A 71,343-nucleotide genomic window follows, 5' to 3' on the forward strand; every position below is an offset into this window, starting at 1 on the left:
CTTGCTGGAAAATAAATCCTCTCCCAAGTCGTACTTCTCATGCAGACTGAATCAGATTATCCTTCAGGGTTTGGAGATATGTTCCTGCATTAATGTTCCACTCTACCTTTACAAGCCTTCCAGGGCCTGCAGCTGAAAAGCATCCCCAGACCATGATGCTGCCGTGGCCATGCTTCTCGGTGGAGATAGTGTGTTTCTGGTGATGTGCAGTGTTTGGTGTTCCCCAAACATAGAATCTGGTCTGATGTCCAAAAAGCTAAATTGTTGTCTAATCAGACCAAAAAACCTGCTTTCAATTATATTTGGAGTCTCCCACATGCCTTTGGGGGTGAATTCCAGACGAGATTTCACAATAGCTTTTTTCAACAGTGGCTTTCTCTTTGCCACTCTCCCATACAGCTTCGACTGGTGAAGAACCCGGGCAACAGTTGTTGTATATACAGTCTCTCCCATCTGAGCCACTGAAGCTTTTAACTTTAAGTGGTTGTAGGTGTCTTGGTGGCCTCCCTCACCTTCTTCTTGCCCGGTCCCTCAGTTTGTGAGGACAGCCAGCTCTAGGCAGATCTAAACAAGTGCCCTACTCCTTCCATTTCTTAATGATGGATTTAACTGAACTCTGTGGGATGTCCAGTGAGTTGGAAATCTTTTTGTAGCCATCTCCTGACTTATACTTTTCAATGATCTTTTCTCTGAGTTGCTTGGAGTATTATTTTGTCTTCATTTTGCTGTTGTAGCAGGAATACTGATGAACCAGGGACTGGACCTCCCAGACACACTACAATCACTTGACACACATCAACTGCACTCAGGCGATCTCCATTTCACTAATTGTGACACTGCTGGCATTCACTAGCTGGACCTCTGTTGAATTAGGTCAGTGACCTTCAAGCGGATTTAAATATTTATGCAAACATTTATTTTACACTATATATTTTTTTATAATTTGACATTAGTTTGTAAAAATCTGTTTTCACTTTGACATAAAAGAAGTTTGTTTTTGCAAATTCCTTGTCAAAAAAGCCAAATTATGTTGACGACGATTTCATGTATAAAAGCAACAAAAGGGTGAAACATCCAAGGGGGTGAATACTTTTTATAGGCATTGGAATACAGAGTTTGATGACATCAAACAACCCTGAGGGAGATGAGTGAATACAAAGAGCTCCTGCCAGAGAAGTTTTACAATGCAAAGCAACCAGAACACTGGAAAGAATAGTTATCATGTTGACTCCTTTGAATTATTTCAGGATGTCGAATAATTCTTCCAGGCATCGCTGCTGTGAAGCTGGTGTTTGTGGTTGAGATCAGGAAACACACAACAGACATTCATTCACTCACCATCTGCACAGGGGGGAGGCCGAGACCAGTCTTGGTCAGATACGATCAGAACTATCTGCATAGTGAGATGCCAGATACCAGAGATACACGAGAAAAAAAAAAGTTGTTTGCATCTTTGCCTTTTTGCATAAAGAAATAGAACACTGTCTATTGTCAGTAGAACAGGAGGAGCTGCTGTTACATTTCCCTAAAGCTGAACTAGAACTGGTTCAGTTTGGTGTTAGAGGTGAACACTGGCACGGACAGTCCGCAGAGCAGCATCAGGATGGAAGGGGTCTTCATTGGTGTCTTGTGTCTCTCAGGTCAGTGAATTTAACTGTCTGTATGATGTCTAACAGGAAATCTGAATATAGAGAATATTTTGAGTCCTCATACATAACAAAAATAACTGGTTTCATCCTCAGGGTGCCTCACCTTCTCCACATGCCTCCTCCATCAGTACCACTTTGTGTCTGATGCAAAGACTTGGACTGAAGCCCAGAGCTACTGCAGAGAGAAGTACACAGACCTGGCCACTGTTGAAAACACTGAAGAAATGAGGAAACTTAACGTACTGTCTGCCGCTGATCACAGCTCTACGGTTTGGATTGGCCTGTACAGTCATATTGACTGGAAGTGGTCCGATGGATTCAACCAGAGTGGAGCTGAATATAGGAGCTGGTTTGGAAAGGACCCAAACTATGTTAATGCCAATCAGTTCTGTGTGGCAATGAAAACTACAGGAGCGTGGATTGATAATTTCTGCCATGATCAGATTCCATTTGTCTGCTACAGAGGTAATGTTGTGCTTTATATTGATCGTTACGATACAACATAATGTTTAAGATATGATTTTGAAATCCATTTTGTGATCTCAACAATCCCTCTTTTGTTCTCAAACTTCACCTCAGGAACATTAGAGGATTCTGACTTTGAGCTAGTGAATGAAGCAAAGACTTGGTCTGAGGCTCAGAAGCACTGCAGAGAACACTACACAGATCTGGCCACTGTGAGGAACGACGCTGACAACAACAAGATACGGAACTTGAATCCTTTAATATGGGCATGGATCGGTTTGTACAGAGATCTTCAGATTTACTGGTCCGACGGGAGTAACTACTCATTCAGCTCCTGGTATCAGGGTGACAACCCACTTGGCTCGATGAAAGTCGTATGTGGTGTTGCAGATTTGGAGAATGGAGGAAAATGGAAGTTATTTTCCTGTGAAGAAAGAAAACCATTTGTCTGCTACAGCTTGCGAGGTTGGTGCTTCCTTGAGTGAAAGAGAGAGAACACATCCTGGCATTGGAAAAAAGTTATTGTCTAAATAGTTATTCTTATATCATTAATGCATTAATGAATATTTTTAAGATGTTTGTTCTGTCTATTGTTTCTTTACAGTGAGAGAAACTAGAAATATCTTGTGATGCACTTGTATGTTATCACTTCATTAATCTGCTCTGTGATGGTTCTTCAAGACAATCTGACACTTTGGAAGATTTTGACTCTGTCAGGTTTCAGACTCATTCACTAATTCTCCTTGTGAATGAGATTTCAGCTCTTAGCTCTCAGCAGTTTTTTTTGTCAGATTTAAAAGCAAAATTGCAAAAAATACATTAAGAATTCACTGGTTTGGGGTTTATGGAAACCCCTGTCTTATAGAAAATAGATTGGTAAGATTAAGTAGATAGACAAAAATTTGTAAATTAATAAATGCATCAATAAATAAATGTATATGCAACATAAATAATTGAGTTATGTGTTCTTCTATTTCCTTTTTGATATAAAATACCTGAAGCAGCACACATTAGTAGCTTCATTAAATATATGTATTGAAATAGTGACCAGCAGAAATCGCTACATGTTACCAAATTCCTCATATCTCCAAACATGACCAGCTAATTATAAAATGTTCCTTCTTGGTAAACCGTGACATTCGGTCCATAGTGGACAAATCAATTTGCCAGGGCAGTATTGATCATCAAATAAAAATCAACTTAACAATAATATTTCACTGTTCATTAGAAAACACATGAGGTACAGAGACATCAAATAAAAAGTACACTTATTTATTTTGTTGTCTTGGTTCTCTGAGAGAAGAGGCAACCTCTCCACTCTATTACATATTCTACATGTATGGAGAATGATCCCCCTGCTCTCAAGGTGTGTAGACATTTCTTTTATATACACCAGCTTGCCCGGCCACACCCTGCAGTTCACCTATAAAACGCTTGTGTTGCCGTGAAATCCATTGATAGTTTGAATGACACATGTCTCCGAGAGGCCTTAGAGTGGGAGAGATAGTCTCTTCACTCAGAGAACCAAGGTTCTTGGTTCTTGGATCAACATTATCTCTAAAACATTTTCAATATGTAAGGGGTAACTCTTTTAGACAATTGCAAAGAGACGATACAAGCCGATATTTGACAAATGCACAATTTAAAAATGCACACTATTTTCATTACAACCAGGTCAAAGCCCCACGATACACATAGGCCAAGCCAGAGAGGCAAAAGGAAACAAATATTGGCCCTGCAAGATGCAGAGGTCAAAGTATACAGGATGGCTACTCTGTCCACCTTGTGAACACTACAATGGTAAATGGATTTGCATAGCGCATTTCTAGTCTGATGATGACCACTCAAAGCGCTTTACAGTACAGTTTTACATTCACCCTTTCACACACACATTCATACAGTGCATCTATCCCAGCACTTTGTTATTCTATGGGGGGCGATTCAGGGTTCAGCATCTTGCCCAAGGACACTTCGGCATGCAGATGGGTCAGACTGAGGATTAAACCGCCGACCTTTAGGTTGGAGGACGACGACTCTACCCCTCAGCCACAGCCGCCCCCCAATGACTCTGAGTAGATCTCAAACCTCCACCAGGGCCTATCTGTCCCCATAAATTTAACTAAACTGCACCAAATTCCACACATTCATACAGTGCATCTATCCCAGCACTTTGTTATTCTATGGGGGGCGATTCAGGGTTCAGCATCTTGCCCAAGGACACTTCGGCATGCAGATGGGTCAGACTGGGGATTGAACCGCCGACCTTCAGGTTGGAGGACGACCACTCAACCCCTCAGCCACAGCCGCCCCCCAATGACTCTGAGTAGATCTCAAACCTCCACCAGGGCCTATCTGTCCCCATAAATTTAACTAAACTGCACCAAATTCCACACATTCATAAATATCAGTCCCCTAAATATGTCTGATATTTTTTTATCAAGTTCCATGAATCATGTCCCTCAGAACTGAACTGAAATGTTGCAGAACGCTGTATCTTGCATTCTATTTCTAATTCAACTCAAATTCTATTAAATTTAATATCTTTTTATTTGTGTAGCGCCAATTCAAAACATGTCCTCACCAATGTACAGTGCCTCCAGATAATGTATGTTCTGATATTGAGATATATAAATATAATTAAATTGAATTGAACTTATATTGTCTCTTGGCACTTTGCAAAGGAAGACTGAGACCTTAAAAGATTGTCGCTAAACCCAAGAGCTCCCACTATGAGCAGCACTGACGACTGTGGAGAGAAAAAACTCCCTCATTAACTGGAAGAAACCTCTAGAGCTAGACTGAGTGTGGACAACATCTGCCTAAACCGGTTGGGTGAGCTGAGAAAAATGGTGGAAGGGTTGAGAGGTGGGTGAAAAAGAGGAAAGCGAGGGGAAGAGGAGACGGAGCGGAGAGACAGACCTTCATTCTCTCCTCGTTCTTGAAGTGAAGCTGCAGGACTCCTCTGGATCTGAATGACCCTGCTGTAAAATGCAGACATTCTGAAATCAGCAAGTTTCCAAAGTCCACCCTAAAACACATTCATAGACCCAGGACAGATGTAATACAGAGTTTGATGACATTGAACAACCCTGAGGGAGATGAGTGAATACAAAGAGCTCCTGCCAGAGAGGATTTACAATGCAAAGCAGCCAAGAGTTATCATGTTGACTCCTTTGTTTTATTTCAGGATGTTGAATAATTCCTCCAGGCATTGCTGCTGTGAAGCTGCTGCTTATGGTTGTGATCAGGAAACACACAACATGCTGGGCCTGAGTTGGTGCTCGGGCCTAGAAGGACTGGATCTGAGACATGTGGTGCAAATTAGGGGCTCTGATGTAGCCTGAACAATTTTGTGTCAATTGGACAATGTTACAACAACCTCATTTTCAGACTGATCAGAAGGTGGCGCTATGACCCTGAGGAAATATTGACACATTGACCTGTTCAGGCTTAGACTCTGATCATGAGACAGAAGTTTGGTTGTGATAGGACAATGCACAGTGGAGTTATGACAACATCGTCTCCTTTGGCGAAGGATGAACCTTCGCTGTACCTTAATGTTTACACGGTTTGAAGAAATGTCCCAATTCTGAGGGAGAGAAAGAGAGAGAGAGAGCGAGACGTCATCTTTGCAAAGACATAAATATTCCTTCAATCTATGACCACTGACACTGTCACTGCAGGAGTGGAGTTGTTTGTTGACGGTTTTGATGGCGTGTAATCAAACTTTGATGCAATGTCAAGGTCAAACCATGTGACGAAAAATCTATCTTTGAGTTAGTTTGTATCTCCATCTTGTTGTGATGACACTCATCTCAATTTGAAGTTGATCTGATGAAAGCCCTGGTACAAGTACCTCAAAGTAAAAATGGGGAATATGGCCAAAATGGCCACTAAATGCAAAATGGCAGGCTTCCTGTTGCGTTTTTCAAATTGCACCTCAGACTTTTTTGTCTGTCTGGTCATGATACACCCGTGTATGGATTTTTGTGAAGATCGGTCAATGTGAACACGTTCCAGAGGTCTTGGGGGGGCACCGTTGAGCCATTTTGCCACGCCCATTGAAAATTCCTCCAGAATACATACATTTTCAATAGGGCCTCACTGTCTGTCTGTCTGTTCGGTGCTCGGGCCCTAACTATGTGAACATGAAAATGAAGTAAAGAAGAATATTTACTTGCTGATACATGTGGAATAAAAGTGAAAAGTACCAGGAGATAAATCTATTAAGGTTAAACAATTACATGAAGAATATACTTAAGAACACAAACTAAGTAAATGTACTTTATTATGTATATTAACTTGCTAGTTTTTCCAGCAAGTTTGGTCTTATTTATTATTTTTTTCTTGCAATAAAAAGGAGTGTATTTCTATAATTGACAGGACCACGCTGCCACAGCTTCCTCCCTCGATCACAACTTCGCTGACTGGAGCCACGTTGCCCATCTTTACATGCTGTTCCACCATCTGTACCTGTTGTTCGGCCCATTTTATTATAAAGCAGCTCTTCAGTACAGATAAAACAAGGAGACGGCTCAAAGCTAAACGTACCGATGATTAAAAAAAAGTTGCGTTCACGGTCTTAAAACCTTCCTGAAACCTTGTATTTCTGGAGTTGGGATATGAAAACGCTCATACAGCCGCTGTGATTGAAGCAACAACTCACTGCTTTTCCTGCTGCTTGTCAAAAGGTATTCGTGCAAAAGCAGGAGATCAGTGATTGAAGGAATGGAGAAGATACGCAGATTTTTTATTAAAACACTTAATCACAGAATAATTCCAGCTATACCTGAAACATGAGATGTTGGTGATATATAATTATGTCAGATGATGAATTTTAATTCTTATTTAATGACTTAATTCTAATATCAAAAAAATTATAATTCATTTCAAATCTATCAACTGTGTTGATCTATCTTTGTTACATATTTATAAGAGGAAGGTGATGAAAGGCTGCAGGGACCTAAAGACAGATCTTAATAAAGTGGAATGTTTTTTCTAGATTATTATTGTGTTTTAAGAAAAATGTGATGTTTAATAATCTGCAGTAAAAAAAATGTCCTGTTCCTCCAAGCTAATGTTCTCATTCTTACTTACTTATACTTCCTTACCTCCTCAAGAGAAGCATTTGCATAATATTAATTTAACATAAACGTGTGTGATATTAAAGTGGTAAGATTCATCCACTTATTTTGACGGCAGCAGGCATCTCTGTCATCGCCCGATAAGACGGATGAATGTAAAGATTATTTTTCTCCTACAATGTCAATTTAAAGTCGACTGACACGAGAACCCAAACATGGCACTCACCTAATCAAAAGTTTGAATTGTTTCTCTCCCTCTCCGCTGTCTGAAAGCCATCAGGAGATTTGGCACAGTCAAACACCTCGGCATATTTGCAGTCACCATTGGCTCGTTGAGCATTAAAAATGTTAATTGGAATTTTTAAAAAAGGAAAGAAAATATCGCATTACCATTCCACCTCCTCCAGTCACAGGCTGTCAAAATGCAATATTCCAAATTAGATTGTATTTGGATAATCTTTTGAACTGTAATAGGTTTCCAGCCAGCAGGCATATTACTATTGGCACATCATTATTAAACAAAAGTGACACCGAACCATCACTTTGCGGGCGGCGCCAGATAAACGTTCGACACCGTGCAAATAATATTAGTTCTGCTTCCAGAGTCACTGGCTTATCTCTGGGATGCTATATTGGGTTCATATCCCTGTCGGCTGGCGAAGGCCTTCTGACGGAAGTGTCTAAATTTATGAGTAGCCCATACATGCATGTGTGAGGTGCATGTTTGAATAGGCTGCTGTGTGTGTACTGTGTAATGTGGGTGTCGCACATTAACGCTTTTATATGTAAATGCTGTGTTTGTGTGTGTCCCAGTGTGTGCGGGTGTGGACAGATGGGTGTGTGAGCAAAAACCAGATACATTCATATGTAAATAGTCAGTGTATGTGTGCCTGTATATGCAGACGCGACCCATATCATGGCATAATGAGATCCGCCACTGCTGGTTACCCTCAGACAGTGGTAATTATGGCTGCAGTGGGAAGGACTGATGATGATGGCGGGATGGACGCTCACAAACTCACACGTTCAGCCACACACAGGCCTCGGTCCCGCTGACAGCCCGCCGCAGGGCAAATGACGACCTGTCCGTTTCGCCACCGGGACGGGAATACGAATCTGTTAACTGGATGTGATGAATTAGACCCGTGTCCGCTTTCTAATCAACTTTACAAAAACCCGCATAGCTCTCATAATATCCAATACCACACAGACACATGGACATTAACAGCGGTGTCATTTAAAAAGAACAAATATGTGATGTTAATATAAGAGGGCGTGCTGCAGAGACAAGCCAATAAAAGCAGGAAATATGGAAGGGGGAAGAAAGGGATTCGGTTTCTTGAGTCACCCGTGTCATGTGCCTCACTCAGACTGATACCGCTGGAGGGAAGACCAAATTGAACATCACACCTCCTAACAACCAGTGGAGTGCTCGATAAGTTTGTGTTAAATGGACCAAAAAGCTCGTCCAGGTCTGTAAAAACAAAGTGTGATGTATTTTATTTAAACTCACGAATGAATTCAGCATCATGAAGTCTGTAGATGGATAGAGACAGGAGGAATAGTCTGTTAATAGAATTAGCAAATTTGACAGGGGCAGCATGGTGGTGCAGTGGTTAGCTGTTACCTCACAGCCAGAAGGTTTACAGTTCAAATCCTGGTTCGGTGGAGCTCTTTCTGTGAGGAGTTTGCCTGTTCTCTCCATGTCTGTGTGGGTTTTCTCAAGGTTCTCCATCTTCTTCCGGTCCAGACATGCAGATTGAAGATCATTTGAGACTCTTAATTGAATTTAGGTGCACATAGTTGTTTGTCTCTGTGTGTTGATCCTGTGATATGCTGTCAACCTGCAATCTGTATCCTGCCTCTCACCCAATGTCAGCTGGGATTGGCTCCACTTCCCCCCCGTGACCCTCAAGAGGATAAGCGGTATAGAGGACGGATGGATGGTTTTTCTAGAATAGGACTCTTAAAAGATCCTATTAAATAAAACTAAAAACTAAAATGTGTATGTCTTACTATTGTAGCCAAATTGAGGAAAATCGAATTTGAGCAAATATATTTTTTTTGGACCACTTAGAAACCTGTGTTCATAATAATTGAAATCAAGTACAAAACACCTAGAAATTCCAACTTAATCTTAATGAATATTCAACTTAAGAAAAATGTTAAGGTAATTAGGGATAACAATTACCTTCTGATTGAAGAAGAAAAGCTAATTCCCCTAACTCAATGTTGTTTGTTGATTAAAGGTAAGTTCTCTCTAAGTTGCCGTAACTCAAGAGATCAACACAAACAGTTTTTAGATTGCACTTCGAATTAGTGAATATTCCTGCAGCAGTTAAAGATTTACTTCAAACCAAATTCACAGGTCTACTTTTATTTAACTAGTTTATCTGCAGATCATCCTCCTCCTAGATTTCTCACCAGCAGAGGTGAATTTTCAATAGGATTTCAGCAGCAACATTATGGGATGGCTTTTCAAAGGGGGCAAAGAAGTGAATACAAAAGATCCTTCAAAAAACTGTTCTTGTCTATCAGAGATTTGTTTCGATTTCTATTGTAGGAGTAGATGCATGTGTATAAAACCCTACCTCCCCACAACACACACAAACACACACACTCAGGCTGGCATGTGATTGCATCTGCACACTTGTCCACATCTCATTCATATTGATATTAGTGTTGTTTTTTTGTTTTTATTGGGCTAAACATATTATTATTGATTTGCTGACACTCATAGGTTGTCATATTATTTTTCTGCATTCCTATTTAGTTTTTTCTAATTTTGTGAATTTTTGACAAGATTTATTTAGAGGCTTTGAAATAAGCCCTTTGAGCCAGACCCGGTGTTGAATATATGTATTTGTCATATTATATTTTTAATCAGTGTATATTAAATCTAAGTCAACAGAGTTTTATTATTGTGCTCCACCTACAGTAGTACAGTAGTCCCTAATAAATGCACAGCTTTACCCGAAGAATCACAGATATCCTTAAACAAAGTGTTTGTACACAGACCTACAGTGCCCCCCCACCCCCATCTGCAACATTTGTCACTACTGTAATTGTCCTTGTCAGACAGTTTCTCCTGGATAGAACCCCCCCCCCCCCCCCATGCTCTCTGAGGCTGCTGCCACGCTGTTCTACCTGGCTGACACTACATCCTGTTTGAACACTGACAATCGCATCAGCCGAGTTCTTATTTATTCCCTTGGCACTCGCCTTGAACCTTTCAGCCACAATCTCGCTCGGTTTACATCTTTCCGTCTCTGCATGCAAGTGTGGCCTCCTCCCCGCAGTGGCTAATGGACTCCATTCAGCACGGCGCGTCTTTTATGGTGAGGGTCCCTTGATCAAGTGTGCGTTTCCATTCCGCACACAAGCAACACTAAGGAAAAAACATAAAGGATGAATTATACTGGTAAGGCGTCATTCTGAGCTCAACCCCTCGACCCATCAATATACAACCCGGAGAGCGGGCGCCTGCACGGATCCATTCGTCCAAAAGCTGCTTTTACTTGGATACCTTGTTAAGAGGCTGAAAGTTTAAAGGGTTCAGAGCCACTCGTCGACACTCACCATCTTTTAAAATTCCACTTTCGCTCGTGCTCGCACGTCAGTAGCTGTGTTCTGAATCATAATCATATCTAACCACTGTAGCCGGGACATGAAGGAGAATAAACAAAAGCAAGAAAGGTTCTTTAAAAAGCAGCCTTGCCCGTGGGGTTCCCCTCTTGCTGTGATTATTAATGTAACAAAATCACTGAGATTCAGAGTGATAAGATAAGATAAGATTTGTGCATTATGCATGAGGAGATATTACAATAGACATATACACCTATGCATATATAGACTGTTTTAAGTATATAGGCAGGCATACAAAATTAATTTGACTACAAAATCCTATGTGCTCTATATATGTATATAAATGGGTATAATTTTGCTGTAGTATTCTAAAAAGCAGTAAACTTTATATTGTATAACTTTATAAGGATGTTTGTGTATAAATCTAGGAATAAATATGTAAGTATTTTTAAAATAATAGGCACAGATGTGGAATAATACAAGTGGTAGACGTTATCAAATGTGCAAAATGACTTATTCATCAGAACAAGTGCAAGTAGCCGTTATAAACATTGAAGCATTTAGATCATAAAAAGCAGAGTGGGTGACTCATTTCAAATCATGTCTCCCTCCTTTAACACCCACATCTCTCTGGTTCTGGAGGAGCCGCTGCACGAAAACCCTCCTGGGGGGAAAAGAGGAGTAAAGTCTGTGGTGTGAGGCCAGAAGCCCAAACAAGAATACAGTAAGAGTGTAAAATCTCCACAGGCAGCCCAGACCAGAATATGTTGGCCGGTCACATAAAAGCCTTAATGTTTGCTGACTGCTTTTATCAAATCTACCCTACATCCCCGATAAAGCAGAGGAAAGAGAGACGTCCTCTGAGTCTGTGGACTGCACCGACTCTGAATCGTCTCAGTTGTGACATATTCTTTCCAAATGTCTGACTTTCCTGCTAGTGAAGTGTAAGTGCTGTCAGAGTAGAAACAGATTTTAACTTAGAATGATTTCATGTACTATTTTTGTCAATGAACAGCAACCAGAACGCGAGGCTGAGTGGCAGCCGAAGCTGACATGTTTCCACTGATCCACGTGTCATCAATGGCGCCACCAAAAATACATTTCATACATTTTACACCAACAGCGAATTCTTAAGCATAATCATGTCACAGCTAAAGCGCCACTGAAAGGCAGAATGATTAAATGATGCTCGCTGAACAGGAACTGAACAGAGGAATCAAAGCCAAGACATAACCAGGATTACATGGGTTTTTTTCAAGAGTGGAAAAACAGATCCCTAATGGTACCAGATCAGTTATATTTCTAGAGTTAGCTGTGGATCGCATCGAGGAGGTTGTTTAACTGCTAACACATCCCCTTAAGTCAACCAGCTCAAGTGTTAAACTATCAGTTTTATGTAACTATATCAGATATTTATCAAATCATTTTCAACAATTTCAGCTGCTTATTTGACAATTTTATTTAACTATTCCAACTGTTTCAACATAACCTTTATTTAACAATTTAATCTGTTTAAACATTACTTTTTTTGAGCTATTGTAACTGTTTATCCCACAATTTAATTGAACTACTCTAAATGTGTTTCATTTTACGTTTATTGAACCATTTAAACATTACTTTTATTTAATTCATTCATTAATTTTCTTTAACTATTGAAGATGCTTCTCCAACAATTTAGTTTAACCATTTGAAGTGTTCAAACAACACTTTTATTTAACTAGTTCAGCTGTTCATCCATTGGTCTGAAGTATTCCCGCTGTTTATCCAGCTGTTCACCACTTCTACAGTTAATTCAAGTTTTATTCAACAATACCAATGGTTTATCCTTTACATTTAGCTAAATATATAGTAAATATATAACACATAATACCAGTTTTACTGTCATATCACATAATTCTGTATTATCACACATGTATGAAGCTTCTGACTGTAAATATTGTGAGTGTGTGTGTGTGTGTGTGGGGGGGGGGGGGGGGGGGCAGCCATCCACAGCCATGGCCAGAGAAAAGCAAACAGGCTAATTTCCAGGCATCGGCTATCAGGAGGCTCGTCCACTTGGCTTGTACAACTAAAATAAACAACTGTTAGCCGAGCTGAGTCTGTGACCTTGCAAAGTACCGTTACCACAAGGGATCTCCAGTGGACACTCTGTTGTGGTTCCCCAGTTGCTGTGACTGGGAGTAGATCCAGGTTTGTGTTTGCTGTAGGGGGGGGGGGGGGGGGTGGATCCCCAACTACTATGAACACATTCCAGGCCTGCTGTGTCGTGGGCTGTGGGATGCTGCTGTGGCTGCTGCTGTCTTTTATGGCAGATTCCTTTGAGGCAGGAGTATCTGAGAGAGACTGCAGCGAGCCACTGCTCAATGAGCAATTTATATGTTCTCAACAAAGCTTCTGCTTTAGGCCCCGAAGGCAGGTCTTAATTGTTAGACGTGGTATCTTCACTCTCCCTCTCCTCTTTCTTTGACTGTTTCCTTCTCCCTCCTCCCACCCACCCTCCCTCCAGCTATTAGGAATTGGATTTGGAGCAGAACGATCCATTTAGTCTCTCTCCTCCATCTCCATCCCTCTCTCTTTCTGCTTCCACACCTCCTCGGCAGGTTTCGCTCATCAAAGCCCAGGCTTAATCTGTCTATTTTTACCTGGAGGAACGAAAGGAAGGGATGAGGTAATGCTTTTCCTGTCCGTCAGGTGGGCAGTGGTGCATGGGCTCTTTGGGGTGAAGAGCTCGGTGAACTAGCACCACCATGTGGATTCAGAAGAGATGGAAACATTATGAAAGCAATGGCTGCCTGAAGAAATGTGATGATAGAGGCAAAGAGAAAACTTAAGAAAAGGCATTCAGGGTAGATCATAGATCTGAGTAGGTGAATAAAGCTATGAACTAAATTTCAAGACATTTTTAATAAAATTCTAGAACCACTATTTTAATTCACATACAGTAAATACTGTAAGTCAGTGTGAGGGGAGTCAAACCCCTTCAAGGTGAATGTGTGAAAGCAGAGCTCCACCTAGTGGCACAAAAACAGCAACAGCTCAAAACTCAAAGCACTTTATTTGTAAAAAATGAAAAATAAACAAGAGCTTTGATTTCTGAATTATAGGCTCTTACATACAGGAACAATGCAGTCGTACGTCCAGCATGAACCATTAGAGAGCGCTATTTCAACCGGCAGAGAAACGTAGAGGCTGAGGGAAAGTGAGGAAGCGCAGTTATCTTCTCGACTGAGGTTTTACAACTGAGAGAGAAAGACTCAGAGCCTCTTAGAAAAACTAGCCCACTTTCAAACCGTTTAACTAGCTTTGGAAAATCATACCAAAGACGTTTGATGAAGTTGTATAAAAGCACCATTCAAAATATACCATCACTTTAGAACGTAGTGTAATACGAACAGATCATTGATATTGACATGTTGAGCCTTTTATTCATCACAAGCATTTTTTTTTGTAGTGTATAACCTCCACTGCTTTTTTACCTATATTATTCACCCGTATACATAAATATGTTGCTATTATCCCATAGTTCTTGGTAAACTAAGGATTCCCATTCTTTGTAATTCTCCCTCCTGTTAGTGTGCAAAGCTTCACAAATAACTGTAACCGGAGTGGCTTTTCTTTGAGATAAACTTTGAGCGATTCCTGAAATGGATACCCTGACACTATGAATATATATTATCCATTTCAAAACTTTATTTCTGTGGGACAGCTGCTTGAGTGGATTCAATAGCTACTTTCTTCAGCTTTTGCCTGAAGTATGTAATGTTCTGTTATGTTGAGCATGGCAGAATTATCTACTATATATATATGTTTTGTTTTTACCTGAAATTGTGTTTTCTGTGGTTGTGCTGTATGTAAATGAGGAGCGGCATTAAAGGGAAATGTGCGTTTTTAGCCATTGGCCTGAGATCAACCACAGAACTAAACCCACAACACAAGGTCATCAACAGGGTTAAAAGGCACCCTGCCTTTTATCAGCTAAATTCTTAAAAATCTGTTCTTCATATATAAGAAAATAAATTCAAAATAAATATTGTATTCACAGAGCATAAAAATCTTTCTATCGTTAGACTAAAACAAAGGAAGGCTCAACAAAAAAAAAGTTCAGAGGAGAGATGAAAGAAATTATGGAGCTGAGATTATGATTCCATCATCTGTGGTCCACTGATCCTTCGTTACACTTCATAACACCTTTATTGTTCTCCCCACTGGCACATGAAGGCACAGAGGTGCTAGGCAAGCTGCAGCATGTGGAGATCCTGTAACATCAGACACAAACGGTAAATAGAGCGGTTGGATTTCTCGTCGTTCAGTCGTCTTTGTCGTGGTTGTGGCCGTTGCAGCTCTTCTGTTGGCCGACGCCGAATCTGCGAGGATGATCTTTAAAGTCGAGATGTTCCAGGACGAAGCGGGGATGCTGCACTATAAAATGACGAAGTTCATCTGTAAAAAGGGTCAAACATAGAAACGTTGTTACTACTGTCGGTGAACTTAAACAGGGAAGTGGAATAATTGTTTTATTTTATTCAAGGAGCAATGTAGCACAGTGTTTCTTATTAATTATCTAGACTGTGTCGGCCCGCCATATTCTAGTTTGTCCTGACACAGTTTCCTAATGAAACAAAAAGAGAAGTTGACACTCTCATAACATAAGAAATCAATATCTTGGTGTTAATGTCCGTTGTCACGTTGTATAAATATGTGCTGCTCAATTCACAGTCACGCTACCGTCCATAAAGTTTTTAACATCCACGCAGACAGTCAGACTTCATAGCTTCAGCTGCAACAGTGGCATGTAAAGCAGTTCTCTCTCTCACACGAGAAACTTGTCTTTGGCTCTTTAGTCTTTGTACCTGTCACCCCCGCTGCGGACAAAGATTCTATCAATTCTGTGGGAAGCTCAGTAACATCAACATACTAGTTTTATTTTGTTGGTAGAAATACCATGATGATTTCGCATCATTACAGAGAAGATTACCAACTTCCATTCTTCTAAATGAGGCATTTCACAGTATGTGCAGATGGACAATCTGCTGGCCTGTTTCATGTTTAAAGTAGAAATCGCTTTACAAGGACAATAGAGGAAGAACGAGTGCACAGAGAAGCATTGACGGTTTCTAGAAAAGACAGATGGTGGATACAGAAAAAACAAAACAGGAAAACAGACTGTTCTTATCCTCTTCAGTAAAGCCAAGGAGGAATCAAATGTGATAAGTGACAGCACAGAGGAAGAGGGAACAATCATGCCGTCAATCATCTGTGCAGGAGGCTCATATGAACCACAACACTGCGATTAATCCGACAGTTTTGTGCTGATGTTTTAAAATTCTGCAGCACCACGACCGGGGGTCTCACCGTATGTGATCCTCTCTGTGTCAGGTCTGTCGAGCGATAAAAACAGACCCGAGAGCTCCACCTCTTTCACTCCCAGCATGATTTCCAAGATGGTGGCGAGGTCCTCCTCTTGGACGTCCCCGTCCTCCTCGCTCTCATACATCTGAACAGCAACATGTGTGTTTAGAGCAATCATTTCAAGCCGCGGTCAAACCAGATTGCAAGCGTGCTCACCTTGAAGGCCAGTTTGAGGGTCTCCATTGACTTTGATGGTTGATGAACAGTGGACAGCGCGATAACAAAGTGTCTGATGTCTATCTGTCCATCTCCACGCTGAAAACAAAATGATCTCAGTGAGCAGGAGTGTCAGAGGGACAAGTAAGATCCTATATAAACATGTTAGGGTCCATGTATTGTAGCAATATTATGTATATATGTGTATATAAATATTTAAACTCAACTGTATCTACAGGTGAACTGATTTAAAATATGCTAAGTTCTTTCAGCAATATGTTGCACATTCTCCACAGGGGGGAGCTGATGAGTCACTGGGTCCAGTTCTACATGTTAAACCTTCACTTGAATCACCTGTAAGAGGAAAAGGTTTTAGTGGTTCAGAGCAGTGGTTCTTAAATGGGAGGGTCCGTGGCACACTGCCAGGGGTCCATGAAAAGTTTCCACATTCTCTCATTTACAATACCATGATATATGGGTTTTCTTTGTTGAAATTATAAAATACCTTTATCTAAATTGTGAGAGAGATACATGACGGGGTCCCCGCAATATTTTATATCTTGTGTGGGCTGGTTGGCTGTGTTGAGAAAAGGAAAGACCTTAAAATCTAAAAACTGCGACTTCACACAGAGGAACAGTCCATAGCAATTCAAGCAGAACTGAAATAAGTCAATGGCTACTTCAGCCCAGATACCTAAGCAATAATAAAGTCTTCCTGCGACCTCCCACGGATGTTATTACCCTGCCACTGTGACCCTCTTCTGAAAGAAAAAGATAAATGAAGATTGAACTACTACTACTACTACCGCATAAAACTGTTCTATTGAGATTTTTGGTGGACTTAGGCTCTGGGAGAAAATGTGTTGATTGAAGCTACTTTACTGCCACACTGTAAGAAACACTGGCCCTCAGCTAAATATCAGATCTTTTAACTTGTATAAGACGTGGTTCTAAAACCCTCGTTCAATAATATTCTTAGCATGTGATACACAGATGATGTTGGATGGATCCCTTTGGTGTTTACCTGGTCGAAGAAACTGTGGACTTGTGTGAGTGAGTCTGTAACTGGGAGGTTGAGGACCCGGGCGAAGTCGTCTAAACTCAGCCGCTCCCCCTGCAGCTTCCTGGCTCTCTTAGGCTGCTCCTCTAGCAGCTCGTTTCTGCTTCCTGATCTCAGTCTGTAAGCGTTTAAAGAAGTAAACACAGATATATAGGAATCACACATTGCAACAATGGGATAATTGCATGGTTAACCACATGTGCTGAGTGTATGGAAACATGGTTTAGCTGTTAAAAACCCACATGCGTAACCACAATATCAAAACAATTACAGAAAATACTCAAAATATCTAAAAGACAAAGTGTGAATAATATTTATAATATATATTCTCTTGTCTTGGATTCTCGCACTATAAAGATTCCCTCATACTAGAAAACATCTCCTTGTGTGTGTTTATCCCTTCCTGCCATTAGGTGTCAGTGTTTCCTCATCTTCACACCCCTGATAGTTTTGAATAATTGAAACCCATTCCTTCACCCAGTCCAACCAGTCAATCCTGTCTCCCTCCACTCACCCAGAGCGACACACCAGTTGGTTAAACTCCAGCAGGCCGCTGTAGTCATGAATGCGCAGCGGGCCCTGTGTTAGGATGATGTCACGGTCATCGAATGACAGGTCTGTGAGTGGCAGCTCCAACGCCCTATTGGGAGGGAGGGAACAGTGTTCACGAGGACCTAACGTTTGTCAGATGATCAAACACTCACACAAACACACGTGTGCGCACACACACACACACACACACACACACACACACACACACACACACACACACACACACACACACACACACACACACACACACACACACACACACACACACACACACACACACACACTTAAACACACACTTACTTGGCCATGAGCTTTCTGACATTACTGGCAAACAAGGCCGGGTTTTCCTTCTCCTCGTTTGATGGTGTGTAAATAGGCAAATACTAAGGAGACAGAACATCAGCTTCATCATGTTGCCCTGTTATGAAACTGTCTGCTGATCTGCTGTGTAATTAAAATGTCATTACACATATCATATTTACAACATATGGCCAGTATCTTTAATTTATATCTAATATTTCTTCAATCTTGGAAACATTTTAAATAATGTTTTTTTTTTTCTTGAACCACTCACCTCGATCTCTATAGGATTATGAGGCTGACACAGAGTGAGCCATAGGATCTTGAACCTGGAAGATACAAGGAATGGATTTGTCCTTATTTACCAAGAGAAAGACAACATGAAGGACGGTGACAGTCCTGGTAAATTGTACTGGGGATAATAAGTCCCTGTACAGCATATACAGGCCACTGGTGTTTATAAGAAGCGAGTGGATAATGCATGTGTGTGTATGTGTTCTGTATGGAGCATGTAAGTGAGTGAAAGAAAAAACACTCACGCTGCGGGACCTTGCCATGTCCATGTAACAGTATCCTGTGGATAGGAAGGAGAAAAAAGGTTTAGGAAAAACACAGAAACAGCAAGGACACAGTCATTATATATTTATACACATACACACATAAAATTACTGCTGATGAGTGCCTCAATACTGTGATTCTAATACTTCTGGCCTAGTTCCTGACTTCTTAACCAGTGCACACATCTTCTCAGATTCTGTTATTCGTGATTGAAGTGAAACATGATGAAGCGTGAAAGAAACCGTTCCTTTGTGAATAGTTCTGGTTCTTGAAGTAAATGTTGTTTTCTTCATTGACATTTCAGAAAAATCCTGTTTGACCAGACAGTAAAATGTGCACAAAAGGTCAATGTGATTATTTAAGAGGAACATGATCTTCTGTTAAATTCCCCCTTTGGCAAAGTAGAACAAACTGTTAATGGTTACCTGTCACTCCAGGAGTCTTTATATTTACCTTCTTCTATTTGTTCATCAATTATTACAGAAATCTCTTGTCAAAGAAAGTGCAGTGTCGAATGTGGTGGGACTTGGATAAGCTAGAAGTTAAATATTAATAAACGACTGGGACTCATCAACACGTTGCCGATCAAGACAACTGGTGTGTTGACAACAACGGCAACTGATTCTCCAGTTCAGGGTTCTGTGCACTGAGTCGAGCTTCACTGGACTTTGAATAAACAGGTGAAGGAGCAGCTTCAGGGTTTTATGTAAACTGAATCCTGCAGAACGTCTTAACCTGCCGTGGCTCAATTACTGCAGGTCACTTTTACAGTCTCGGAAAAATGCTGCAACCAGAATCTCCACAGGCCAAACAGCCACTGCTCTAGTAAATAATAAGGCAAAAAGAGAATAAAATGACCAAAAGCTTGAATTCATCAATGTGTTTTGATCCATCTGCTTGGACTTAGACAACCAAGCAGCATGTGTGAGCACAGTTGTTGTCAAACAGCCCACAGTTGATTCTGAGCCTGTTCAGATAACATCACATTTACAACAGGCGCATGCAAGACATCTGGCTGCTTTCAGCTTCTCTTCACGCTCTCTGCAGTCGCACAGCCGTAGATTCAGGAGGTGGCGGCAGCTCAATGTGTTTTTATTTGGCTCAGTAACAATCAGTATTTTGTGTATTTTTTCACATTTTGTGGCTGGCTGCAGCTTGTTTACTGTTAGTTCCATTTCCAGTTGCAGAGGGCCAGTAGTTGCACGGCTCTTTGAGGAGCAGATGGAATGGAAACATGTCTGGTGGTGAGGAAATAAAAGGTTCTGGAGAGGAAAATACAAACTGAGGACAAGTTGCTCTGTCGGAGCGGTGAATTTGTGTTCCCTTCACCTAACTGCCTTGTAGTGCCACGTTGTCACTGTAGTCACCACAGTGGCTAAACTCAGCACAAGGGGAAACAGTGACAAAAGCTTTCTAGGGAAACAAAGAAAAACTAGGTAATAGGAGCTACATAATTCATGAGCGAGCGAGGAGAAGTGGCGAGAAAGAGACATGACACCAGCGTGTGTGTAAGACAGAGAGAGAGCCAGAGAGAGAGAGATGGAGAAAGAAGAGAATGAAATATCATCCCACTTGAAAATGAAGTCACACACTAATGTGTGGGAAAGAAACCATTACATCACAGGTGTGTATCAGTTTGTGTGTTTTTTTAAACTTGAACTATGCCCAAGGTTACTGGTGTCACCGCTTTGAACTGAGAGTGTAACAGGAAGGGGAGGACTGGACGTCGGGTATTTACCAGTTTGTTTGGGTAGCGTAGGACCACTGGTTGCACTGGGAGTCCAGGAATAAAAGCACCTGACAGAGACAAGAGATGAGGAAACAATAGCAGGGAAGAAAGAAATGTCAACTACATAAAGACCAAAAATGTAAATGAAACTGAGACACAATACCTAGGTTTATTGATCACACAATAACATGAAGACATGTTGACTATATTTAAGCAAATATAGCAATCCTGTAAATATACTATATTATAGAGCCTTGCACACTTATACTTCCTTACATAACTAAGTGACAATAAATAATATTGTATTACTACAAAAACAGAAATCTGTTTTATTAATAAGGCTGGCTACTATTATCACACAGATGTCATGTTTCTAAATTCCAATGCTATAAACTGTAATGATTTAGTATTTTATAAATAATGCAAATAATGTTCAGAGCAAAATCTAAATCAGGACATTGAACAAAGTTTCAATACAAAAGAGCAAATATGATCTGAGAGGTATGTGTAAGTTATACAAAAAGTAAAAATAATTATTAAAAGGAGATGTGTTCATATTGTTATGGAGAATTTGTGGAATAGCCAATACAAATCAGGTTTATAAAATTTGTGACAATTGCTTTTGATTTTTTTTTTTGAAAGGCAAACAGTTATAAATCCCCTTTCATACGCGTTAGATTCAGGGTACTGTTCAGAGACATTAAAGAAAAACAACACAGAGACTAAATTTCAAGAAAACTCTTTAAAATCTGAAAGCAAAGTTAAAAACAATTGAGTAGAATAAAAGTGGTAAAAAAAATAGGAGAAATCAAATAATTTAATAGATAAATCTCTATCAATATCTAAAGATATATATATGTATGAATTTTGCCACCTTCAGTGCAAACACACATATAAACTTAGTGTCTATTGACTGTTTCTGAGTTTGTCCTGAGCCTTTTATCTTTCTTTCTACTTCCTCTTCACAGGATACTGTGATATGGACATGGAAAGGTCCCGGAGCAGGAGTGAGTGTTTTATGGGTTTTTTTCTAACACACTTGCACATTAACATGCTCCACACGCAACAGAAGAATCCGCTGGCTTCAACAGACTTGGGATGAGTGGCGTGTCCTGGTTGAGATGAGTGACAGGCTCACAGCCTCAGGCTAACCCCCAACCCTCGCAGACAGCGTCTCTATTCAAAGTCTATAATGTCCCGCTGACGACAGACGAGCCCGTAGAGGTTTCATACACTATTTATTACAGGACAAAGCTCTATTGAAGCCACTGGGTGAGCGTTGAATAGATTAGAACGGGATCTTTTTATCTTACTAATGAGATTAAGGCTTAAACCTCATAAGGTCAATTCATTTTTTCGGCCACTCAGGTGCGTTGAGAGAAGTTTAAAAGACATCTGGGCGACTGTGTAAGTGAATAGTATTTACACACCCAGTAGAAGCAGAGCTAAATCAGCTTTGATTTGAAGTCTAGTCAGTGTTCACCTGAGGGTTGTAAATCCAACATTCAATCATCGGACATGTTAACACAGAGACCGTGTTCCGAACCAAGGTTCTTGTCTTTGTTACATTGTTTACATTTGATTTGGTTAGTCGTTGTTTCACATTGTAAATTACATACATGTCGCTATCACCTATGTGGGCTGCTTCTACCTAAACTTGACATTGATTGGGGGAAGGGAGTGCGCCTGACGTCAGCTTGTTGTCTATTCGGCTGTTGTATACATGTACTTTACTCAAAAAAGTTCTTTCCGTTATAGAAAATGAATGAACTTGTTAATCTCATTGTAATATCATAATGTCACTACCAGAATCACCGACTTCAGGTGCATCATTCGACAGTTTGAACGCATCACATTAAATAACTGTCGTTTAAACATAATATCATTGGAGTCAAAGACTGGAAGCAATCCTGTGAGCCTGGGCAACTTTCATGATCTGCTTCTTATCTTCCTGCTATTGGTCTGAATGTTCAGAACCATGGTTTAGTTTGATCTCAACCTCTAGATTCTGACTAAATTGAAAAGTCTGAAAGTTTACATTAAAGAAGGCACGCACTCTTCCATATCTACCCTGTGGCAATTTATCTGCCTTTTGGTTCTGTGCACGGAGTCCCCAACAGGTTAATCAGAGCTTCTTCCATGAGGACGGCTTCCTGCAGCTGCTGATACCAGGGCTGTGACCATGAATCCACAGCAATGAGCTTAAAAATGCAAAAATGATGTGCAGAGCTAATGAAGACGGCAGAGTTGGGTGATCAATCTGTATATTTCTCTTCTAAGCTCTCTTCTTGCATCACACGACTGTTCATACAGGAACTTGTGTAGGCCAAAAATATTTTTTCAGCTTTTGTTCATATTTTAAAATTCTGAATTAATTTCCACATCAGACAACGTCCTTGTGTCGAATCAGATCAAAATAAAATGAAGGGAAAATCTGAGGAGGTTAAATCTGATGAGCTGCAATCAAGAAGGAAGCGGGAATTTAAAATAGTATCTGCCCCACATATTAGTCTGGTCCCACATGAAACTATGAAAGAACATGAAGGAGCATTAGAGTGAATACATTGAGTAGACGTATGATCAATATTGTGACTATAGAGAGAGGACAGACAGTGAGAGAGTGGTGAGGATGAACGTAACAGCTCTATTAAAAGGCCTTTTGAAATGAGAAAAAAAACTGGAGGTATCTGTTGATAAGGTCATGCACAGGTGGGACCGTGCACGTTGGACACACACACACACTCTTTCTCTCTGTTGTGCTCGGAGCCAGTGAAATGACATAACCAGAGGAGACACATCCAGAGAGCACTGGCACCACACAACAGGCAGATCAAGCCGGACAAACATACACACCCAAAGCAGTGCGGAGTGTGACCAACAGGGCTTACTGGGAATGACAGAGTTATAGACTGGAAGAAAGGGGATTATTGCAGGCAGGGGAACAATGCCTCACCACACACACACACACACACACACACACACACACACACACACACACACACACACACACACACACACACACACACACACACACACACACACACACACACACACACACACACACACACACACACACACAAAGAGGAGTGGAGCAGAAAAACAAGCACAGAAAGATGAGTGCAACAGTTTGGCGTCCCTTTGAGGTGTCCTCTAGCGAGACCCTGAACCTCAAAGCCGGTTGGGCAAGGTAGAAAATTAATTTGGCCAGACATCTACACCTGGACTTGGCTGCTCTGCAGCAGACTCCATGAATTAATAATCATTTACAAGTCCAGGAAATGAATAGTGAACTAAGTGATCCCACATGGTCGCTCTATGAGGACACAGACACACCCCTGGCTGGAACTGACCATGAACCCCAACCAAATACTGTTCCGATCGGTGGTTTTCCCCCACAGGTTTCAAATGGGTGCATGGGATAATTCCTCATCCTACATTTGAAACAATACCTGTTTAGTTACAGTATATGTAGGTTAAATAAGGCCGACGCCATGTCAACACAGGAGGTGCATCATGAGCAGCAGCAGCCTAAGCACATCATCTGCATGCATGAAGACACAGTGCTGGGTGCAGGTCACCCACATTTCGGCAGCACTCAGACAGATCAGTTCTGAGTCACTCCGTGTGGAGGGCAGACAGCTGGGTTGATTCAAAGAGAAGCTCATCAGATGCATGTGACTAAACTAGAGGGATGACACACACACACACACACACACACACACACACACACACACCCACACAAACACACACACTGTGCGGACACGCTAGAATCTACAGTCGTGCTAGCAGCTCTGTTACACCGTGCAGAGGCGACGCTTTGAGCTAAATGTTGACATCAGTGTGTTGACAGGTACGACTCTATGATGTTAAGCAAGTATAACATTTACCAAAATCCCCCACTTAGTTTAGCTGCATGTTAGAATGAAAAATGGAGTGAGGGATTATCAAGGGATCTCATTCATTTAAAGCTGGTTTGATTAAAACAGTTGTGAGGTGATGAAAATTCTAATTAATTTCAAAATTGAGTGATTCGTTATCATTGGATTTTATAAACTTATGTGCATTTTTTTTTTAAACTGATAATCAACCAGTCTGTGTTTCTCCATTCATCATTTACAAACAATCACATTTTTGTTAATTCCACCCTAAAAAAAAGTCCCAGTTTGAAACATGGTTCTGTTTTTATCATATCACAAGTGTTTTAATCAAATCAGCTACTTCGTCGCCACATTTTCACCACTTTATTTTTTAGTTCAAAAGGATTTTCATCACCTTCATATTTGTTTCTTCCAGCTCCTAAAAACATGTTCTAACTACCACTCAACACAAAGTATGGCTTAGGTTGATGTCAGTAGATTTTCTGGTATCTGGTCATAAACAAGAGGGTGGGGCAGAATTAAATTTTAATCTGATGATGAAGCCAGATTAAATGTCAGGGGAATGTGAAATTGTGATCCATGAACAAACATCCATATAAATCATCCTCTGGATGCCGAACAAGAAAAATACTAAAACAGTACCTCCCAAGATAATATGTGGCTGCTCCTAAAACTTAGGGATTAGGTTTTGTATTCAGACTAAAACAAGGGTATAATTATGGAAAATGGAAGATTAAGCACAACGATTGTATGAACGGGATTTATCGGGGTGATTCACCAAAAGGGAAACACAGGATGACCCAACTCTGCAGCTCCTTTGGCTTCATGGAGCTTTTGTAGTGAGTCAGTTGACGCTCAGCATTTACGGTACATCCCCCCCCCCCCCCCGGCTTTTTTAAAGAAGCAACTGTTTGCTAACTGATTCATAATAAAACCTTAGTGATGATACATCATTTTATGTTTCCATTGTATATATCTATAGAACGTTTTAACTTGTAGCATCAATCTATTTTATTCTATACCATTTATTTCATTCTATGCCATTACCCTGAATTACATTTAATTTATTTATTGTCTTTGATTTTAGATTTTGTATCATTGCATTTGCTGCCTTTGATTTGAAATTTTATTGTTTTTATTTGTCCTCTTTGTGAAGCACTTTAAAACGGTCTATTTTGAAAGGTTCTATATAAACATACACATGTCTCAACTTCTGCAGAAGACATGAATCTGACTTAGATTCATTTCTGGCTACTTTGTATTTCTTGAACATATCCCAGTCGTTCTGGCCGAGCGTCGACATAAGGAACAAATCGTTATTGAAACGTTAGCCATTGTTGGTTTGTAGGTCACTATCTGAATGGTTGCTATTGTTGAGTCCCATAGTGAAGAGGATGTTGAAAACAGTAACAGGCTGCAAGAGGGAGGGCAGGACAATGCCAACTGAAATAAGCACCCAAAGGCAGGTTTATTCTCACAAATAATCAACCCTAACCTTACCCTAACTCCCTTTTACTGTGTGAACAGCTTTAGGGTCCAACAACATGAGTAACACCTGGAAAAGACAGAGGGGGTCAGGGGTCTGAACACATACCAGCCTTGAATAAGATGAGACCCGACCTGTTGGTGCACGTCCCCTCTGGAAATATCATGATCTGGAAGAAACAAATAAGCATTAAAGTGGCCGAGGTGTGTGTGTATGTGTGCCATTACTATGTGTGCATATTCATATTCATATACCTGAGGCCACTCCCCTCCAGATTGCGCTCTCCGCTTTATTTCCTCGACAGTTTTTCTCCGGGAGTCCTGGTCGGACCGAAACACATACACTGGCCTGATGTAGTTGATCAGAGCTGAGGGGGGGGGAGATGAGGAAGAGTCAGACTTTAGATGCTCGTCAGAACAATGAAGTGAAAACAAGATTGGTGAAAGTTAAGTTCATCCTCAGAGAATTTGAATTACAAGAAAAGCTGACAAAGTTTTAGCGTTTAATAATCACTCCCCTGATTTACATTTATTGCTGAAGTTTCATGTCATGTTGGGAAAATGTTTTAAGGTACATTGATTGGAGTTCAAAAAATGTTGTGGTTTCATATTGAAACCACAGTAAGTGGAGCAGTGAGGGAGCCAGTGAGGTGTTGTACAATATAATATTCGCTCAGGACCAAAACACACCCATATTTACACAAATTTGATGAGGCACTGCTGGAGTTTACAGTAAACATGATGGTTTTTAGACAAGGAAAACTCAAATACTGTTTCGGTGATAGAAATTTTAAATTGCTTAAACTTTTATTTCTATTTACTGTCGATGTTTCTATTGCAGTTTCTTTCAAAATCTAATCCTTATTCATTCTAAAACACAGAATAATGACTTTTTAATATTTTAAATGCGCTATGTTATTTAATTGACTTTTCTACAGATAAATCATCATATTTAAATGCAGTTAATTGTCCCGATAAAATGCATCCACATCTGTTTATTCAGGGACATACACATATGTTTTGTGTGCAGAAATATTAAATGATCGTTTTGAGACTGTCCTGAAATCATATCTACTCCCACGTGCAACATGGTGCCTGAATGCGCTGTATGGTTCGGTGAGCAGCTAACTTATCTAAAAAAATCCCTAAATGAATAACAACTGTTATTCAATATAGTTTGTTTTTTTACGTATAAACCCAGATCATTTAACTTTTAACCAAACAATTTCAACGTATCAATTTATTCATTTAACACACTACAGTGATTTAGAATTTCTTTATGAGCGAGGAAAAATCTTACTGATGTTATTCAGATACACTTAAGCATACTTTCTTTTGTTATGACAGTCTTTCTACACAGACGTTTGTATCATGTTCCTGCAGTTTGCATTAAATGAAACGTGCTGCAGGTCTTTAAGGCACATTAACCGCTCTGTTGATTTCATTTCAGTAAATCTGTCGATGTAAATATGTCCAACTCACTGCCCCAGATGGGAATGCTCCCGCTCTCCAGTTTGGCCACGATGGAGCACATGGTCATGGTGACGGGGATGGCATCGAAGTAGGAGGAGTGTGGCGCCACGGTGAGGATGGGAACTTCAGAGGGCGCTGCGGGTTCCCCTTTCACCTTGATCCAGTGGAAGCCTCCGCAAAACCACATGGCTCGCATGATCACCCGTAAACACAGATCTATAAACCTGGGACAGTTGACGCAGAGATTAGCACTTTGAAACCTCAGCCGACACATGAGTCCTTTTCAGTGGACGCTAACAAACAGCAGATAATCCTGTAGTTGACAGAATGCTTGTTTGCTCAGCTCTGTCTGTCAGAATGGTGTTGTGTAATCCCCTCTTGTCTTAGTATCCCCCAAGGTCACTTTGTCTTTCTAAAGTTGTGAGGACACAATTTATACTGCATTACCCGCTTGTCCTAACTCTAACCTGAACTTTCAAATGTCTTAACCATCTAACCGCCCTTTGCAGAGGTGAGGACCGCCATCACGTCCTCACAATGCTCCTCAATCCAAACCCTGTCTCCACACGCACCTCCTCCACCATGGCTGTGGCTCCAGGACAAACTCGGAGCGTCCCAGGGAGGCTGCGAAGGCGAAGGGCCACGCCAGCAGCATGAAGGAGGACACCAGCAGCAGCCGCACGGGAAACACTGTGACCGACATCAGTCCGATCTGAAGGAGACGGAGGAGCAGACAGAGGACGGGTGAGTGTGTATGTGAGAAAGGTCAAAATAATGTGATATAAATATAAAGATATAAATAGTCACATTAGTGCCATCCCACTGCTTTTTCAATGTCAAACAATAATGAGTCTTTCACATACTGTACACAATAAAAGTAGGACTGCACATCCTACAGGGTCAAGAAGAGAAGACACACATTCCAACAGAGTCAACAGGACAGGTTGGTCATGTTCGGTCATGCTCTAACCATACCTTCCTGGTAAGGCATCCCCGGAGCTAACAGGCTTATATGTCTGACATCTACTTGTTTATATAATAACAAGATACCTACTAATAGCAAATATTGATGAAGATTTATTTTTGAAATGAAGAAAGTGCAGTCAGTCAAATATCTCTACTGATTCTGCTTGTGAATGTGTAGAATCAGTTGTGTGAATCTAAAAAGTGTCTACACTGAAAGACACCAAATATAAGCCAATTTCCCCAAAGGCCAATTCCTCATCAGACACCTGCAGATGGTTCAGAGAGATTGTCTCTATGCATCTGTGCAAAAGTTTGTGTCAGTCCACTTAGCAGATGTTTATATATTTCAGAGGATAAATGTCACCAGAGTCGATAAGTTTCATCCTCTGGGGATCATTTTATCATATCCAAAACTATGTGTCCCCTTTCAGACAAAGCTCGGCAAAGAAGAGTGTTCAAGTTCTTTCTCTAAAATAGACGGCTTATTACTAAATCTTTTAAAAGTCCTGATACTTATAATAATGAGGTGCTTATAAACCAAAATATGTATTAATCTACTAAAGTAGAAATTAACAAGATCCAAATTCCTAATTTTGACAAAGGTGACTGATCCACTGATATATTCATGTGAAATTACACCTTAATTCCCGAAATCACAAAATGTTTCCCTTTAAGTGGTCCTTATACTCCGTCTTACTCTCGCAATGCAATTCAAGAAGCGATTAATTGCTGAAAAATGCTTTGATACTTTGTTTATATGGCTGAGTTCATCCTCTGGTCATGAGGTTTAAGTCTTGTCACTGAAATGAAGTTTATTCAATCTACAGACAAGTCGAGAAGTCAGCTGACCGGCATGTCATGGCCTTTCTCTTACTGTGTAATGAGAGAGGTTCGGGGGTGTGTGTGTGTGGTGTGTGCATGTGTGTGCACCAACAGGGTCAAAATGTCAAGGCCTGCAGTGTATATTCGGACTGTGTGATATTTAAAGCTCCCTCCTCCTCCTTGTCTCGAGACCCCATTGGATCTCCTCATCCGGCACTTTTATGTGCTCTCTCTCTCTCTCATTCCACTCTCATCCGCCTCCACGCCTGCTTTACAGTAATCTGTGGTCCCAGGGGAATCCCTCTCCCCAACTATCCATCCATCAATCCATCAATCTCTCACTCCCTGTGTCTATTTGCTTAGCTGCACCTTCATTTGTCATGCTGCTCACCCTTCAACTTGTGTTCCTCCTACTTTGCATTGATGGGCTTTCTGTCATCCCTCTGGGGAATCATATCTAACCCCCTCCTCCTTCTTCCTGCCCTGTCTTCCCTTTCTTCCTTTTGCATCTCTCTCCCTGGATGAGCCCAGGTGCACACAGCGGGTCCTGTATTAATAAATAAACAGTAATGGGGTTGATTTATGACGCCCCTAACGCCGCTCCCCACCCCCCACCTGACGCGCGGCACACTCATCACCAGAGCTTAACGAATCCGTCTCGGGAGGATGTGCTGACATTTTCTCTTGGGGGGGGTGGCATGAGAATGAGTTGGGGCAGGGTGGAGGCGAGCAGTTTCCAGTGCTTTATGAGAGTAGCAGCCCCTTCCACGGCTGATGATTTGAATTCTTTGCCATAAAAAATACACTTCAGTAAGCTGGGCTCACTCATATCACACGTCCTCACTCCAATATGAAATCCACTCAAAGGTTTTAGGGCCATTAACTGTAAACTACATGCAACCCCACTATGGAGTGTCACTTTAACATTCTCAAATGTACAATATTCACTGTGCTATATTCATTTGTAAAAGATTTCTCTGCAATTTAAACGTTTATGTGCAATCCATTAACTGTACAAGTTCTGACACGTAATATATTTCTTTACACTGTATATACCGGTTTAATCACGTTTATATTTTTTCTATATATTGTTGTACATTTCTATTTCATTGTTTCCCCTCACCCATGTGCTGCATCCTTCTTATGTGACGTCTTCGGCTGCTGTAACATTGCACATTTCCCCGTTGCGGGACTAAAAAAGGATTTCTTATCTTATCTTATCTTATCTAAGAGATCAGATGCCCAAATATAGCATTCTGTCAGAAGCCTCCTCTCCTTTGCAGCGTTGAGAAAAACATTGGTAATGGGGCCATGCGTCAATTTAACACATGAAGATCATTTGACTTGTCATAAACAATGCTGCTGTTTGTAAATAAAAGTTGTATAATGGCTTCTGTGGCTCTAATGGGAGTTTTTTTTTTAATTGCGAGAGCTGATGGCAGCTTCTTCAATGAAAAAAAAAAATCAGTGTTTCATTGTTTATAATTCATTTACTTTCGATCTCCATTGAATCCAAGGAGATGATGACCCATTACAATTAAATCACCAAACTGATAAACAGTACAAATGCCAAAAGACAAATATCCCGTTTTATAATCCTGATTGTGTAGACAAAAGAGCAGCAAATGTCTTTTGACCTGACGGGGAAGATTTTATGATGGCCTCTCTGCTGTGCGTTAAATATGCAGGAGACTCTAGGAAACAACGATGGTCCCATTGTCTCCTCGCACACAAACACACACAGACACACACACACACACACCTTCTGCTTGTACGTATGGCACCCATAAAGCTGTCAGGGCCCATTAAGGCATCTTCCGCAGCACTTCCATTGTCTACACACACCAACACACACCAACACACACCAACACGATACCAGTCAGTCAGCTGGACTCTAATGCAAACATATACACACAAGTGCTTCACATAAAAAGGCAAACATCTGACACATAGCATCAGCTGTAAATGCACAGTTTGCACGGGCAGACACACACTGAGGGGGCGGGGCCTCACCAAGCAGAAGGGACATATGAGGTAAAGCTGAACCTGCAGGGAGCCTTCAGTCATACAGCAGCAAAAGGATGTAATGTGTTTTGCAAAACCAAATCATTCTTTAAACCTTACTTGAAATGTTTTGATGAATTAATTAAATGCTGCATTTTTTGTTGATTAAACTTGAAAACTACCAATTCATTAAAATGTGTAGTCTAATGTCTCATGTACCACTGAAGAGGCTTTTCTTTAGGTCTGAGTAAATAATCCTGGTGATGTCATGCTGATGTAACCACAATTATAATAAATTTTCTATCAAAGGTAAACCAAAATAAAGACTGGATGGCAAGGAGAAGGAGGAGGAGGAGGAGGAGGAGATTGAATAAAAAAAAAAAGTCAGCATTAACCAGAGCTGTGTTCAGACTGGACAAAATGTAGAAAACTTTTGTGATTATCAAACATTGCAACTATGGCAGCTGTAAATTAAGGTTAAATAGGTTTTTACATATGGTATTAACAACTCCAAAATAAAAGACTTACAACAAATAAGTTTTCCAAAATGTTCAGTAGCAGCTGCCACATTTCAAGAGAACTTGAGAATAATTTATGTGCACTGCCTTTTATTGCCCTCAGGGTTAAGAGATTTATATAACTGCTGTTTGGGCAATACCTCTGGCACACCCACTGAATGGGAGAAAACTTTCCTCGAAGCCTGTTGCACACTTTCCAGCAAACGTGTGGTTGAAACCGGAAACGATAACAAGACCGAGCAAAACTATCTGAGCTCGAACGATGGTTGGGAGGATCGAATAAATTAGTTTATAGGAATTGTAGGTTTCCAGTGTTTTGGGATCTTGTCAGAATATCTCTACAGTTGAATTAATCTTGACAATTTAAAAAAAATACGTCTCTCGCAAGTGAGCATGGAATACTGTGTCACCTTTCAATGCTACCACAGGTGATAAGGGCTGATGCCACTGGCCACTGGGGGAAGGGTGGATCGGCTGTCATGCTAACCATGTTCTGTATTGATTCTAGAGGTGCAAGTATTATTCAATTAATCAATAACCTGATTGGGAGAAGATTAATTAGCAGCTTATTGTTGACATTTAAAACATTTGATGGTTCCAGGCTTTCAAATGTAAGAATTTGCTGCTTTTCTTTTGTCAAAGCAAATTAACTATGTTGGACTGTTGGGCGAACAAAACAAAGATAGTTGCTAATGTCAACATGGACTTATTTTGTTAAATATTAAAATGAGAATGTTAGTCCCGATTGCTAAAAGTTGATTTTCTTCAGACCTGCACTTAGACACAATTGTCTGTTATTCCATTACCGGGCAACAAATCACCCACCTCCCCTGAGCAACATGGCCCAGCATGCTTCTAACTGCTCTACACCCTGTGGTGAGGTCTAATCGCTCCTGGCTAATTGTTTTCAATAAACCACGGCTGCAGGCGTACAGATGAAGACCACGTGGCAGGAGGTGACATGAAGGTTTTGGGGGGGGCCCTCTGCAAAAGGGACCTGGGGGGGGGGGGGGACTACATCGAAGTAAACTGGACCCAAAGAAACACAACAGAAAATACACAATTATTTTAATATACATTCTCACATTAAGACAAACCTCTACAACAGGGGTCTTCAATGTTTTTCAGGCCAAGGACCCCCAAACTGGTGGAGAGATGGAGCAGGGACCCCCTACTATATAGATTGGATAAAAATGTTTTTTATATTAAACTGTGCCTAGTGCGATATATAAACATAGCTACCCTGTTATTGTGCATTCAATACTAAGCCATTCAAATATAACACAGGTGCATATATTCATGTTTTTAATTTAAACATGTGCACGGTACAGGTTGGCCATGCCACTGCCATTTATAAACATACATCTTGCATACAACACTGAGCTATTCAAGTAATTCACAGATTTATGTTTTTATTTTAAACATACATGTAGAAGAGACAGGGAATCCTCAAGCCATCTGTGGATGCCACACATACTCCCACATCAGTGAGATGTCGGACCCTGATGGGCAGCACACCACTTATCTAACCTTGGACGGATGGAGGTTGTCAGGCAGAGGGTCAAATCAGCCTCTCAATATGTTGGATGCATGTTAATGTTTATTTAAAGACATTTAAATTTGTGGAAAAAAATTGGTTAGAAAATAAATCAAACATTATAAAAAATATAAAAAATTGTCTTATCAACCAAACATTTCAAGACCCCCCTGTAGAACCTCCGCGGACCCCCTAGGGGTCGCGGACCCCCTGTTGAAGACCTCTGCTCCACAATAAAGAAGCCTTTGGCAGAAAGCTAGTGGCATGATTAGGGATTTTCCTAACAGTCCTCTGTATATGGCGGATCACAGAATTTAGGGGGGTTCCCCATAGTTGCTGTTGTGGACTAACCTCAAACAGCTGTTCTCGAGGACACAGGCAGATGCCTCCTTCTCTTAACTTGGTGCAACACCCCTGGTTATACCTATACACTTTATTAATGAATGTTTTTTTTTATCTTTACTCAGGAGCATGATCTTTCAGTTTGAGAGCAGGATTTAGTGAGGTCACGTTCAGATTGTGGAATGCTGCTCGCACTCAAAGCCCTGTGCTCCCACTCAAATAGCTGCTGCCTATGTTTATATTTGTGCTCAAACTATGCACTTGCACTCAGATATTTAGTTGTGCGCATGAAATGCCTGCTCTCTGATTACTCCGCTGCTCCTGGATTATTTTTGTGTGCTTTTTTTCTTTCCCAACCACTCCGTTCTGAATAAACATAAGAAATAAAAAAACCTAACTGGTGAATATATTTTTCAAAGGCCTTTAGATGTCAAAAATGTCAGTCATTTCATAGATGTAAGGATATCTGAGAGGGGGACCCAATCAAGTTTGTAGTCATGTCTGTGTGAGTCAGTGCTGCTGTCTGTTTGTCTGTCTGTCTGTCTGTCTGTTCTTCTTGCTGATGTAGTGGACCTGCATTGTTGCTTATCCTGTTTGCTAGAAGTTGGACCCAAAATACTGCCAGGAGGACAACACGCCGAGAGGAGAAATGTGCTTCTGCATGTGGCAGCACTAACATAACAAACACAGGGATTCTCAAGCAGACACACACCTTGAAAAATATGCACGGCATGCAGTCATCTGCATTTAAAGCCTGTGGCATGAAGGAAGTACCACTTGTGCTCAGGCCGAGCTTGTGTTTGTTTGTGTGTCCACCAGTTGAGTATCTGTAGCTGAGTACACACACCCATTGGTGAAAGTGGAAAAACACACCTCGCCGCTACACCAGAGGCGGCGCGAGGTGTGAAACTGACTCAGGCACACACATGGTCCAGCTTACATTCGCTGGACTGCCGCTGTCTTCCGGCACAGACACACAACTGTTTACAATCTACTACAACATTCCAGCGGGAAAACTGACAAAGAACCAAACAAACTCATAAAAGAGTGCCGGGAAAATAGTAACTTGTCTCAGTGGAACATTGTTGGGAGCCGTCGGTGCCAACGCAGAGGCTAATTTCCTGTGCCTTGTGCTCTGTGTGGTTCCCTGTGAAGGAAAGCAGGCACCTCTGGGCCCTGAGGCTGTGGGGAAACAGATGCACCAGATGGGGGTAGAGCAGAGGGAGTGCACTTCCTCCTCTTGTCTGTTTGTACAATTGCTTCCACAGCAAAGTAACCGGCTAGTTTCAGAGGTTCAGAGACTGTTTCTGTAGGGAAAGAATAAAGACTCAACCCCAGGCTAGGTGGTATTATCCCATCTGCTGGTCGGTCCGACCATGTTAGCAATGTGTCACCCTGTCAGTAATAAAACCCCATTGATTCATCGGCTGATTGATGAGGACGCCATCCTCCAGCGGAGAGATTCCATTGATTTCACTGGTTGATTTAGGACGTAGCCACAGGGGTCCATGTGCACCACGACCAGCAGGATTTCTCCCCTTCCACCTTAAATGGGACTCACAATGTCTGAGTACGAGTCGGGACGGCTTCCCCACCTGGAATGTCCCTAACTAGACAGACCACAAAAATTGCATTTAACCTGACTCACCAACTCGTAAGTCACTCCTGGTGTGACATCCTGAAAACTGATCCACTCTAATGGGGACTACCGTGAGTTATGATAATAACGCGCTCTGTATAATGAGCACATATGAAACTTGGCCAGCCATCAGCTTGTTTACCCCAGTGCTCGCAACCCAGTGAGAACACTGTGTGCCTGTGTGTGAACACACTCAACTGGATGAGTCAAAAGAAACAGCCAGAAACAGAGAAGTGTCGACTGACAGGGGGAGAATGTGGGAGGAGGTCGGGCGCATGTTGCCCTGATCGGCATGCACCAGTGTGACAGGTATGGTACAGCAATGTATGGGCTGGAGTTGCTCGGGGGTGCATTCAGCAGAATGTGGACGTGCACGGCTTCAAACTCTGATGCAAGTTCGTTGACATGCAAATGTAGTCAATCGGGATCCATGTGTGTAAATCCATCCAGGGAGATGTGGGGTAGTGGCTGGTCACATAATGACACCACATGGTTCAGATAACACAGTGGAGGATCAGCATGGCACTTACATGTCACAGGGTTACCAAAATAAAAGTGAGATAAATAAACTGCTGCTCAGCTGAGACCTTAACTCCCAGTGTGTATTATAGCAGCTCTCAGGGAGAGTCTGGTCTGTGGGGAGACTTTGCAGAAGTAATGCATGTTTAGTTGAACACATTGCTTTTGTCTCCTTTAAGGCAAACAGCACAACAAAGAGGAACAACACTGTGGCTCGCATTCTTTTTTGTTTTTTTTAAGTTTCTCCCTGTCTTTTCTTTTTTCAGCTGTGTCCTTCAGTGTTACCATAACACATCCCCAGTGTAACACAGAATAGTTTCCCTGCATGTTAGTGTCTTACCTTGATCTTCTCTGTCATGGTGAATCTCAGCTTGTGGACGAAGGGGTTTCTTCCCACTCGGGAGGGGCGAGTGTTGGACAACTTCATGGCGGACAAACCTTCACACCGACGGGATGAGGTGTGTCCACAATGTCTCGGGGTGTTACGTGGTCCTGACCGCGGCTGACTCCAGCTTCCTCTCCCCGGAGCAGAGGCGCTGATGCTGGACTAGGGAGGAGAAGCGCGCCCGTCACCGCCCACCAACAGCATCCGGTGGTGACTTTCAAAATAAGATTCACGTGTCTCGCATCAGGAGTTCAACGTTCAATAATAATTGTATTATTTAAGGGTCACGTTGAAAAGGTACTTTACCCGTAATGAATCTGTATAATTTCGTGTGTATTATGTGTGTTATATAAAATAAATAAACAGTAAAACTGTTAGGTTTTACCCCTGAAAGGCCCCTGTCAGGTGCCGCTTCCTTCTTTGCATTTGAAGAACGGTTGCAACAAAGCGGGAAAAACTAGACTAACTAGACTAAACTAGAATTTCGAAGGCTCTTGTCAATGCGGCTAAATCTTCCTGATTCCAGTTGTGCTGCATCCAAACAAGTGTTTCTAGTATTTTGTCAACTGAAACCCATCGCTGTACACTACAAGACAATTAAACAGCACCACCTGAATCCAAAATGATTGTTAAGTTGATCTCAACACCTATTTGAAACATTGTTTGCAAATAAATAAGCATTTTACCCTGCACGAAGAGAGAAGCGGTGTGCCTAATAAAGTGAGAGCTCAGTTTTCTTATGAGAGGAATAATGTGCCATGATCCTGTGATAAAATCAGCAAATTGTGTAAAAAACTACAATAACAAGTCCACAGAAATCATCAAGGGGAGGGAGGGTGTTTAAGGAAGTGCTCAAATTTACATTTGAAACTTCACTACAGGCATGACCAGCAAACACACACACACACACACACACACACACACACACACACACAAACACACCAGGCAGCCAATAAGATGATAAGCACCCACTGTCTGTGTCTGTGTTTGAGATGTCAGTGGTGATTGACCATTGGTTATATTCAGAAAGTATTTGAAGTTAGATTTTCCTCCTGCGTTTGATCTACACTGTCCATTTCTGCAGATCAATTTTTATTTTCTACAGGACAGCGACTGCTCCTTTAAAACAGACTTTGTTGTCTTACAGCCGCAGGCGCCAGATCTACATTCGGGCCGACAGGTTCATCAGCTCCAAACCAAATATGCACGTGTTCATCTCATAAACCTCTATAGTCACGAAGCTGTTCGCTGAATTGTAACTACCGGTACTAAAGATAACTGCTGAATTTCTTTAGGTCTTTCGAAGAGGAAAAACTGTCTTACCAACTTGTAACAGGATGTAGGATAAAATCTATCTCTCTTTTATTATGTGTTTGTCAGGTGCTTCAGTAAAATGCCGTAATAAAAGCAAAAATGTGCCCTCTGAAATCCATATTCAGATGAAATTAAAGCAATCTAATTGTAACTCCTTCAGCAAATATTAATCAGAACTATTCATGCAGGGCGGCAGGCTCAGACTCAGTATTTGTTGCCAAACACATTTCAAACCAGACAGGTTTCTTTGGCTGCTTTGTTTGCATTTCACAGTCTGTCAGTGTTGCTGTGTGCATTGTGCTTTCTCTGGCTTTCAAAGGTAACACAATGATACAAGTGCTGGCTATAGAGCAACAGTTAGATTCTCAGAAGAGAAAACCTTCAACAGAAGATTCTCTTGTTGTTTTTTTAGGATGAATACTGATTTGTGTAAACCAGAGGATGACAGGAACAATTTACGAAGGCTAACACTGGCCAGTAAGAGGGCATCAAAGAGACATTTGTGTGTTTCAAAAGCAGGCCGGATCCTGTATGAACGTAGCAAAGACTTTGGCTCCCTCGTGTGGAAGACTGACATACAACTAATGCTCAGTAACTGAGGACCAAATTTTGCAGAACCTTTGACAATATTCAGATAAGCTACTAAACAACAAGTTGTGATCAATGAAATATAACAGAAATATTGGGGAAAAAAAGATGATTATTAAGTCAAGCAGATGTTTGTAGATTGTATCTGTGATTAATGTGCAGGGGGTTAAAGGAAATCATGGTTCACAAAATGTCAGAATTCAGTTTCTTAACTGTGATAAAATATGTATTTTTGACCATTAGAGGGAAACAGAAGAGGAGTGAAAAAATTATAACAGTTCTTCATCCAAACAATTTATTATTACAGCACAGTTGTTGTGAATGTTCACAATCTCAAAGCAGTTTTTCACACCTCCATCAACAATTTAGCCCTGCCTCTGCTTGTGTCTTGGATTTGTCTTGCAGAACACAAACAAACGTCCCCTCCGTCGAACAAAGAAACACTCTTTGCAGCGCCTCTTCAGGGCAGACTTGGTTTTCATCCCTGCAGAGGGCTGGATGCAGGGAAGATGCTGACACTGTCCCAACAAAGATGGTCCGCATTGAGCAGAGGAGCCAGTCGAGGGGGGCTGGATGGAGCCGACTCTGGCTGGTGACAGGAGCAGGGAGCGGGGAGCTGCGGTGAAGGTGCGGAGACATCTGTAAGCGCTAGCTGCCGGTGAGGACAAGCTCAGATTCAACCGGCTCATCTGGGCCACTTGGCGAGACAGAGAGGCAGCCAGGTGCTTTAACAGCAGGGGTGCCATCGTGTCTAAGGCTTCAAAGAGGAGAAGAGAAATAATTCAGATGCAATTACTGCTGTAAAATGTATTTTTGATCAAGACTCTATTAATCATTAGCCCTTGATCACAGAGTAATAGGTCAGTTTCTAGGGTTCCAGCCTCTCAAATTCAAATGTGCTGGTTCTCTACGTTACATAAACATAATATCTTTGGGTTTTGGATTTTAGATCAAACATTCAGGACACTATCTGGTCGGTTGTTACTTTTGACATTTTACAGACAAAGCACTTTAGGCAGATTGATCAGCAATGCAAATAATATTTAGTTCCAGCCACACAGTGGTCTAATTTAAAATATTGCATTTTGATTCCACAATATGTTGAAATTATTAATTCCCTTTAAGATTAAGTTACATATAATTAAACTTTAACATGAATATCCCTGATGTCAATACAGGATGGGTAAGTTTAAGAAAACAAGGGAATGGACAAATACAGTATATAAAGATAGATAGATGTGAAAGTGTTAAAGGGGTTAAATGTTACAGATTAATATAATTAGGGACCAAACATATGTAGCTCACTTTACAAGTTAAAAAAAGGTTTAAAAATAAGGTTTTTTATATGTATATATACATAGCCAAACTAAATACTGTTTCTAAGTGTCATAAGCTATTGTTTCAGCCTAGACCTTTTTGATCTTAATATACATTTAAAATGCTCTTATTTGCTTTGTTGTTTGGTACAAAGTGTCTGGTAGAAATTGAATATGTAGATCAAAATAAACAGAATGAATGACCATACTGTAGAATTAATATAACAATAATATAACAGAGTTAAACTGAGTCATTACATAATGTCCGCTATATGATCCACACGGCTACATAGTATGATTCTTACAGCATTAGGAAATAATGCAAGGGTAAACAGTCTGTGCAGTGAACACATGTAAATACCCCAGCCCGGTGTTGCTATAGCTTAGCTGGGGAACATGCCAAGGAGACTAGCATGAGCTAAACTGCTAGCGCCCAAGACAGACGTTAAAACCACCGAAACAACAATATTCGACACGACTCGGTCATTTGATTAAATTCAGAGTTCGTGAACAAACCTGTCAGTTATTCGATGGGTGTTAAAAGGGGTTATACACAGGAATGTTGCGTTTTTAATAGCAACACGACTGCGCTGCTGTTCATCCTTGTGAGCATATAACTGCTTCCGGTTTGCGATACAAACCGGGATTGAGTGTGCCCTCAGTTTCGCCTGTCAGACAATTTCCCTTTCTTACAATATATAAATCATGTCTCTCATGGCGTTATATAATCCTAACTATAATAAAGATGAGGACAATCTGTTATCTTTAATAATAAAGAGCTATATATAAGCCCAGAGAAAGGACTCAGTGACTGTAAGACAAAACCCGGGGCGACTAATTGTTTTCATCCAGTGTACTTGCAAAGCATCTTGGGAAATACAGGCTGGTGTAAACATGGCTGCCGCAGTGGTCAGAGTTCTGTCCTTCAGTAGAAATGCTAAGGTGCTAGCTCCAGCTGTGAAGCTCAGTGCTGTGCCTGCTCGCAGGTACAGTGTAGAGGTGTCCAGCACCGGGGAGGCCATCACTCATACCGCATCACTCATACCGGCCAGGTAATGGTTAAAGCCGCCATTTCTCTACTATTGGTCCATCCGGGTGGCCTAATGCTAGCCAACATTAGCCTAGCGTCTGTGTGGCTAGCAGGGTTAACACGTCAGTTCATTCCTCCAACATCTGAGTATGACTCTCAACATATGATTACAACAATCAGGGAGGACAGGTGTATATCGCTGCTAGAAAGGACAGTTAATGCTTCAGCTCCCTGGTTCAGCCCGATAACCATAAGTTAGGAGCTAAATGTGATGTTTATGTGTTTAACTCCAAGTGATGACAAGTGTTTTCCTCGCAGGTGTTTGACGAGAAGGATCCCAGGAGAGCCAGATTCGTTGGCAGACAGAAGGAGGTATGAAGCATCTCTCAAGCTTTTAAACTGTAATTAAACAACCTCATTGAGACTGTGGATCTTCGTCTTTGAATATAGGCCCAATAACAGGAGGCACCCATAATCAGCAGATACAGTTGTAATGAAAAAAAGCAACACAACAAAAACTAAGATATCTTAACAACAGGTGGCAACTATTGTCAATGGAAATGTTTATTGGATGTAGAATAACAGTACACGGTGAGGCTGTGTGAATAACTGGTTCTGTGTTCAACTAAGCCCCCACAAGACATTTTTAAATCTTGCTAAAGAACATATCTATTTGAAAAATAACTGTTCCTCATTGCACCACACAATGAAACCTTCTATTCTTTTGCCTCACCTTTTTAATGATGTTGTCCTGGTTTTCCTTGGTTTTGGAATTTGAAGTATATAATTTGTCCCCCATGTCAAGCACTGTGTAACAGCTGTTTTAGCTGTCTAGACAGTTTCACCTGCTGTTGCTTTATTTTTTTAATTGGGAAAACATTCAATGTTTAGTACTTAGTACCTATCTGAAACAATATGTGGGCCAATGTATAGATGGCACTCTGGTCAAGTTTATTTATGAAATACATTTAAATCAACCAGAGGTTAAAAAAGTAATGTTCAGTACAAATTTGAAGAGATACACATGAATGAAATAAAACCATAAAACAAGTTAATAACCTAAGGGCAGTCAAAAGTCTAAAAACTCATTGGTTTTCAGCTTGACCTTGTATTTGTCTATGGAAGTTGAACACGGGATTGTGAAAAGTAAAACCTTCCAAAGCTTTAGAGCAGCTACAGTACATTCACACAGGATAGGCAACATTTTGGGAATGTGTATCATCATGAATGTACATTACTGCCTCATTGTGCGTTTGATAGTTAAAGAAATCATATTGTTTGTGTCCAGGTGAATAAGAACTTTGCCATCAAGTTGGTGGCAGAGGAGCCTGTGACTGACATCCAGTCCAGAATTGTGTCCTGTGATGGAGGCGGTGGAGCTTTGGGACATCCCAAAGTCTACATCAACCTGGTAAGAGCCTGCACACACTATACTCATAAAAATACTTAAGTGCTTGCTTAGCCTGTGCATTTTGACCATTCCTAAAGGCATGTGCATATTGTAAGTGGTTGGTCCACCCTGCAACTTGGGTTCATACCACCATTTTGTGAGTAGTTAACATCTGTTCACAAGTTTTTGTCGCTCAAAATTACATTTTTAATTGTGTATGTGGTTTATTTAAAATTGATAGTCCTTCTCTATCATCTTGACATGATCCATGTGATGACCCCCATAGCCCCGAACAAATTGTCAGGGTCTTCACAATGTTGAAATGTAATCAAGTGAATTGTCTTTTCTTGCATCATGTCAAGAAACCGACTTTTGCAGAAAACTGGCTATAAAGATGTATTATGATCTTTACATTTTTTAACACGTGCATTTTCTGAAGGAATGAATTCATACTGAGGGGCCTACATTGTGAAACTAGAATGCTAGGAGAGTGCTTACCTCCCCTAAGGCTAACACCCTATCTCACTGTTTTAAAGAAAGTGGGATAAAAAACCAGGATGAAAATGCATATCTCCTAGATAGAGATATTGAAGGGAAACGGATTTATTTGTAATCATAAGTCGTGTCATTTTAATTACTTAAATATAATCTGTGAATTGCATTCATATGACCTCCTCAGCTGTTGGAATAGTCCTATATGTATTTCTGTAGTTATCCAAACAACAGGTTATGCAAAGGTTCCAATTGTAAACACTGTCTTTAATCTTTTTTTCAGGATAAAGACACAAAAGTGGGCACATGTGGGTACTGTGGATTACAGTTCAAGCAGAAGCATCATCACTGAAACATTACCTCTGTCTGTGCTTCTCTGTATAAATTGCCATATTGGTTAATAAATTATATCTTCTCTGTCTAATCAAAAGTGTGATCTTCATTATGAGGCCTGTTGAAATCATCCTTGCAACATAACGGGGCTATAATGTTCACCATCAAACACATGCATTAAAAATGTTTCTTGTCAAAGGTTCAACTGACAGAGTGTAGAAATCTTCTGCCAGTGCTAGGCGTAATTCTCGGCAAGACGTGTGATGTAGTTGGTTGGCTGGATGCAGTTCCCACAGTGACAGGCAGAGGTCAGCAGTGTCCTATATACAATGTCAAGATAAGAGGCTAAAACAAATAGTCAAAGGCTACTTGGTGCAGAAATAAAAGCCATGATTTTGACTTTGTCTCCCACTGACAAGACCAAGGCTTGCTATTGGTTATAAAACTTAGATATGATTTCAACCATTAAAAAGCCAGTGAATTAAAGCCACAGCGTACACCTCTGTCATCTGCTCCATTGTTGTGTGCAGGAGCAGGACTTCTTTATTTTCCTCCATGAATAACTGCTTGTGATTGCAGTGCCCTCATCAATAAGTAGATAAGTCTGTTTACTGTAAAGAACACTTGAGGGAACCTTAGCATTCCTCATGCACCCCACCCCCCTGCACACACACACACACACACGTACACACACACTGCGCTGTTGAGTCTCGCTCTGCCTCTTGATGTCTTCTGCCGGGAAGACGTCAGGAGAGAGCCTGCCTGATAAGACACAGCAGCGCGGAACAATACATGTTTGAAGAAGATCATATATATATTTCATCAGGCTTATTCTCCATAGACCTCTGCATGCCAAATTGGCCCGCGCCTGGCTCCGGCTCCAGACAGCAGTAGCCTGTTCTGTCCCCAGTGATGCAGCCAGTGGAACTGCATTTTCCACACCATGGAGCTCAGGTTGGGAAGACTAGTCAGGCTGATATAATTGGCCCTGGTGACTCGTGGAAGTGAGGCCTGTGCTGTAGTTAACCTCATCTATAGTCGGACCACTTTGGATGAGTGAAGGGGAGAGAGGTGCATTGTTAAAATGAGGCAGGCGAGCCGGGTCAGTGTCAGAGAGCCGGATGGTGGGTCTTGCGGTTGGTAAAGTCGGAGCGGTTCAGGGGTGGTGGTTGATTGAGTTGGAGGCATTGCCGCGGGCAAAATCTTCAGATGAAACTGAGCATATGAATTGTGCTGAATTAAACAGCACTGTGTTTTTGAGCTGGGTTTAACGGCTCTCTTTAATTATTCACTGCTCTTAAAGGCATCACCCAGCATAATGTAATGCTTTCTAATATCATTTCCAAAGCTGGACTGAACCAATTTTTTGACATTTTCTATCCTCATTCCACCCTGAGCTGTCAATTCACAAGAGTGAAGAGTCGATGGCTACACCCTGTTATCCTTGTTGTTTCGCAATACTATTAAAGAATAATAAAAAAAACAACTCTCAAGCATAATATGACCTGCAGCGTTGGGTTAGACCATTCAGACTAAGATAAGTTTAAATGAGACAGTAATCATATTGAAGCTCTCCTCACTGCTGAGCCATACAGTAGATAATGGAGTTAAATGCCATTGAATTTTTTAACACAGCACCGCTCCACAACAATCACTCACTCCACACAAAACATCCTCCTCGTCGCCGTAATTGCCCTATTAAAATATTTCTCCTTTAAGATGTGTCACATTACAAACCCCGAGGCTCATTATGAAGCTCCCCGCAGCCAATTATCTGAACCTCCACGTCTGGAAGCCACTGTGACCAAAAGGGGCTCATGGGCAGATCTGGGAGCAGCCCGTCCTCCTTAAATCCACGCTCGCTGCACGAGAGGCAAAACAGAAAACTGACCTTTGGTCATTGTCTTGGGGCGACTCCACTCAGCGCCACTTTAGAGTCAGGTGACAGAGCTTCTGACCTTTACCATGGAAATAATGACTTGTTCTTGTGCCAGGAGCTCTGGAGGGGTTACCACAGGGAGCGAGACACCTCTGGCGACATGTGACAGTTTTTGTAGGAGAGAGTTTGCACTCAGCACTTTGATAGCCCCGGAAAACCAAAGTATGTGTGACAAGACGCAAGAGACTTGGAGCCGTGTGTATAAGTATGCCATTCCGTGTGTGTGTGTGTGTTTCAGTGTGTCAGTGTGTTTCAGTGTGTCAGTGTGTTTGAGTATGCGACACCGACACAGACGGTGTTGAAAGGAAATGGGTGTCAGACAGAAAGTGAAGAGAGGAGCAATTTGAAGTTGTCAATACTTCCTGTGCAGACATTCCAACTGAAATTTCAAAAGTAGAAGGGATTCAGGAACATGGTTGCAGGGTTCAGAATTAGTAATATCACAAATCAATTTGAGTTATTACTGTCCCCTCCTCACCTTTATGTCATCATCTATGTCCATTCTTCCATAACACACAAAAGGGCCAAATACCTCCCGATGCCCTGAGCCAGACAAGTAAACATTGGGACCGACATTCCCCGACCTGTATAGCAACACACTGCGGCTTAATCACATTATATGGCCCAGGGAGCAGGCCTTCGTGTCAGACGACTGTTGAGTGGCTAGCTGGTGTATGGAGAGCAGACAGAGGTGAGGTGAGACGAGTTGAGGGTCCGGGTGAAGAGGGGGGGTGTGGAGAATGTGGAATGAGAAAGGGATGGTTAGCGGTGGCTACAGTGGAGCAGATAGACAATGTGACAAAAGGGGGTGAGATGATCTAAAGTAAATCTTGTACAGAAAGAAAAAGAAAACAAGTCAGAAATCTGCCCTGTTGTTATTTTGACAGTATTTTGCATCATAATTTTACCTTTAAAATGTTAATGTTTAGTCAAATAAACCCTCTGTCAACAAAAGTAGGATTAAATACTTGTCTGTGCAGAATAATTTCAGGGATACTCTGAGAATGGCTCTTATCAATATTTTCATATTAGAATAAATTATTTACAATTTTTTTACATCTTTAGTATTTAGTATTTTATATGTTATATTATTTTAGTAAGTTGTAGTTTGTAATGTGACAGGTTTCTCTCATAGTGAGTGCAGCTTTTTTGCTGGTGTGCAACTTTGGCCTCTACTGTATTGGTTTCTGTCAGATCTCATGGTGATTATCACAATAAGAAGTTGTTTTCAGCAAAAATGCTCTAAAATCCAACCAAGATGACCAAACAGCAGACAGAAATAAAAAAAAGTTTCCCTAGTAAGTGGAGCACTGAGCAGATTCAGAGTCAGATAATTCTCTCTAAAGTCGGTAATGACCAAAACAGAACAAAAAGGTTCAGCCGCTGTGAATTTATACATTGCTTCATGTTTCACGTCTACCAGGTGTGTACCTTTGCGAGTTTTAGTTTAATAATAGTTAGATTTGTGGTCACAACTTGTCTCTGCTGCCCCCAAGTGCATATCAACCTTGCGGGCCAACCTTGAAATTATAACAACTTTTTTTTATTATTATTGATCAAATGAGAATTGACCGGAATAAAATAATCACATGATTCTACGCTACCCCTGAGTTTGAGTGATCTTTTAAAACAAATACCAATATTTTGAGATATTGAAAGATTGTGAAAAAGGCTTAAAAAGCTTAAATGATTTTATTTGTGAACTTGGGAGTTTTTTTTAAATTATTTGAATAAAAAGAGACTTAATGTTTGGCACTCAGCTAATGGGTTTATACGTATGTTTGCAGTCATGTCTCAAACAACTAAAGGTGAGGACACTCCACTCAGCCCTGATCCGACCTCTTATCTCCCCTTCATTCTATATCCTTTAGAACTCCACACCTTTGTCATCACCTAAAGATTTTCAAAAAGGAAACACAATTGATTCCGTTCCATCCGGTTTCGATAGAAAAACAAATTGCAACAATACAAAACAATAACTTTGCAGCCTACCTCAAAGAGAAAGAAAACTTTACAGAAATAAGAAGTCAGATGTCATTATTTATCATCTTGAATCTTACTTATTTATGAGGCAGAAACAGAATGAAATTCTCGGTTGAATTCATCCTGAATTATTTAATCCGAAATGGTTAATTCCATACAAAGCCTGGGCAGATCCCTCCTCTGTTCTGATAAATACTTTATCACTGTTCCTAAATCGAAAAACAGCAGGAGGAGAAAGATGGGAGTGAAAAAAATATTTCCACTGTTTCTTGTTGTGCTTTGTTTTAGAAAGTGTTGGTTTAAATGTTTATGTGCAAAATTTGTGAAGATTTCTTTAATAATTGAAGCTGGTGGCAAATTTTCTCTTATTTTCCATATTTATATATAAAATATTCAGCCTCACTGAACCCCGCCTTATTTTTCTGTTTATTTTGTATCTTATTGCTTGTATCAGAAAATCACCTAAGTGGATAAAGATGTAACACTTTCTTAAAATTACTTAAGAGGTTTCATGAAGTATTTTGCACACAGTGGATTTTCTTGCAGTCCCAGGTTGACAGTCAAAAGACGCCTAATGAAAAGGGACGCATCGCTGATTGCAGCTATATCTGGAGCCGAGGTGGAAGTGGCATCGATTTAACAATTTAGCAGTACCCTCCTCTGTGTGTTTCCATTAGTCACGGCTGAATACCACCCACTTCCCCCCTTTCACTTCCTCAAACACACACACACACACACACACACACACACACACACACACACACACACACACACACACACACACACACACACACAGACACAGCTGCAAGGGTATATTCCACTATCCCTGAGCAGGGTTTACAACGTTTAAACTGATAACATTAGTGGTTCCAGCACAGTGGACAGCGGACATAAGGGCACACACAGAAAACTTTGCCATGCGACAGAATACACCATTTATTTTTGTGACTCAGTGCATGTGCAGGCCATTGTGCATGTGTACAATATTGTATAATTTTTACGTGCGTGAATCGTACAACCTTGCCGCAGGGAAGTGTGTGTGTGTGTGTGTATGTGGTCACAGTTGTTTGCTCACATTTGTCCATAAGATTTGTCCATAACAATCAAAGTTGAGAGAGAGAGAGAGAGGGCATATCAAAATTTCCAAAAAGGACCATACTGTGTTTATTGACCAATCGCTTAACCCTTTAGCCAAACAGCAATTTTCCCATTTGTAGCTGAGGGTCCATAGCTTGGCTCGTTTTCTCACAAGTTTGGAGGTTGTTGAAATTTTCTTTCCAAAAAACAGAAATAAAAGTGCAAAGGTGTAAGAATTGGATTAATCGACAACCGTCAGCACGCAAAGCTTTGTAACATACTACCGTCTGTAGCATTAGGGTTAAGTTATGCTAATTATTTTTGACTAGCGTTCCATATATTTATTCATGGGTTCAAACAAAAGAGCCACTCACTTCTAGCAAATCCAGGGTGAAGCATTTTCTCATTGTTTAGAAGTCAGTCCAGGTTGCAATCACGCTAACGTTAAAGCTAAGGTTGGTAATACAGGCAAAGCTAGCAGGTGCAGGCGACACTTCAAAAATATGCAACCAATACGTCACCTCCCCTCCCATCAGCCCTCTTGTTAAAGCTCGGCCACCAAAAGATATGAACACGCACACGTGACTCACTCACTGACTTTTGGCTATCGTCTCTGGTTCAGCGGTTTATGTCTCTCCGGCATTCGGTCAGATGAAATGATTGGTCGTGTTTATTGCAGCCCTGCAAGGGCCAGAGACCGGGGCTTTTCTTTCTTTTCTTTTTTAAAATTTTTTTATTAATGGCTATCAGGACATTCTATTTAAACAAATAAAAAATGATATCCCATTAAACTTACCAATCCGAACTTTAACGGCCCTGCCCTGCTCTTTAGGAGCAATTCAGGTTTGTTTACACCCCAGCAACATTACATTTACATTTGCAAAACGCGCTGATTACTCCACATTTTAAAAGCCTGCATGTCTTCTTTGATCATTAAGTGGTGATGGTGCCGACCTTTTCCCTGTGACATTAGATTAGACTTTCGCCTCAGTCTTTTTGCTTAATGTCCTTATGTGGCTGTCAAGTGCATATTTAAGACATGTTTACAACTTGCAGTTTTAAAAAGTCAGTCAGACTTTGGAGTTTTTCAAATAAACTAATGGACAATGTGATGGATGAGGAGTTTGAAATTCTCTCTCTCTGTCTTAAAACCTATTTTAAAACATTCACAAATTTGACTGCGGCATCTGCCAAAGTTACTGTGCAAGGATGGAAAGATTGACTGGCGTAGCCACAGTGACTAAAAGGGTGGTGCTCAGCAAATGGTCAATTAGTCACAGCAACACAATATAGACTTCAAGTCCAGTAGTCGTTGAAATATTCCGTTGTTGACGAGTTGGTTGGACTACAAAGATGAGGTAGACCTAACAAGTTCAAAGGATTGTCCAGGTATTCTGATGTCTATCGCGGCATCATTAAAGCCTTTCCACACCTCGGCTGGTTTGGGCTGTTGGAAAGGGGGACCATGGAATACTCCGTCCACCCATTCTCTGAGCGTGGCCACTGGTGATTCCTGTTGCCTGTCTGCCTTAGTGAGCCCCATGCTTGACGGGTACACAGGAGAGGATGAGCCGTTGGTCGACAGCATACAAGGAGGGTACTCTGGCTGCAAGCTGCCATCCAAAGACACCGCCGTGTGAGCGATGGACCATATTTTCGGCTTGGCGTCTGTGTCTCGAAGGTCTGTGTTCGGAAAGAAGGAGGTGTTTTGGTGTTGGACTGGTGTGAGTCTGGGGCAGTCCGGGGACAATCTGTCTTTTCTGTGAAGTGTATCAGGGTTGTGTGTGAGGTGCTCATGTTGGAGATCTGTGTTTGGGTTTTCATTGTCCTCAGGTAGGAATTGTGGCTTCGGTTCACAGTCGGAAGCATCAGACTCCAGCAGGTCGAAGTCCTCGAGATCACTCTGCAGCTCGGCACACTGTTGATCTGCAAAAATCAATCAGACAAAGAATACTAAGTTTGCGCATGCTACCTTGAATAGGGAGAAATGCAGTGACTGGTGGATTGAAGCCGTATGTTTACCAGGATGGTCTTTTTCATCTTCAACTGGCTTCTCAGCTTCATCACTGTCTTCATCACAGCCCCGATCATCAGAGCCTTTACAAGCTCGCGGTGACCACGTCACCTTGTTCTCCTTCTTCAGCCTCCTGCGCGCATTGGCAAACCATGTCGACACCTGAGGGAGAGAGGGAGCAGAGGTCATAAAAACAGATAAAAGCGTGGGGATAGTGGAAAGAAGGAAGTTAAACAGCCATGAAGGGCAGACTAAAAGAAGGGAAGAGAAAGGAAAGGAGGAATATAGGAAGTAAAGAAGAGACTAATTTGTTAAAATTCAAGTTTAAAATGTGCTACGCAAACAGATAAAGAGATCAATTGAAAGTTAATGGCAAGTAATTGAAGGAAAATCAAACTGGGACTCATTATTGGGCAGTAGAGTTGAAACTTTTACTAAAGGCAACCCATATTCACCTGTGTGAGAGTCATCCTGGTGATGATAGCGAGCATGATCTTCTCTCCCTTTGTGGGGTAGGGGTTCTTCTGGTGCTCCTGCAGCCAGGCTTTCAGGGTGCTGGTGGTCTCTCGGGTGGCGTTTTTGCGACGAGAAGCTCCATCAGAGCAGGAGTACCTGAAGCAAATTGTAAAGTTCCACATTATATTCAGCTCTGTCTTAGCAGAAGTGAGCGAGTGAACCTGTCATTTATGAGTAACTATATATTAAATAATAAATGAATGATGTCTTATAGGATAGAATCTATACCATTGAGAACAATAAAACCACTGCTGTAAAAGCTCCTCCATTTCCAGCCACTGAATCCCAGAGAGGACATTATAGTTATGGTATAATAACAATACCAAGACAGTGAGAATTTATGACACATGATCAATATTTTTCCTCTCTAAGTCTCCATTCGTTAGCAGGACTTCTAGTATAAAGATAGACATTTTAATATGGAAAATAAGGACGAGACTTACCCATATCTGTCATAAGAATATTGTCCAAATGCGTATTCATAGGGGTAGTAGGCAGGAGTCTGAGATGTCCCCACATGCACCGATGCAGCTCCGTCTTTTGGATCCAGTGGCCCCTGAAAAAACAATTGGCACATAACTCACATAAGTACAAAATTCATCAGAATCCCTGAAATATTCCAACTCGAATTACTTTAGAAAAAAGCGGGAAATTATTAAATAAAATGTTTTTCTGTTTCAAATAACATTGCCATATCATTTCAGACAAGGTATAGTCTTAAAAAATGACAGGGTCCCTGGTTCCCTGATGCGTTATTACGATTCCCGTGTAAGAATTTAAGTAAATACTTAATTATCTCATCAGTGAAGTGAAAGTGAATTGTAAGACTCACTCTGGGATAGAGCGCTGTGGCATCGCTGGTGCAGGTGTTGTAGTAGCCTTGGCTCTTTGAGTAAGGGCCGCTGTAGACTCCGATGCCGGTGCTCGGGCTGAGCTGGTGCCCGGGGGAGCGCAGCACCGGGTGAGATGGAGGCGTCCCCGGCTCCAGACAACCGGCCAGAGAGCTTGGAGTCATCAGAAACTTTGGCAAGAAAATTGCACGATTAACACAATTCGTCACAGAGAGAGAAGTGACAAGTTTGCCAACATTCAAAACATTTAAAACCTATAGCTAAGGTAAACAAATTCCAACGCAAAATGACCTCTTTACAGTTTGCTTTTTGTTGACACTGTTATTATTAGCTTTAAAAGTCAGTTGGATCATTTAGGTTAAATCTTGGAAGACATAATTTTGTCTAAATGGCAAGGAGACGCACGGTAAAATAGTCTGGAGGCGGAATTGTCATATTTTAAGAATATACCAAGAAAACAATTATCGTCTATTAACATGGCTCGAGTCAAGTCGTAACTTAAATATCGGTAAACATGCGTAAAAGATTGACAGTACCTGCGGTGTGGTGGAGTAGGGGTATCCCAGCTGAGAGTAAGCCATGGCTCAAATCAAATCTCACAGGCAGAAGCAGGAGCGCAGACCCGGGACCACATGCAACAGCATCCGTGGCACAGGAAGACTTTCACCGCTGTCACTTGTTCCGAGCGAGTTTTTCAGTTGATCATCTACCACCGAATCCAGACGGGGACGCGCGGACATTTACGCACCACTTTCATTTTACGCACGGCGAAGGTCAGTCTAAAAAGTAACTTCTCGGCTTCCCCTCCGGTTCCGCTCCACTCAAGTCGCTGCTGCAGCTTCTACAGTGTGTGTCCCTGCTAAGGTCACAATCCAAAGCGACTGTGTGTGCATGGGTGTGTGTGTATGTGTGTGATCAAACCGTTCATCTCCCTATGATGCGCTCTTTGGCTTTTAAGGCGCGTCTCTCTGACGTCAGCGCAGGACTCTGGTGTGTATGTGTTGTGTGCGTGTTCATATCAAGATGAAGAAACTCACCTAATTAACCCACCACCACCACCGACAGGACACGCACGCGCGCGCGCGCACACACACACACACACACACACACACACACACACCTGTCCCTCACATCCAATAGAACAACGTCTCACACGCAAAAGTGCGCGCAAGCTCACCCCACCCACCCCAAAAAAGTCCCCAGGCGTAATGAGAATATGAGAATGTGATCAATTCTCCTCACACACACACACGCACGCACGCACGCACGCACACACATAAACACACCCAAACACACACACAGTTGTTATGGCCAGAAGGGGGTATCAGGAACGTGATGCTGTTGACACCACATTGACATCAGATGATTGATGACTACAACCTGATATTAGCATAATCGTTTTGCCCTGTAGTTTAGATAAGTTGTCACCACAGAGAAATCTCCCTGTCACCCACATATTCATGAGTGGGGAAATTTCAGGTCTCCTCCGAGCAAATTAATCAAAGAATAAACACTCCTCCGTATTCCCTTGAGTAAGCACCTTTACCAACTGAATGGCCTGTCATGTTTTTAATAACAGAGTCTTAAGCTGCCCAGCTCAAGTGGAAACATTACTTCCATTTCTTCCCCTTTAGATTTCATCTTTTATGGGTCAAGGAGGACAGATACCTGGGCAAGTGTGACATTGTGGTGTGGGGAAAGTGTTGCAGGGAGCATGAGGTGTTAAAATGTTGGAGTGAAAATGGCAGAGGTAGGGATGTTAAGAGGAGGGACAGAAGGGCAAGTGTTACAGAGGTAAAGGAGTTGGGGACTGTAGGGAAACTATATCAGGAGGAGGAAGGGGAGTTTGTGGTGATGGTTTGTGGAGATGTATTTAAATTCCTCTTTAAATGTGTTCATCCCACTTGTTCTGTATTATCCAACAATAGGTGTTTCACTGGTTGCATCCATGTCTTGCAGGAATGACGTACAATTGTTTCTCCAATTACACTGTGGTGACAGGTGTAACTGGAGCCTGGATTATGTGCAGAGTAAAGGAAGCCCAGGACTGTGAGGAGAGAGTTCAGGGTTTACAGCCAGACTTCTCTGTTTTTGTTTAGACAAATCTTTATACTTCTCATTATAACATAAAGCATCTATACTGTAGTGTTTTGCTCCGTTGCAGAGCTGTGTGCAGTCCTCTCTTTCTCTTCCTGCCATTGTCGGAGTGTCCTTCAGCAGCTCCGGGAGAAATCCCGCCGTAAAGGGGACTGAGGGCAGATACAAATCCAGCCTAATGGATTAATATTCATGAAATATTGTGATGAGGCTATGTAGTTATGACATTGACTGTATTTAGTATTGATTTATTTTCTTTGAACAGTGTAAATGTTTATATTTGACAGTGTTTATGAAATTGCCCTCACTGCCAGAAGAAGGGAACAAAGGTTACGCACTGCAGGTTTAAGGAACTTATTTTAACCATAGACGGTAAATAAAGATGGATGACTTGTTGTCACTTCATCACAATATCCAGAAATGATGTCAAAACATCCTGAATAAGAAAACTGCAACCTTGTGGGCGAGGATGCCATTAGGAGCCAGAGTCTGCGCAGTAGCGATCAGAGGATGGAGTCGAGGTATTGAGGTCCCACCAATACACACGCATGACCAGTTGCAAGTCAGTCACAGCTGTCTTGATGGTTTCACCCTTTTTTTATATAAGTAATTAAAACCAAACTTTACTGAGAAATCAAGCAAACATCAGAGTGATAATAACTACCTTAAATGGCAGATACCATCTTTGAGAAAAGTCAGTTTCACATATATTTTTACATTTTAGTTTGGTCCATGTCCCATCCCCTAACATGAAGGAGGCAGGGTTAATGACATGTCCTGCAGCCAGCCACAAGGGGGCAATCAAGACACTTGGCTTCAATTTTGGGGATCCGTCATGCTGTCCATCTTTATATACAGTCTATGATTTAGACCCAAGCGTTCATCTTTTTTTAACCATGTAGTTTTGTGCTCAAACAAAACCAAACGGTTCACTGCATGTTTTTTTTGTGTTACCATGGAGACAGAGGTCATATTATTGTTAATAACAAAGGTCTGGTACTCCTGCTGTTGCTTTGCTTCCATTGTTGGTGTCACAGGGTGGGGCCAAGTCATTTACCTTGTCCTGGAAGTTTGAGAACTTATTATTTCCAGGAGTTGTGGGTTAGATGAAAAACATCCCCAAAGAAATGTGCTTTTCCCCAATTTTCTGTATTAACTTAATGCTTGATTAGCAGTTTACTTTGTCATTATTACATTATTCTGAGATTTTGGGGGCAGGGAAATGTCGTTTATTTTCTACGTCAAGGATCTTTTGTTTTATTTTTATAAAACAATATTTACTACCACAGCCACATTAATATTTTTCACACAGTCCCTTCTATTGGATTACATGGAGGGGGGAATCAAAAAGCGACGTCCATGAAAAGTTATGGATAGAGAGAAGAAACAAGAGACAAAAGAAGAGTTGTGAAGAACCTTTGGATGCAAGAAATCCAACATTGAGAAACACAAGGGGGAAAAGAGGGAAGCCTAAAGAGGCAAACTTGAGGAGCTGAGGAAATCATTAATAGCCAGGGGATCTGAAATGGAGCGAGGGGGATGTGGAGGGGTAAAAGGACAGAATATTCCCAGTGCACCCAGAGTAAGGTTGGAACAACAGAGCTGCATCACCAGAAAGCATCTCAGGCCCCACCGGGGAGAAAGCATCTGTGTACGGGCCCTTGATTGACATTCCATTTGTCCCGTGAAAGGTGCTCATATAGCGAACACGGACTAACTGTCTCTGCCTCATCTGTGCTCAAAGCTGGGAAATGAAGTTATCTCCCCGTGCTGGCTTTGCGTGTCTTCACACAAAACACGTGTCACTCAAAGAGAATGGAAATTTGTTTAGCCGGTGACAATGAACACGACTGTGTTTAATCTTGGCCTTATATAGTTTACTGGGGGAAATAACTTGTGAGGTATCGATGAATGAACAGGCGATGGCGAGTCCGAATTCCGCTTCCAAAGCATTTGTTACCTTCTTCCTGGATAGAAAGAATGAATTTAAATCCTGCATTACACACAGAGGTGCACAGATTATCTTATTTCCTTCTTTTTGAATATTCAATGAACCACTTATATATTAATATATGATGTGTTTATATATTTATGGCATTCCTCCAGTATATATTTCTTAAAGCTCTGCGTTCGTTAGACCGTGATTATATCTTCCTGATCTCGCTCCCCTCACATCAATCATTCATTCAAGATGCTCCGCAAGACAAAAAAACAGGAAAGGAAAACGCATTCTTATTCTGTCCTTCCTGCATTCAGCTCTAGCTATTATGCAGTGGGTGGGGTGCGGGGGTTAATGATAGAAGCATGTTAATGTGAGAGCGGGAGGAGGCTCGAACTGCAGAGAGTGTTTGGAGGAGCGCGCCAAACAACTCCAATCACAAGTTCCTTCAATCACAGTGCGCTGCATTTGAATATTTTCGACCCTAAAGTCTGATATCTATGCAATTTTAATCACTGTTTAACATGTAGATGCTTTCTGAGCCGTCATCACACTTTTTTTCGCTATTTTGCTGAAAATATCTCAGTGGGTGGTGCTGATGGGCCCCAATTGAAAAGAGAATGCTTTTAACAACCCGAGTGAAAACATGACTTCATTATTTTGTGAGCCTTTGTTTGGGTGAGGCAGTCAAACTCTGCAGAGCAAATCCAGGTAAAAGAAAATATAAAGAAGTGAGGAGATTGAAAACCAAATATTAGTGGCAGGTGGGGCCAAGGAGGTTGAACTGGTTGAACCCCTAATTTGCCCCAAATTGCTTTTTTGGTGAAGGTGCTGCATATGTATGAATGGGTGTGTGAATGGGTGAATGACAAAACTAGAATCTAAAGTGCTTTAATTGGTCATCTAGACTAGAAAAGTGCCATATAAATACAGAATATCTACAGTTTACCTAATATGAAGCTACGGGCAGCAGCCAGTCAGCTAAGCTTAGCATTGAGAGTGGACAGGGGGGCTAAAGGAAGCCTGGCTCTGCCCAAAACAAAATCTGCAAGCCAACACCAACAAAAATTTTAAGTGACATCAATTTGTGGTTTTATCTGGGGTTGTGTGTCAGCGGTTTAATGGAGTGTCGATCGTATCCAACCAAGAAACTCTTTAATCCCGGAGTTTATATGACAACGAATGAGTTTCTGCCATTGCCAATATTCTGGGGCTTCATGTGTAGACAGTAGATAACCGAGCCAAGACTCTTCTGTAGAGTTTCTTCCATTAGACAAGTTAAACATTTCTCCACACAAAACTCAATCAGTGATCCTTTTTGTTAGTTGTTTAGATCCAGGCAACATTTTGGCTGATCTCTATTAACAGCTGTCAGGATATGAATACTGATCAGTCAGACTAGAAACATAATCAAAAGGCTTCTGGTACCAAAGTCTTGTCCCCTTAACCTACTTATCTTTTACATTCACATAGAGAATCTGTTTAAAGAGGTTACTGAAGCTCTGACGTTGCATCCAGACCAGCCTCCAGCTTCGGTATCTCCAATGTATAATTGAATAATTCTTTCATTGGCCCCTCTGAAAGAATCCACATTTTTTTTAAGTTTACTTCCCATATTCTAAAATTATAATCGACATCCACAACTGCAGGTGCAATTAAAAACCATCCCCTTTGTGTTCTTCCAGGGTTGAAGTGAAGAAGGTATAAGTTGGTAATTAATAGTTTTAGTCTCTTTTGCAGGGACTGTGACCGGCTGCTTTGTGGGATGGGTGAGGGTTGTTGTTGTTGGTGGGATAGGATAAAGATGTGGAAATGGTGGCGCTTTACCAACTTGGATCAACTTGAATAACCAAGAAGATTAAGGTTATGTTATGGTGGTAACAGATGGGTTTTCAAGCTTGAGAATGAATCAAATCAGAAATGTACAGACAGTAACTTCAGGGAATTGAAAAAGGCGATGGTGGTTTCTAGGATGCAACTCCCAAACTCTTAGAGAAGTCAACAAAAAGGAGCAGTCCATCAAAGAAGCTCTGAACTACAGGTTCTGTGATAAACACAGAGGATACTGCTAAAGATGAGGACAGATTCCAAAAGTACCACTGAAATAGTCCAAGGCCAGATATACAAAAGCTCTAATGGAGAAAGGACAAAAGGCCAAACTACTGCAAATGGACCCCTTCACCGACGGAAAGTGCCTCAGACCGATAGAGGCAAACCCCAGTCTGCTGAAGAACACCGCCCCCTGCAGGTCTATCAGCCTTGAGGAGTAGAAGAAGAGGTGGGGGCTGTTCTGATGTGGCCACCTTCATCCTCCATCAACCAACTCCCCTTGACCTCGTTGGAAAATATGAAAACATATAACAGCAATATTAACATAGCTGCCTTTGTACCTTTTTGAATATAGATACAGGATCCATGGCCCTGATCAATTAGTACAGTAACACATTATTGGTTTGGCTTTTTTCTATGTTTAAATATGCAATTTAATTGTTTTCAACTTCGAGTCGTCATTAGGAGTAAACATAAGCTTGTGAAAAGCTCTGGATCTGATCCAGATTTGCAACAATAATATACTGGTTTCTTTCTTGGGATAAATGCATCCTTCCACCAAGTTTCATGGAAATCATCTAAATAGTAATCCTGCAAACAAACAAACAAACAAACACTGATACAAAAACAACCTCATTGGTGGGGGTGAATTAAAGATACATTTCTTTAGATCTGTGTGCTATGAAATCCCTCTAGGAGGAGAGTTGATTCCATTTCATGACTTTGGAGATAAACACAAGGGAAGGTGACCTTTCCACCTTTTTTCCAACATTCGCTCGGTGGGAGAAAGGAGGCACATTCAGGAGTCAAGAAAAGGTGGGAGGAGGACAGGCGATAAATGGATCATGAGGGAAGGAAGTAGCTCTTTTTCTTTTTCGCCACAAGACATGGCCGACAGTGGCTGCCTCTTGTTAAGCACGCCGGCATCGTCCAAGTGCAAGTGCAAACCAGGCCAGAGCTGATCCACAAACAAGGCTGCCAACACCATACGTGTGTCTGGCCGCTGAGCAGCAGCCATGCTGCCTCCCGCTGTCTCCGCTCGACTCTAATAAGAGCCTCCTCATGGAAGATCTGGAGCTTTTGAACTCTTGAGTGAGACACTATAAAGGCCCCGGTCCTCCTCATCAATGATGTAAGACACAGGAACAGAGACAAGCTAACCCTCTTAGCTGCTGTGCATCGTGTGTGAAAGGAAGTGGACGAGGACAGACAGAGGCAGGGAGGGAGACAGGTTTAGGCTACAGGCAGCTCTTAAGAGTGTGTACAGTTTGCGTTGAGCCCTGGGAGGCCAGCCGTATTCCTCCCCATCACTTCCACTTCATTACTCCTGAAGCGGACATACATTATTCAGCTCTTCAAGCCTCAGTCCACAGGGACCGATAGAGCCTTTAACAAACACTTTGACCCACCTTATCTGGTCTACTGATCCTCCTACTGTTACCCCATCTATTCATTTGTCCATTATTGCAGTTGGACTTGATTTGTGTTCATTGACTGGGACGCCCTCGTGTTTGGTATAATTCTCTGGCCCATGATTTAAGTTTCTTTATCATGTACAATCATTTGACTCTTTCTCTAAAATAAATCTTTGTATTTTGTTGAGTGTGAATCATTACATGGTTTCTCCTAGACCTTACTGTTCATTTCCATTTTCACATAGTTTTATATTTTAATTTAATATATTAAGATTCGACAAAGAATTGTACATTATACTATCTGAATGCTACTTAAATTTGAGATCAATTCAAGCTTAGAATTCACAAACTACCTAATTAAAGTTCATTACATAAACATAGCTACATCTTTACCTGCTGCAATGTCCTTTTACTTTTAGAATTTTATGCCAATTTTTAATTCTGGAAACGTTTGAATGCTAGACTTTTAATTTTAACTAAAGTTTTCCTCATTGATCTATATTTCTACTTCTTTCTTCAGTCCCAAAACACATTCTAAACAATTCTCATAAGTCAATCTTAGTATAAAACAATCTTGCCAATGTATGTTTATTTATATTTTTAGCAGCTCTTATTGGCCCAGGATCTGCAAAGCATACGCCTGAAGTCATGGTTTAATATGTATATACCTTGCATTATTTCTTTGGTTAGAAAGGTAATCATGACTTATTAAGACTTCCTAATTTAGTTCAAAGTGAATGCTCCTAGAAAATTCTGAAATCCTAGAAAACTGGGGAAGACATTTGATCTCAGAGCCTTGCAGCAGCAACCACTTTACATTCTTAAATTGGGGAATACCATGAACAAGGGAATCAGAACAAGGCTTCACCCAGTGTTTCACATGACTGCTGCAGCACCTCTGCCTGGATCTCAGGTGCCATCCTCTGGTGGTTTAAAGAACTGCATCCTGAGGGTTCAGCCTAAAGGGTTTGAATATAATTTGATTTAGGGCTAGATTCCCGCATGTAGCTTTAATGGTTAAGGTTATTGGTAAGATACGAATTGTGGTTAGGTTGAGGTTGTGTGTGTGTGTGTGTGTGTACTTGTTCAGATTTATGAAGCCTATTTTGAGTCTGGACCTTGTGAGAACATTTTGAGAAAGTGAGAGTGACATTTTTATTGGTCCTCACTTTCTGACCCACTTTTTAAATGTGCTGTTTCGGGTTACAACTTGATTTTAATGTTAGTATTTGTATAAGCAAAGGTTTAGGTAAGGATTAGTGTTAGATATTTAGCTGGGATGGTTAATACAGTATGCCAATGAGTGTCCTCATTAAGATAGAAGTACAAAGTTTTGTGTGTGCGTGTGTGCACAGTGGTCCCAACCTGCAGTTATTATTGACCAGGGTCAAAAGGTCACCTACAATTGAGTCGGTGACCAAAGACAACACAGTGGGTCTGCTTGTCTGCATGCGTGCACTTGGGTGTGGCTGCAGACTTCATGTTACGTCTCTGACCGGACCTCCCAGGACTTTTTGCCACCGGCAGAGTATGACTGCATTAGCATCCTGTGAACCACAGGATGTTCTGTGGTTCACAATGTGAGTTTAGTGTTGCTGTTGTTTTATGCTAATTCTTAATCAGCTTGTGATGTTTGCCACATTCATACACTTGCATCAGGACAAACAACAAAGACGAAATGCCACAATGTTTGTTTTAGATACCCAGTTAGTTTAATCCTCGTATCACACAGAAAATAGTATTAAAACAGACGGAAGATCTGGACTATTGTATCAATCTTCATTCTTCAGTGATCATCTATTTGTCACTTTCCCATTAAGCGCCGCTGATTGTCTCTGATCTCCTGATTCCGCATCTTGAGAGCCGTGCAGCTCCCGCAAGCCTCTTTCTGTGTGCCATGACTGATCGCGTATCATCAAACACCATTCCACAAAGTATTAATCCACACCAAATGCTCAAAAACTCATGGTAAGTGCTTGACAGAGACTTGCATGTGATAGCAGTTGATTAAGTGCTTCTTTCTGGAGCGATGACGTTCCCCGGAGAGCAGCGGGGCAATAATTTCCTCAGATTGCCCCTGTGGGAACATGGCTGCTGGTTTTCTATGTCCACTCCAATCACATCACTAATGGAGAAGCGGGTAAGCATCTGTGACAGTGGGAAACCAGATCTCTGCTCCCCCAGTATATATGTGTGTGTGTGTCCCTTGCAGATAAACAGTTGGCAGGTTTCCCCTTTCCCTGTGCATGTGCACGAACACACACACATCGGAGGTAGAAGGAGGGGGCGGGTGCAAGCTGGACAGGGTTAATATACTCCATTAAGCTCTATTACCCTAAACGACTTGGGCAGATGAATGAGGACTCATATTACTCTGCAACTGTGTGAGTGTGTTAGAATGATAGTGTGTGTAACCCAATGCTCATGCACACATCTCATGTGTAATTATACTGTGAGGATATGTGACCCATGGGTCTTCTATCATCATTCACAAAGCGAAAGACAGCCGAGGGGGGTTTTGCATTCTGCAGTATTGTACAGTACCAAAATCTATTTCTTGTCCTGTCATATTTGTAATAATATAACAAAATCGCTACAGTTGAGCTTCAATTTTTACATCATAATTTTGAAAAAGAAAAAACTTCATACATTTTCCTTCATGGTGTAGATGTCATTGTATTCACTTTAAGACAAATCTGAGGCTTCATCCAACTCTGCTACGGATACGTCTTGTTAATGCTTCGCACCTCAATTGAATGGGATCTTTCTTGGCCCATGTCGTGTCTCTCCACCAAAGTTGCGCGGAAAACTGTTCCGTAGCTTCTGCATAATCCCGCTCACACACACAAACGAACAATGGTGAAAACACAACCTCCTTGGCAGAGGTGATGAGGGAAACATGAATCTCTGCAACAAAACAAAAGCTCAGTGCCTGTTCTATGCCTCTTTGATTGCAATGGGCAGTTAACTTGGCCTGTGGTAATGCTGGTTGCAGATTTCTTTCTGTAAAAAATGACCTGCAGTAATTGAGCTGTGTTGAGTTAAGAGCGGCTGCAGGACTCAGTCCACAGAACCCTGAGGCTGCTCCTCCGCTGATGCACAAAGAGCTATTTACCACGTTTAGTCAAAATTCAGTGAAGCCTGACTCGGTACGCCGGACCCTGAACGGGAGAAACTGTTGTTGTCGTGAAGACGCATGTTGTCATGATCGTAAATGTCACTAACATCGATGAGTCTCAGCCACCACTGCTACAAACCGCTGGTCGACTGTTTATTCAAATTATATTGAATGTCCAAAATCGCACCAAATTCAACTCCTGACTTCCTTAGACCCTGGACAATACGAATGCCAATTGATAGGGGCGGTTGTCAAGATATGCATTCCACATACAGACAGAGAAATATGTTATAAATAACTAATATTTTATTAATTTCACTATTAAATTAAAAAAAGCTTTGTGGCAGTGCTGCAGGAGAATTCATTCAGGGGCAATGAGTGCAGGTACGAATGTCGCGCCAATAAATATGGATGAAAAGATATTTTACAGGACATGTGAAGACTTGTCCTACTGGTATCCCCGGAGGATCAATCCCGATTCATGCTTCTGCATGAGGCTACGCCATAGCCTACGCGTAGCCATGTACCCTACACTGAGCCCTACGCTGTAACCTGACGTGCTCCTTCCCTCGCAAAAGCTGTGATTGGTCCGCTTGGTAGTGTTGTTCCGGCAGACACATCGCCATTTTTTTATTGAGTTGAAGGAACAAACACAGACGACGTCTTTCTTTTCTTCGTTGCAGTTCTGATAGAAAGAGTAATTGCTCTTCAACATCTATCAGCTCTAACACCAGCATAGAAACTCTACAGCCACTAGCGTTTTGGCGTTGTAATTGTAGCGCGACACCTTCTTACAACTATGAATGCTCGGCCCTCTGCCTAGGCTACTTGATGTCATGAGGATTCATCCTCTGAGGAGCATGAATGACTGACCAGCTCCAACCTGTTAACCAAATCAACTTATTTCCGGAACCTTCTGAGACTTGTTTTCATGATTGTAACGTAGTGTTGCTAATGTTGTAGTGACAGTTTGAACAGGCTGAAATACCTTATTTCCCCCATTAAACAAAACAGGAACAAGTATTTGTGATATAGAGAACGAGTCACGAACCACGGTATAAATAGCATTAACCACCATTAAGACCACATACAAATTCAAGTTTTGCAGCTTCTTCGTTAGCCGCGATAATACATCGATGCGTCTCAATGGATGCTGAACAAAGACGCAGCGAGTCCTCGGCACCCCACCCCAACCCCCCCGCCCCCAGGACTCTCACGGCAGTTCACTAAGCTAAGTTGCTCAGCTATAACAAACCAGTGGATAAACATTGTTTCAAAATGGCTGAAAGGAGCCAGCGATGCGAACACTCAACCACGAACCCTCCCTCTGTCCTAATCTGCTTCTTCCCTCAGATTATTGCCATGAATGGGCAAACAAGAGAAAAGACTTATCACTCCCACCCTTTCATAACATTTGCCGTGTGTATTTTCCCTGTATATTAAATTTGTCTCCCTTTTAACGGCGCTGACGATGTTTGCGATTTGTCTGTACGGCGCTCGCAGCTGCAACGCGACAATAAAACACGGCACTCGGTAAACTCAGCATTGTGGAGCTTGTTGAATTACCCATGAGTTTTGATACTTTGCTTTTGTGTACATGCTTAATTCCACTAATCCCCAAGGAGGAACAGTGAATGGCGTAAATTCCCTATGATATCTTGTCTAGGCTAAACATTTGCTCACTTACGTATACATTGGGTACAGAAAATTATTCTTTTGACGACATTACAACAGATTTAACCCAGTGCCCCGCTTATCCCGCAATGACATGTATTAGCTTCATTGCGTTGGGAGGTACATTTCCATTTCAAATTACAGATCAGCAGCTAGCATACACACACTCACAGACACACACACACACACACACACACACACACACACACACACACACACAAACACAGATCGGGATTTGTTTCTCTGGCAGCTTTGGTCTTAACCTCTTGCAGTGTAGAGTAGAATTAATCATAGTATATCGTTTCGTTGTAGAGAAAAGCTTAATTTTCTACATTTATATGCAAAAAGGAATTGAAGAAATATTAACTTGTGTGTTCATTATTTCTTTGACTGCGTATAAGGCTTTTTCTTCTAGGCCCTTGAGGTCAAGCAATGTAAAGCCTATTTGGCAATCAAACACTGTCCCTCCCTAAACCTCTTTTTCCTTCTTTCTCTCCGCACACACCTCTTTTGCCCTCTTTCTCTCGCCTTGGCCCGTTCTCTGCCTCGTCGCCCCCCCCCCCCCCCCCAGCCCCTTGTCTCTTTCTGTGCGGCTAGCCCTCTCAGCGGGGGCTATAGAGTCCTAACTTGTCTACACTTACCCCCTGCGATGGTTGACCAATGGGGCCATCGCACAGAGAGTCCCTCCTTTGGCACTCCGCCATTCTCCCCGAGTCAGCTCCATGCTCTCTGTTTTCATGACCTCCGACCCCAGGCCATGGCAACAGTGGCAGGAATGTCAGGAGTGATTGGCAGGATAAAGAGCGCAGCCCCTCTCTCCTGCACAAGCGGATTTGAGACACTTTGAGGGGCGAACAATAGCGGATTTGGGCTTGATTGGATCACTGATGAGCTGATGACTGTCAAAAGAGCACGTCATCTTTACATAAGCCTGATTATCTCTGTGTGGCGGAGGAGAGGAGAGGAGCAGGAGGGGCAGCCACTGTAGGAGGGAGGAGTGGGAGGGATGACTGGCAGGCGGTTCACCCCCATGCGGAGTCCCTCAAAAGGGGATGGATGCGCACACGAGGACCAGTCTATACGAGGCCCGGACCCCTCTCATCCACTGGGGGCCTTTAACAAATCTATTCAGGCGACCGGGGGTCCTCATACATGTCGCCGTAATCACAGTAGCATGGCAAAGGAGTGGGAGTGTGAGGGAGATGACACATGGAGGCAGTCATTGTTCACACCCCGACCATCCCATCGAGATGACAGAGGAGCAGAGAGAGAAAGAACGAGGGAAGCATATATAGAGAGAGCGAGATGGTGGCAGAAAAGAGCAGTGGGACAGGAGAATCAAAGACAAATCCCTTCCATAATCTGCCTCTTTAATAGGGATTAGACCTCACCAAAGAGCCTCTATCAGAATACCAAAGAACCAATGAGGACTCTGTTCACACTGAGAGTTTGAGGGGCTGATACGACTCCACAGAAAGAGTCTTATTCACACGGATAATGGTGGTTGTTTTCCTCACGTATGCATGGCTTCGTTTCTTTTTTTCTTTTACACTTTGTACCAGCTCTACTTTAGAAAAGTTTGGGGGCGGGTTGGGTGACAAACTAGCAACGTGAAGCCCAAACTCGAAACTCTGTGGAAGTTCTTGCTGCACTCGCCAGAAAACGCTAATCATATTTTGGATCTGCACGCTTTTCCCACTCCTTTCATAACAAAACATGTTTTGGACACGCTGTGTGACTGATTAAACGGCTGTTTGATGTCATTTTCAGCCCCATCATGCTAAGCTCACTGATATCCAACTTTGAAAGAATAACATATTGTTTGGGTACTTGGAAGAACAGTCGCGCGGTCTGGCTGGGATGAAGTGCCGAAAGAGGGAAGTGTGTGTGCATGAGAGAAAAAGCGGCTGATATTCTCCTCAGCAGTGCTGATGGCAGTCTGTCAGAGTTGGCAGAGGAAGTGAAAATGGCCTCAAGTGTCTGGCTCCCTTCCATGCTGTTCTCACATCAATGACAGCTCTCACTGCATCATCTCCCTCGCTCGCTCGCTTGCTCTCTTTCCACTCAAGTTTGCTTTTGCCATCTCTTGTTTTCTTACTCTTCCTCTCCCCGCGGAAAGATGTGTGGGTGGGCGAATGGAGGGATGGGTGGATGAATTAAGATATTCTGACTGACCTGACTCCTGACTTATTACCCCCCCACACACACTCACACACACACACCCTGGAAAACACACGTGTCAGGAAATTCAGACAGTTATGTGAGGAACCAGCCTCATGTCTGTACAGTGAATGTGAAGTGACAAATCAAGACTGGAAACAGTGACCCAAACGCTGCACAAACACCGACCTTCATAAAGTTTGATAATTCATGCATTATATTTTGTATCTTTAACCCATACAGCGGCTGAAGAGTAAAATTAATATTTTACGAATTGATGTGTCATCTACTGCAGAAGGAACATTTGCCAAATTGTCAAATTATTTCTTCGAGACTGTTCATACAGGTAAATAGATGAATTTAGTGACAAAAGGGGAGAACAGGCAGTGCATGGTGTAAGTAAAAGTTAAACTAAATGTACTCAAATAAAGGTAAAAGTACCACATTAACTTCTACATGAGTAAAAGTATGTACTTACTTTTAAATATATGTTTTAAAAGTATTAAAAGTAAAAGTACTTGCCGGGTGAAGCCTATTGCAATGGTCTACTACATCATCACGGCTCACTCTCAGCCGTGATCTCCTCCGAATCCATTTGAGGTTTTTCTTCACCAGGTGCGCTTTATTCTTATTGAAGGAGGCGGGGTCTGATGTTACCTGCCCACTCTGAGCCAATTCCCTTCTCGTTAAAATCTTTTAAAAATAGGAAAATACAAAGTGAGCTTTAATGTAATGCGTTGTAAAAATGAAGTGGCGTAGAACGTGCAGATATTTGCTGATGTACGTTTTGGAACTTATATGAAAAGTACCTGAAAATAAATCTACCCAACTACACATGTACTTTTAAATCCCACTAATGAAGAAAGGGTACTTTTTTGTTCAACCCACCGCAAACAGTGCACGTGGCTTCCAGTTCATGATCAGTATGAGCAATCCAATGAAAGAATTGAATATATAAAGATAAAAATAAAACATTTGACTAAACCTTGGATAAGTTCCGCACTAAAAGCCTGTGATGTTTTACATAGAATATCCCTCATGCATAAAACAGCATGTTTGTTTTAAAAATCATGATTTGCCGATGTTTAAATATCGAGTCTATTTGTAGTTTATGCCTTAGATACAAAAAGAGGAGATAATTAAAAAAAAATGAATGAATGTTTTGATCTTAGATGAAGATACATGTTTGTTTCAGGCCAAAAACAATTGTATGAACACTAAAGGCATACTGTTTATGGAGTCGTTGGCAGTGCGTGATATGTTGAGGTATGGACAGAGTCACAACTGAGTAAAATATGCATCTCTAAATTGTCAATATTTTGGAGATACATGCTTTTCACTATAGGTTGCAACAACATACAAACTGAGCCAACTGTATTTAGTGTTGTTGGGTGGATGTTGCTGAGTTGGATTCAGCTAGACCTGCAGAAAGGTTCAGGCTCTCGTGCCTAAATGGGTACAGACCTACAGTCCCGGTGACAGTTGTGCCCGTCAAGGTGTAATTCTGCTCATCTTTCTCTGAGAGTGGGGTGGCAGCATTGAGTCACATCACCCGGTGGCTATGAGTCCATTAGTGGTCATATGTAGCCTGCCAAATCCCTGTTTGACCCTGTGTGTACTTCATATGATATTGTAATGATTCCTTATAACCCCTTCAAGGGAATTGTATCACAGAAAATACACAAGTCTCCACTTAGGTTCATCTGTTGATACGGAGCTATCAGATGACAGAGAGAAGCTCTGCGGCACAATGCCACACTCTTATTTGCTGTTTGCCGACTGGGTAACTTTATCTAACCTGACCCAGCTTTAACCTGATTCTAACATTTCAGTAATCCAATCCAAACACTTCATATTCTACAGACACTCGGTGGTATTCCGTCCCCTCCACAAGGCCTTACTTTCTGACACCTGACAGAAAGTTGCCTATCAGCACTGGACTATCAAATTAAAACGTGGCTTTGAAACAAGAGCAAAGTGTGGAGTTAAAATGTTCAATTAAATCTCAACAGAACCCGAAGCTGCCCGGGCCCCTCGAGAGGCCATAGGACCCCAAATGATGTGCCACGCATGATCTGCTGCTAACCCGGGCATAGGTCCCCAGCTTTGAAAGCTACAGAAGCACTAAGACCTCCCATCATCCTCTCTCTCTCTCTCTTCCTACCCCATGACTTTGGGCCTGTGAACGTCAAGGGTGGCTTGGAGTGACACACACACACAGACACACACACACACACACACACACAGCTACCCCCTGCCCTCCCCTCTCACCCTCCCATCCACCTCCCCCTGAGCTGCCGCCCCCATACTGGCTGCTGGCCTTTCCTGCCGTCTGATCCATATTTCAGAGGCGGCAGTGGTGGCACTGAGGGGGTATAATCCAACATTAAAGCGAGAAGGCCTGGGCTGAAAGCACAGGCGCAGGTTCAGAAGGTCCTGGAAAGCTTCAATTTTCAAAATTCTGCAGCGTTTGCAGCGGATTCCAAGGCGCTGGCAAAAGTCTCAGAGTTTTGGCAAGGGTGCAGAATTCAATGAGGGCAGGACTTTTCTTGCAAAGTAAAAAAAAAAGGGCTGACACTGCATGGTGTAGGTGCCAAGAAGAGTGTGAAACTAACAGGACATGGGGCCAAAAGGATCAATTAAAAGGTGGGTAAACTGGGATCACCATTAAGCAAGTAGAAATCAATAATTAGATTCATATAAATCTATAATTTTCCCTTATAATACCCAATTTGCTGAGACCTCCCACTCAAAAGTAGATGGAGGAAAAACTACAGAAAGAATTTCTACATTGTGATGAATCACCGTGATCACCTTAAAACTGATAATTGATATTTATCTGACAATGTAGGAAACTCTAAATTGACATTAAAATTTTCGTCAATCTTAAAGTAAGATAAATACTAAAAGTGAAATTAACATCCAGGTTAACCTTCTTTTTCCAGGTTAAACTTCTTTTTGCTTTTAAAAAATAAAAAGACGGACAACTTTCTAATGATGGCAAGAATGATAGAAAAGTCTCGAATGATAAATGACTATAATGACATTTATTTAGTTCCCAAAAAATATACTCTTTAAAGACAAATTCATATCCTGTATTTACAATTTTCAAGGTTTTCATTCACAACAGAAGAGGCGAGGGGGGGGGGGGGGGGGGGGGGGGGACAATAAAAACATAGGACATGAAAGAGAGATACAAGCAAATCTGTGACAAAACCAACCATGTATTTTGCATGTAAGCTATACAGTAATACTATGACAGGTGCCCTGGCCGGGAAAAAAAATATCCTTCGTTAAACTGTTCTCCGTTAAATAAAATGTTTCCTTTCTCTTTTTCTTTTCTGGGTCTTCTCATAACGTTGTTGTCAGGACTCGTTGTGATGCTGTGCCATGGTGAGGTCTGTGGGAAAGGAACAGGAACAAAGAAAACACAGGTTTAGTTCTAAAATAAAAATCAATGACAGCATGTATTAATGACAATAACTCCAAAAGCACAATTCTATTTAAACACATTTAAAAAATAATTAGCCAGTTTTAAATGTATGACTTTAGCATTTTAAAGATCATATTAAAACATTGTTGAGCTCAATTTATGCAAATTAAAAAAACATCATGCCGGTAAATTGTTTTATGTCTTTTCACCCTCCACTTCATTCATGATGTTGCTATCAGCGTTTGCTTTGACATACATTAGGTGCATTCACTGAGGGGGCGTGAATAAACGGCGGCAGATTATTTAAATGACATTAGGTGGCGAGAACTCCGAGAGAGAGGGAGGGTGGGTGGGGAGGGGGGTCGCAGGATATATTAGACTGGTGCCTGACAAAGCGTTAAAGTGGGGTCTCGATCGCATGATTTATGGGCTGCAGGTTGTGCCTGCTGCCCGCTCAGGTGTAACTGTGTTTACCTCTCCTCTGAGGTTCGTTTAGCAGAAGACGTGTGGGGAGAAATTTAAGGTGGACGATGTCATGATGCTAAATTGATTTGAGAGGCAGAAGGTAGTTGTACCTGTCAGTGATCAGCTGGAACTTCAGGGGATCGGGCCTGTGGTCGCTCTCTTCGTCTGTAGGAAGACAAATTGTGTATATATTTAGCAAATGTTGTAATAATATTAATAATAACAATCGTTATTTTTTGTATTGATTGTCGTGTCAAATTTTTGTTTGAAAAATATATTTATTTCGTCCTTAAATTGTTGTTTTGTTGGCGCATGTAAGGCGTATTGAGTTAAATTAATTTACAGAGCGTTGCACAGTTCAACACGTACCATCTCTTTTTGGACTGAAGCTTCCCGACGACTCGACATCACTGTCATCCTCCGTTCCCGAAGTTCCCGGGCCCGCCGCAACCGGCCGTGCGTCATGACGCGCAGCCGGCACCGAGCCGTGGAGAGGCAGGTGTCCGGCCGGCGCCCCACCGAGGAGCGACCTCATGTTCAAAAGAGAGTTGGCGTTCAGAAAAGCCGCGTTGGCCCAGTTGTGAAGCTTGCCAATCTGGCACGTATATATCCCATGACCCGGGAGCAAGGCCGGGTGGCCGGCTGAGGCCAAAGCCGGGTGATGCGCATGGGCCGCAGGGGAAGGTTTGTGAGAGCTGTCGGGGGCTGCGGCGGTCTCTGCCAAGGACCAGATTTTGGGCTTGCTCTGAGCCGGTCTCTGGCACTCCTGTCTGCTGGGAGAATGATCCACTGCGAGTTTGACAACGGGCGATTTATTAAGAGAAATGGCCGCCTCCACTCCTCTCAGGCCCTCCACAGAAAGCGTCCTGCCGCTCTCGGAGCTCCGAGGCTCCGAGGCCTGCTCTATGGCCGACAGGCCCGCCTCGGCCTCGACTTTGGCGGAGCCCTGCTCCTCCTCTGCGCACTGCTCCTCGGGTCTCTCGATATCCACAGTTTCCAGATCGATCTCCTCGTCTTCGTCTTCGTCGTCGCTGCCGTTCTTGCCGGGCTCGTCCTCGTTGTCGCTGCTGAAGATGCGGCCGTCCCGGTCCTCGGCGCTGCGGCCCCAGGTTACCTTGTTCTCCTTCTTCAGGCGTCTGCGCGCGTTGGCGAACCACGTCGACACCTGGGAAACGAAAAACTTTTTAAAGTCAGGTTTGAATACACAGGGTGAAAAACTGTGAATATATGTCCATGTTTAAATATGAAAAATAAATGTTATGGTCAATGTGAGAGCTTGGAAATAAGACTTGTAACTCTGGGTGTGGAAGTGTCACACACTGTAAATGAGTTGTCAAACAATGTCATGGAACAAGTAGTTTAATGAACTGTTGCTATTGGAGGTGACAAGTGTGGCCATGATCTTTAGAAAAGGAAATAAGCTCATGTTCTTCACTAATATGTGGCACCGAGTTCTTTCCTCTAAACCCTTTACACGTCCGGTCACAGCTGACACTTCTACACACCATGCACTCACCTGTGTGAGCGTCATCCGGGTGATGATGGCGAGCATGATCTTCTCCCCCTTGGTGGGGTACGGGTTCTTCTGGTGCTCCTGCAGCCAGGCCTTCAGGGTGCTCGTGGTCTCCCGCGTGGCCGTCTTGGCCCTCGACGGGTCCCCGTACGGATACTGGCCGTACGGGTAGAAGCCCTGCGCGGCGTGGACAGGCAGGGAGGCCGGGTGGGAGCCCGGGCTGTCCTTCAACTCATACTGGGAGCCCTGGACATGTTATTGGAGAAAGCAACTTGTTGAGCGACTTAAATATAATTTCCTCTGAAGTTCATACATTTTTAATTAAAAGGCCACATCATTTATTATTTATGTGGGGAGGGCTGGGGGGACGTTTTTTTTAAAGTTTTGGGTGAATTAGAGCCTACATTTAGGTAAATACAGAATGAGAAACACAATGAATTAAGAAAATAGCCCATATCAGTGAATTTATTTCTAAAGTGGCTGAATTTAAAATGATCTTTAAATATATATATTTTTGTTGAG

General features: G+C 41.8%; 5 protein-coding genes across 5 annotated transcripts in view; 2 read left to right on the plus strand and 3 right to left on the minus strand.

The window, feature by feature from the left end:
- The first annotated feature begins 1,523 nt into the window (after positions 1 to 1,523).
- LOC128461951 (macrophage mannose receptor 1) lies at positions 1,524 to 3,028 on the plus strand. Its single transcript, XM_053447142.1, has 3 exons — positions 1,524 to 1,640; positions 1,743 to 2,114; positions 2,229 to 3,028. Exons 1-3 carry the CDS (start codon positions 1,604 to 1,606, stop codon positions 2,597 to 2,599), a joined length of 780 nt encoding a protein of 259 aa, XP_053303117.1. The 5' UTR covers positions 1,524 to 1,603; the 3' UTR covers positions 2,600 to 3,028.
- A 10,791-nt stretch (positions 3,029 to 13,819) lies between these two features.
- lpcat1 (lysophosphatidylcholine acyltransferase 1) lies at positions 13,820 to 36,300 on the minus strand. Its single transcript, XM_053447229.1, has 14 exons — positions 36,071 to 36,300; positions 27,956 to 28,095; positions 27,393 to 27,607; positions 26,166 to 26,278; positions 26,020 to 26,080; positions 20,557 to 20,615; positions 18,800 to 18,834; positions 18,535 to 18,589; positions 18,261 to 18,343; positions 17,923 to 18,048; positions 17,373 to 17,526; positions 16,349 to 16,447; positions 16,136 to 16,277; positions 13,820 to 15,223 (listed from the first exon to the last, which is right to left on the minus strand). Exons 1-14 carry the CDS (start codon positions 36,155 to 36,157, stop codon positions 15,090 to 15,092), a joined length of 1,503 nt encoding a protein of 500 aa, XP_053303204.1. The 5' UTR covers positions 36,158 to 36,300; the 3' UTR covers positions 13,820 to 15,089.
- A 3,907-nt stretch (positions 36,301 to 40,207) lies between these two features.
- ndufs6 (NADH:ubiquinone oxidoreductase subunit S6) lies at positions 40,208 to 42,675 on the plus strand. The gene is made up of 4 exons (XM_053447419.1): positions 40,208 to 40,363; positions 40,674 to 40,735; positions 41,652 to 41,774; positions 42,529 to 42,675. Exons 1-4 carry the CDS (start codon positions 40,228 to 40,230, stop codon positions 42,595 to 42,597), a joined length of 390 nt encoding a protein of 129 aa, XP_053303394.1. The 5' UTR covers positions 40,208 to 40,227; the 3' UTR covers positions 42,598 to 42,675.
- A 4,954-nt stretch (positions 42,676 to 47,629) lies between these two features.
- irx4b (iroquois homeobox 4b) lies at positions 47,630 to 52,012 on the minus strand. Its single transcript, XM_053447060.1, has 6 exons — positions 51,495 to 52,012; positions 50,940 to 51,128; positions 50,551 to 50,663; positions 50,047 to 50,203; positions 49,600 to 49,753; positions 47,630 to 49,503 (listed from the first exon to the last, which is right to left on the minus strand). The coding sequence occupies exons 1-6, from the start codon at positions 51,537 to 51,539 to the stop codon at positions 48,923 to 48,925; spliced, it is 1,239 nt and encodes a 412-aa protein (XP_053303035.1). The 5' UTR covers positions 51,540 to 52,012; the 3' UTR covers positions 47,630 to 48,922.
- Positions 52,013 to 68,761: 16,749 nt separating this feature from the next.
- Positions 68,762 to 71,343, minus strand: part of irx1b (iroquois homeobox 1b) — a 3,302-nt gene continuing 720 nt past the window's right edge. The window contains exons 2-5 of the mRNA XM_053447081.1: positions 70,825 to 71,067; positions 69,678 to 70,473; positions 69,419 to 69,473; positions 68,762 to 68,810 (exon numbers count right to left, since the gene is read on the minus strand). Of these exons, the coding sequence (XP_053303056.1) occupies positions 68,762 to 68,810; positions 69,419 to 69,473; positions 69,678 to 70,473; positions 70,825 to 71,067 (1,143 nt within the window). The remainder of the gene's footprint in view (positions 68,811 to 69,418; positions 69,474 to 69,677; positions 70,474 to 70,824; positions 71,068 to 71,343) is intronic.

Source organism: Pleuronectes platessa, chromosome 18 (genome assembly GCF_947347685.1).
Source record: "Pleuronectes platessa chromosome 18, fPlePla1.1, whole genome shotgun sequence".
Classification (NCBI taxonomy): domain Eukaryota; kingdom Metazoa; phylum Chordata; class Actinopteri; order Pleuronectiformes; family Pleuronectidae; genus Pleuronectes; species Pleuronectes platessa.

Excerpts from the sequence above, each read along its gene's own strand:
- LOC128461951 (XM_053447142.1), top strand. The coding sequence starts at position 1,604 with ATGGAAGGGGTCTTCATTGGTGTCTTGTGTCTCTCAG. Across the intron at positions 1,641-1,742 it reads TGGTGTCTTGTGTCTCTCAG|GGTGCCTCACCTTCTCCACA; the intron begins GTCAGTGAATTT and ends TTTCATCCTCAG. Across the intron at positions 2,115-2,228 it reads TCCATTTGTCTGCTACAGAG|GAACATTAGAGGATTCTGAC; the intron begins GTAATGTTGTGC and ends ACTTCACCTCAG.
- irx4b (XM_053447060.1), bottom strand. The coding sequence starts at position 51,539 with ATGGCTTACTCTCAGCTGGGATACCCCTACTCCACCACACCGCAG. Across the intron at positions 49,754-50,046 it reads CCAGGATGACTCTCACACAG|GTGTCGACATGGTTTGCCAA; the intron begins GTGAATATGGGT and ends TCTCTCCCTCAG. Across the intron at positions 49,504-49,599 it reads AGATGAAAAAGACCATCCTG|ATCAACAGTGTGCCGAGCTG; the intron begins GTAAACATACGG and ends TGATTTTTGCAG.
- lpcat1 (XM_053447229.1), bottom strand. The coding sequence starts at position 36,157 with ATGAAGTTGTCCAACACTCGCCCCTCCCGAGTGGGAAGAAACCCCTTC. Across the intron at positions 18,590-18,799 it reads ACATGGCAAGGTCCCGCAGC|GTTCAAGATCCTATGGCTCA; the intron begins GTGAGTGTTTTT and ends TGTATCTTCCAG. Across the intron at positions 15,224-16,135 it reads CACAGAGAGGATCACATACG|ATGAACTTCGTCATTTTATA; the intron begins GTGAGACCCCCG and ends CCCTTTTTACAG.
- ndufs6 (XM_053447419.1), top strand. The coding sequence starts at position 40,228 with ATGGCTGCCGCAGTGGTCAGAGTTCTGTCCTTCAGTAGAAATGCTAAG. Across the intron at positions 40,364-40,673 it reads CGGGGAGGCCATCACTCATA|CCTCGCAGGTGTTTGACGAG; the intron begins CCGCATCACTCA and ends GACAAGTGTTTT. Across the intron at positions 41,775-42,528 it reads CCAAAGTCTACATCAACCTG|GATAAAGACACAAAAGTGGG; the intron begins GTAAGAGCCTGC and ends TCTTTTTTTCAG.